Consider the following 72,089-nt stretch of genomic DNA (forward strand, 5'->3'; position numbering starts at 1 on the left):
GAGAAACACCCCAGTCACCGTTCACCTCCAAGCTCCAGCTGCAAATCATATCATCACATTCCAAAGAAATATACACATGCAGGGATTCCAAAGGAATGATACCAATCATTACATCACCAGGATAGAAATGACCCCAGCACAAAGAAACCAGTTACAAATGCATGAATATAGTCCTGACACAAAACATTTTTGAATTTGAGGAAAAACATGTACCTACAGGTACATTGGACTTCGATGGGCAGTACATTTTCCCCGGGTATTGCATGTCTCATTGTACACCATTCTGAAGAAACAGAAATCATGACACAGGAGAACTCATAGGTAATGCATACAGTAAGAGATGTTTTAAGGCATGGGCAAAGTGTGCACTGGCCTAGGGCCCCAGTTTTTCATGGGGCCCCCTGATAGAGACAGCTCTGCAAAGTCTTGCCCTAATGACTTTGAATAATTCATCATCATATGGTTTTAAATACCGTTTTCCTTTAGTTTATTTTTTATCAGGTGATGTGTGAGAGTCTATTACAGACATTTTGCAGAGAAGTGTTGGGTTATGTTTCATGCAGAGTCCATAAAAAAAGTTTATTATAGATCAAAACAGGACCTCACATATGAGAAATAGGAGGGTGTCACAGACATTATTTGCAATAATATTAGTGAGCTGCTGCTGTGTTACAATATTGAAACTACATCACTATCCCTGAATATTATATGTAAACATATTTATAATTTGGACGAGAGGGCCTGCACAATGTCTGAGACCTGGCCAAAGAAGGCATAAAAAAGCTGAAACTGCATCATAAAGTTGTTCCGAACGGGGGACCCCTGAATATGTTTTGCCTCGGGCCCAAAAATCCTTAAGATGTGTGCATACAGTTGTGGATAGATATATCGATTATATCCTCATTACCTGGAATGGAGATTGGCAATCAGCCATTCAAGTTACTACATGGATAAACACATGGAGTGACTACCTTAAGTTCACACACTCCATCAACAGGAATATACTGTTTCCTGGATGTGACACTATTCTACAATAATGCTGGCTTGAGTACGGACACTCACCATAATCATGCTGACAGGAACAACTTACTGAAATTTGCCAGCTTTCACCCTTGCCCTTTATGTGAAAACCTTCCATGTGGGCATTTTTTGAGATTAAGAAGAAACTGCAGTAGGATGGAAGACTTCCACTGACAAGGGAAGATACTGAGTGATGAGATAAGGCAATGCGACTCTCCAGAGTAAATCATAAAGCGGATTAGTAAGCGGTCCTGGAATAACAAAGGAGGGCCACTCATAGAATACAATTGACACAGAGAAGCCAAGAATCAGCACATATGTGCTACTACTTATAACATTATCTCCCTAACCAGGTCAAAACGGTAATAAAAAGAAATGGGAGAATCTTGAACACATGTAGTCTCTCCTTGGAAAAAAACATTTTTTGCCCATAAAAGAGGTAGAAGTTTGAAAGACACATTAGTACATACAGGAGGAGGAAAAATGTTACTGGCATGATATTATGGTGCACACCCAGAGTAAGGGGCGACCATCCTTATGGTAATTACAGCATAACTAAACTAAAGCTACAAAAAGTTAAACTTGGGAATGGAAAAGGGGTGGATCCAAAAAAAACATACAGAATGCAGCTCAACCCATGTTGTTTATCTAATTACATGCCGCTACAGTCTTTTGTGTGTATGGATGACTAGGTAAAATTACACATAAGGTAGCATTGCAGTAAGGGGCTATGGCAATAATGGCAAACCACTAAATAACAGTGGGTCAAAGAGAGAATGACAATGGACAATCATTGAAGAAGTAGAGAGTAATGGACCCACAATGACAATTCCCAACATCCTATTTGAGAAAGAACAAAGACGGATTTACAAACTATCAATAAATATAAGGGGCCTTAATGATGACATAGCATGGACCAGCATCATTTCCTAGGGTAGTGTGTATGGTGGACTGTATTACATCAGGGCCAGGGTGCAGTCATAAAATAATTAAGACACACAATAAAAGTATGAGTACAGACCAGTATGCAGTGCTCAATAATAAAATACAAACACATCTTTAGAGTTTCTGGTGCCCCATGGTTATGTACTTCTGTCATACAACAGCTCTAAAGGCACACTTAGCCCCACTTCAAGACAATCACAAGCCAGAAGATGATGCGGGTATCCCCACGTGAGGGCATAGAGCACATCCCATTATATAAATAAGGATACCAGTTTGACATCATTAACAGCCACTCTTTGGTGAAAAGTATGCATATTATTATGCACATGATGTAATTCACCTATCCCTGAAAAGCCAGTAATACTCTCCACATAGATTAGGGACTATATTATATTTTTGGCACAGTCAAATAAAAAACAAGGTGGCAGGGAAAGATGAGTGTATGCAGCACCGTCACAATGTGACTGCCTCATCACACATCCAGTGTGTATTACGTTCTCATGTAGAGGAAAGATGACGTGGGACAGCATGATGACTACAGACAGTACAGAAACCCGTGAGCAAGTGGAAATAGTTAACATATAGGGGTTCACAGGACACATGTTAGGCAAATCACTAAGACAGATTTAGGGAGTAATAGTAGTAGTAAAATACCACTTCTATTTCTTTTATAGTTTCAATTGCTTGGATTTGCTAGAAGAATATATAGCAAATTGACTGGGCTACTTGCTTTAATTACATCTACAGATTGTGCCCATAGAGTCCGCCAGTCAGTAAACTTCTATGGGGCAAGTTCAAACCGCAAAGACACATACATGGTCTCCTGTTTAATATCACTTACTGCATGGTTTTACCCTGTATTACATGGATGCGATACAGTTTAACACCCTGGGAACGATACAAGAGTGGTGTGCCTGTGTCCAGGTTTGAGCCTCTACTTTACCAAAGAGATCGATCACAAAGCAAGGAAGTTGACACAGAGACCTGAACTTAAAATCAAGTGTGCAGCATGGTTCAGAGTGAACTGATACTTCATGGCATTGCAGGTTTTTTATTGTGCATGCACCTATATTAAAGTCAATGTTAAGATAGAGACAATTGTGACGGCACAACTCTTTTTATATGCATCACAAATGAACACTAAAAACTGAATCATATGAATAGCTTAATGTGTTGCATTCTGATTTATCCAATATCCACAGAATACTAGCCGGGAAGTACCTGCATGGTTGTGTTGGGTTTCGCACAAAATAAATGCACAAATGGATGTGTGGTTCAGGCTATAGAACACGACAGAGATAGTGATTCAGTTAGGGGAACTTGATTTGTGGATGTTCCTCAATTCTAGGCTGCAACTTCCTAATGCTAGGGCACCTATATAGGGCATCTACAATACTCTTACTAAGTCACCAAGCACATCCTTCCCTTTTTGTTTTACAGTTTTTAAAAGCACAAACTTTGCCCAGGCCTATTAAATACCTTTGGGCGTGAACTTTGCCCAGGCCTATTCAATACCTTTGGGACACCCAAAGGTATTGAATAGGCCTGGTCAATTTTGCGGAGCTCTGCAGGAATTCTACAGGGACTCAGTGAGGCCAGCTGAACAAGAGTGCCTAAAATTCTGGTTGTGGATCGCTGCGAGGTACTGCGTCTAGGATTTTTCGCACAGCCGAGGCGATGAGTTAATTCCTGCAAAATCAATTTCCTTGCACTGAGAGAATCTTTGCAGCAGAGGTGATGCGTCTGTTCTGCTCAGCATTGCTCTGTGCAGCTGAGGAGATGTGCCAGATCTGCTGGATCCATAGATGGACTGGCCCAGCACCTTCAAGCCCACTTCCAAGGGGCCAAAACTGGGATGGTACCACTTGACAGGGTATGACTCACAGCTGGCAGACTCCGGCTGCTGGGTTCAAGGTTGTTAGAAACGTCTGTACTGAGGCTGTAGTCAGGAGGCCATCCAATTAACCCTTGGAGTCACTCTGGTGTCTTGCGTTCAACAGATACAGGTTTAGTCCTTCTCACCCAGGCAAGAGGGAGGCAGGCAGGCAGTGGGTCAGAACAGCAGTCCTTCTTCCAGGCAGAGTATCCACAGGATCAGAAGTGTACTGAAGAGTTCGTTTCTACGGTCCAATATTTATACCGGGGCCTTCCTTTGAAGTGGAAGCTTCTAGAGGTTTTCCTTTGAACTACACAGGCTTTTTGCCCTCCATGCCCTCGCTCCAGTCTAATCACTTGGGGTATGCAGCCCTTTGTGTGGAGGCAGGACCCAGTCTATACAAGTGTAAGTAGGGATGTGAGCAGCTCAGCCCTCCCATATTGCCAGTGATGGTCCATCCAGGCACACCTAAGCTCTCTATTGTTGTGGCTGTTGATGGACTGTAGATGTTACCTAGTATTCTATCTTTACGAATTCCCACTTGGAAAAAATCATTTACAATACTTTTTACTGGATGAGACATGTTAATCTATTTAGTCGAAAACATGAGATTCCATACTGCATCGTAAAAGCATGCAAAGTTTTAGACAATGATGGTGTGAAAATGGAAATGTTAGTGAGATAAAAGAGAATTTTATGCTGATGCATTTGCGTGTTGTAAGAAAAGATGAAAAATAAGATTAATATAGAGAGTTTTCGTGTATAACAAAATCAGATGTGAATTAAAATGAACGCACATATGCATAGTAGTACTAGAGAAATGTAGAAAATGCTCTCTACAAAGAAAACCAACATAGAATGATTATGGGTTTTTTTTGTAATGCATATGAAAAAAATGTAATACATGAACTGAAAAGTGTCAAGTTGAACATTATGCTTGCATGCTAATGTGCTAAGTAATGACTTGAAAGATTTGTTTTTGTAGTGCATAATACTGACATATATTTCATGAAGATAACCATAACTGAATTAATAAATAAAATTAAATACAATTGCAAATATTTGATGATATTCAATATTTTTAATACAACAGTGATTCATATATTTTTTCATGTAGGCCTCAGAGCTTTCATTTTCCTTACGCTAATGTAAAGTCATGTGAGGCAGTCACCTAAGCCATATGAGAACTTTCTGTAAAGTTTCACTTCTGTTCTGGCTAGCAATGGACTCAATTCTCACTAGAAGGGTATTCGATAGAACTGTAACAAATATTGTTGCAAACCCAGTGAAAGGCACCTGGGAACAGACTACCTATGGACAATACAAGTACCTTCAACTTCTGTGGAAGTGATAAAATGCTAATTAAATGCAACATAATGAATATTAATGAGACTTGCAAAAAAGCTTATTTACTGCATCCGGAATTGGTTGATTTACTGATCACCGCATGACAGCCCACCGTGAGTGACCAATGAAAACCCCATGGACTGATGAAATTGATACTTTAAGAGATGTAAACCTGGAAAATGTGGAATATAATTCCCCTATCTGACGAGACAGGGGCTGACTGTCATTCGTCTTTCCTGCCTGGCATGCAGTCAGTCTGACTCTTGATTTCCCTTTCTATGCCCTTTTCCACTCGCTCTTGGTGGAGTAGACTTTAATAATTTGAACTTTATTCAAACTGCAATCCTAGGTCCTGTGCTTTGTTGACTGGCAAAGGTGTGCGGGAAATAACCTTTTGGCTGTGAGGTTACTTGACTCCTGCTATGGCATGTGGTGCTGTAGCCTGAACTTGAACTGAATTATCTGAAGACAGACCTGAAGCGAACTGCCTTGCTTTAGTTTGTATGCTTAATAATTGAATCTGCATTTTTTCATGATCTCTATAGGCTGAATCGTGCTGCTGAAGATGATATTTGCTAAGCTGTGTCATTACTTTCATTAACAAATTGCCACTAAATCTGATCTTAAAAGGTGTTCCTGATCTGTCTATGCAATCTGAGGCAATAGATAAATGTTTTCACTGAATTATCTTTATTGATTCGGTCTCATTATTTTGGTCTTATTGGTCATCTCAAGGAGTCTATATGAGTGGCTAAAGAAGGTTTTGTTCTAAACTTGAGAAGGTCCTGGTTATATTAGCAATTATCTATTCCAGGTCCTTATAGGATAATTGTTTGCATCTTCTGAGTATTCTAGTCCCTATCAGCTCAGCAAAAAAGATCCGTCAGAGAACCTATGTCAAGGTAATAGTGGGTAAGGTATAAAGCTTATGTGCGGTGAGAACAACTTGGTAAGCTTTACGCTGCAGCACTGTCTAGGAGAAATGCACAAAGCACAACTGCCAGCTAGACCCAGACAGGCTTCAGGCACGAAATGGTTGAGGTGGGAAAATGCTAACTTTCTGAAAGTGGTATTTACAATATCCATTTTTTTTCATAGAAGTGTTTTTTCATTACAATTCCAAACATACCAAACATGAACTGGTTACCTGTTCCCATTTGGAAGTTACAGATTATTAAATGTAATAAGGGAGCTACAATGTTATCTTATGGCAGAGGTCGGCCTTGCTGTGGTGAAAAGAGGTTTTCACTACCAGGACATGCAAAACTTAAAACTACATGTCCAACTTTTTAAATACAATGCACCCTGCCCTCTGGGCTCTCCAGGGTTTGCCATAGGGGTGACTTATATGTATTAAAAAGGAAGGTTTGGGCCTGGCAAAGGGTTTACTTTGCCAAGTTGACAAGGCAGTTTAAGAAACTGTGAACGCAGGAAGCAATGGCGCCTGAGACTTGTTTGAAGGGCTACTTAAGGGGGTGGCACAATAAGTGCTGCAGGTCCGGTAGTTGCATAAAAGTTACATGCCTTGACTATATGCAGTATCACCCTACTAGGGACTTATAAGTAAATTAATTAGGTCTATTTGGGATAAGCCATTGTTACTATTTTTTAAAGAGTGAGCAGCTGTGCTTTAAAACTGGTTAGTAGTGGTAAAGTGACTAGAGTCCTAACCAAGCCGGAAAAACAGAATCAGCAAAAAAAAAGAGTTGGGAAGGATAAAAGTTTGGGTGAAGACCACCCTAAGTTGGCAGGCATAACATGGTGTTTTAATGAGGTGGAGCAACAAAGTGAAATCCAAGAATGTTCGACAGATGTTTTATTACTGGCCATCTATAAACGAGATCAATTATATCGAAAATACACGTATTTGTAAATTGCAAACACGTAAAATGCAAATGAATAGCTGCTACCATCTAGAAGTTAGTCATTTAATTCAAAGAGTATATATACTTTTAGTCACTTTCTTCTGATCCTTTCCTATGTCTGCAGTCTGTCAGCATCTCATGCCATCTGCAAATTCAATGCAGTTACGAAGAAAGGGTGTTTTGCAGAACACTTTTCAAAATATGATACTTTTGTATTGAAGCAGAAAGCTCTAATGTCAAGGGAATGTCACAGAAGGTGCACTTGGCGCAAAATGAAATTCTTATGAACACAGCTCTAGGCTTGACTAAATATAGGCCTCTGATACTGTGAGCGATTTGTGCACATAATCAAAGCTCTTATCATTTAAAAATATATACATTGGGGCCGTTTTAAGAATACAGGCAAAGACAAATATTATTTTTAAGGGTTCATAACATAGATCCGTTCCTTACAATGATGATGGCAACACTGAAAGTAGATATTATCTTCTAAGTATAAAAACGGAATTTCTACACATTTAAAATATGGTCCATCCAGGCAAGGGAAGAGAGTGAGAAACTGACGTAGGAAGAGTTGTGAATTGGTATGCAAAAAGAAGTAGTAAAGAACTTAAAAATTCAAAAATACAGAGTTAAGATGCATGCTTGAACGCAGATGTTGAGAAGAAAATAAATCGGAGATCTAAAGGATATGTTAATGACTTACAAATCTATTTACTTTATCTAGAGGTAAACATGAAATAATTCAAATCTAAAAATAAGGCCTATAATAGGCAATATTGACCCACAGGAACCAACTGCGTCAAGATGCATGAAAGAGTTTTTAAACAAACCTCTGGACTAAGGGGCCTATTTACAAGGAAATGTCAGCGCGTCGAGCTGTGCCAAATTTGGCAGTGCTGCACTCCATTTCCAAAAAGCAGAGATGTGCTGTATTTAAAACAATATGGCGCCCCCTGTCTTTTTCCTAGCACTGATGCTAAAATTAGCTACCTAGCGCCAATGCAGGCAGCCATGTACCATAGTGCAAGGGTGCCTGCATTGCAGGAAACCACTGTTTATGTGCATAAAGGTGTCCCTCCCTGCATATAACCAATCAATAATGGCAATTTGTTACTTCTATGTGCACTGCATTCTGCAGCACACATTAAAGTAGCAAATAGTCATTATTTAATGATTGTTTATGTGTATGAAAGAACACCTTCCTGCATTTAAACAATTATTAATGGCATTTTGCTTTCTCTATGTCGGCTATATAATGCCGCACACATAGAAAAAGTAAAAACGAGGAGAAATAATTTCTCCTCGTTGTGCCAGTCTAACGCCTGCTATTGTATGGCATTCACTTTTGGTGCATGTCTCAGATGCTTGTAAATCTGGAGCAGCATCAAAATACAATGGGTGTTTTGGTGGAACGCCCACAGGAACACCCATTGCATGCCCCTTTCACGTAAAGTGATGCATATAAAGGGACCATATTTACAAGGCGGCGTTAAGCTACTGAAAGTGGCTTAGCGTTGCATTATAAATATGGAAAAAGGCATAGCACCACCAGAACATCACTAAAAGTCTTCACACGGTCACCTGGTTAGGAGCAGATATCACACTGTATGGACACAATCACCTGGAAACAGCTGCAGAGAGAAAATTTCCAGGTAATTGTTTTGAGGTTCTATGCAGCTGGTGTTCATTGTGGTGCATGAGTTTCAGTTAGTCGAGATAAATGTAACTCTAATTGGGGAATTTCTGTGGATTTAGAGTTTAAAACGTTACGTTGTTACTGAACTTTACCTACCGATAACGTTACTTTAACCTTTGCTTTTTTCTGCGAGAGAGAGCTAGAGAGAGACCGGGGAGAAAGAGAGACAATGTTTCCAGGAGAAAATGTTTTTTTCTTCCTTCTTTGTTTGTTTCAGTCAATATTTCATATCGCACGTTCAGTCCTAATGTACAGCAACACTTGTGTCTCCTCCTATTGGCGCGCACGCCTCAGGTTTTATTTTAAAGCGCAGATTATAATGGTTTAAATTTGCAGAATTTTAGGTGTTTCAATCCCAGTTCAGGTTGGTAAAACGTATGGTCCAGACAGAGGTGGTCGCAACTTCCGGTAGTGATGGGCAAAGAGACCGGTGTTGCGGTCCTTGTAGTCCTTCGAGTTCATGCGGTCCAATGAGAATGCAGGTGATTGCGGCTGATATCCCAGTCAGAGAAACACTAATGTGTGACCTGGCTCCCAATGAAAGTGCTGCCTCAGCAGTGCAAACTGCACAGAGTGCCATGTGCTGTGGGCAACTTTGTAGAACAGCACCTCATGTAAACAATCTTCGAATATTAGGAGTCAGAGGCAAAAACAGGCATTGGTGTGTAACCGCATTCATCATGAGCACCTCTCTCTCCATTCTGTCACCTCCCTCCAGGCAAGTCTGAAGCAATCCAGCTCGCAGAACCTGGCACTCAGTGCCCCAGGAATTTCCCTTGAACTTCAGCGCTTTTCCTTTCTTCTGGCACAGAAGCTAAGCGCTGCTCCAGCTGCCCACTGTTACAAGATCTGGGAAAGGCCCTGAAAGCAAAAGCAGCAGCCCGGGCCGGCTTTCAGGGCAAGTGGTGACTGCAGTAAAGCAGAGACAGGTCCTCAGAAGCCCCAGTGTGAATCCCATCGGGGCGGCCAGTGTTGGTGCTACACACACTCATTATGGGATCAGCTTACAGGCCTCAGGTTTTAACCTCCCGGCCAAATAAGCTCTAAAGAGCGGCCATTTCTAATTAACACTAAACCCTACAGCTGTCTGCATCCCTGCGCGGGGCATCTGTGAAATGCCATTTCATAAGCATGATCACTCGGAGAGTATTTAGGGAAAATAAGAGCGTCTGGAATTTCCTCAGAGCAAGGTCTAACACTTACAGAGGCCACCCTCCAGAGGGAACATGAAATGTTGTTTAGACACCACACTGATTCAGATTATGTACACTGTGGTCAGAAGGCATGACACTGAATTGTGAGACTGTCGTGCCAGTGGAAGGAAAGCTATAATTGTTCATATTTTTTCACCTAGTGTGTCTCTCAAGATAAAAAAAAATCTCGCAGAATACCGGTGGGAGACTGGTCCGCATAGAAAAGGTCTTGCAGAAAGGCATATTGTACTGAAACCATTCTCTTGCCAGTATCTGGTGAGACTTTATTTTTTTACACAGGTTGCCTCGGCCGTAAAAAAGTGAGGCGTGATACCAGCAAATCATATTTCGCTGCAACAGCATAATTTCATGTTTTTCTTTATTGAATTGAAAGAGAAATAAGATCACATAGTTCAACTGCTAAAAAACGAAAGCAAAACAAAGTATTCGGTTATATTCTGTTGTCACTGAATGTGCAACCATGGTAAAACTCTCTGCCACGGATTTAAAAAAAATAATGATACCAAGTTAATACATTTAACCTGTGTAATCTTTTGTCTACTTCCCAAATAAAGTGTTTTATTAATTTTTTTTCCTAACCAATGCCATAATGAGGTTATTCAAATACCAACGCATTTAGGCACCTTTCACCTTTGTATGTTGGACAGTCAAGATTTTTTCAACAAAAATACATAGCCACATTTTCCTTTTTTCACCCCAACTATTCATCCTTAGTTCAAAATAAGCCTTTTTAATACTCTTAATGGGTTGAATAGAAAAATATACATGACATGCTAACATTATATCTAGAATTGAACATGACTCGTTCCTTCACAGACTCATCCTTTAAATAAAAATGAGATCACATTCAATCATCATCCAGTGCCGATGATCGATCTCTCTCTGTCGCAGTTTGAAAATGCTGTTGGCATAGAATATAGAAAATAGAAAGTCAATAAAAGGGTGTGCATTCCCAAGACGTCTGTTACTCTTCATTATTAGATATTGTGTGTGCAGCCATTGCCACCACTAAAACCTCTTACACAAAAGCATTATAGCAGCACTTACAGAAAAGGCAATCATCAATCAATCCCCAGTTTGCAGCTCTAGCAAATCAGCCTTGGGCGCACACACACTATCTTCAAAGCGTGGTGAATGTGCCTCCAACATGTTAACAGACATGAAAAATATTGTCTAAAGTTTGCTATTTATTGTCAACTTTGGCCCTACATCCTATGTAGCCAGACCTTTAATACTGAGATTTAGGGACGCAGGCTGGTGCTGAGGGAAGGGTTATAGGGCTGTCCTTATTTCATAACATTTTTCTTTAGTGGCCAAGAAGTTTATCGCTGGAAAACCAACGATAATCTCTCAAAGTTTGGCGTTAGCTTGATGATAAGGGCTCACAAACTTAGCCATGATATCCACCTTCCATAGGATATCATGGCTAAGTCAGGAAAATACCAGGTGTAAAAAAAGCACCGCTAACCGCGGTTAGCGCTGCTTTTTTTTTATCACTAACAGGGTTAGCGAAATCCTTGATAATAGAAGAAATGTCGCTTAACAACATTTCTCCTATTATTTTTCTCTGGAATGCCCCCTTTGCATCTCATTAGAGATGCAAGGGGAAGCCTAGAGAAAAAGGGTGCTAACATGCGAATTTGCGTGTTAGCACCCTGTTGCTGATAGGGAGATCATTTTATATCCGCTTTCTTGGCTTTTAAAGCCAAAAAAACGGAGATAAATTCCTTGATAATATGCCCCAAGAATATTGAGCAAACGGAGAGAGTTGGAGTCGAGATACACAACCAAGCAGGCTCACGCCCAGAACCAGCCAGACTGCAGCATTAAGCAGTCTTCCAGCAGGTGCCGTTTTTGTCAAACACACCAGTACAGATGCTATTTACAAGCTCTAACACAGACTCCAGAAACGCACTGGATGCCCTAATACTTCCACTGAGTATAAAATAAATAACTATTTAGAAGATCATTAATCTGGTAAACCGGTGTAAGAGTGGCATCCGGCTTTATGCCTTTATCTCGTGCCACTTGGGTATGTTGTGGGTACTTTTCCACAGTGGTCAGCTTATTATAATGAAACACTTATTAACACATGGGTTTTGTTGCAGTTCAAAATAAACTTCAATCGAGGAGCTTGCCTGCCATGAACGTCTGTGAAAGGAATGATGCAGTTTACTTGCTGCCTGTGTTGTTGGGAACGAAATATTAGATTCAGAACTGGCAGGAACATAACAAATGAAAAGCAAATCAAATGAAAAAACGAGCTGCAGGTTCGCAGCTTTGCAGGCATCAACATTGTAAAAAAAATGCGTTCAGCCTGCAATAAAGAGCACTGAGCAGTGAGCAAACAGGGAATAAATAAGAGTTTAAAAATGATATTAACAGATGGGGATGAAGCACGGCAGCTGCGAAAGAATACACAGCAGTGAGCAACACAGACTCGTTTTCATATAAGAGTGGGCTTTGAGCTGCAGAAGCACATCCAGAGCTGTGCTTCGATCAAGCAACAGATGAACGCAAGAAAAGCAAGAGGAAAAAAGTCCTTGGCATCAGTTGGCAGAATACAAGTTTACACCAATGAAAAGTGGTGGGTGAGCAATGCTCTACTCGGCAGAGGAAAGGAGGAAGGGGCAGCAAAACGACCCAGTGAATGACAGGAAATAAACCAGGGCCCTTATTTATGAGGCCTTGCGTCAGTTTTTCGCCGCCGGACGCGTCACTTTTTGTGACGCACCAGCGGCGTAAAACATGCGCCTTGTTGCGCTATATTTAAAAAGTGGCGCATCTAGGTAGATGCGTCACTTTTTAAACCCCTGCACCACATTATACCTGTGTCAGGTATAATGTATGCAGAGGGGGCGTTCCCCCGCAAAAAGCCTCGTAATAGTGACGCAGTGAAATCTATGAGATTTCACTGCGTCACTTTTAGGATGCTGTTGCGTCAAAATCTTGCGCCTGCCTCACAGCAGGCGTAAGACTGACGCAAGCCCTTTCACATGGGGCTTTCCCCATGTGAAAGGACGCATTGCTGGAGTTGCGTCACTTTTGTGACACACTCCAGCAATGCGTCACTTTTGCGCTTACAGATACGTCAGAAATACTGACGTATCTGTAAGTCCTTGCGACATGATGCGTCATACATTAAATATGACGCATCATTGGTGTCTTAAGGAGTGCGCAGTGAAAAGTGACGCATCGCTGTTTTCACACAGCGATGTGTCACTGCGGTGCTGCCCTATGGCAAACACTCATAAATGAGGCCCCCAATTTTTGCGTCATACACCTGACTTACACCTCAGTTTGCTGCAGGGCTCCAACTCCTAAGTCCTTCTCACGCTTCTGAAGACTCTCAGAAGCAGACACTCGCCAGTTGGGCCATTTCTAAAACCCTTCCCAGACCAGTACCCTGGAAAAGTATTGCAAGAGTCGCAAACTGCTGGACTACCTGAACAAGACTGATTAGGCCAGCCTCATATCATCATCCAACCCAATGCTCCATAATATTACAAAACTCTCAGGTGTTTGGTATGGATTACGTAAATGAGGTGACATCCTCTATAAAATATTCACTAATGTATTAAGAGGGTTATGACAGGTCGGGCCAGGTAACCCAAGCCCCAATGAAAGCCTTAAACTAGTCTTGTAAGACCCCACTTTCTTATCTTTAGGGAAAAGCAGGTCTGAAAGCTCCCTCACCTATACCAGTGAGACGTTCAATCCAATCCATAGCACCCCGACTCCAACTTCTCTTTCTCTTCCTACTTTCACCATGACGAAATATCTTTTATCCAGGCACTAGTAGCCACAAGTTTCTGTCATAAGGGGATCATTCCTTACTACATGCAGCTCCTGGCTCTGCCCCTCCAATGGCAGGGTCCAGCCATGAAAGTGTATGTATGTCTGTATGTATATATGTATGTGTGTATGTATGTATGTAGACATACAGGGGCAGATTTATGAAGGCCTTGCGCCGCCGGTGCGTCATTTTTAACATGGGAAAAAGTGACTCACCGGCGGCGCAAGGCCTTCATAAATCTGCCCCTCAGAGTTTATATAACAAAAACCTAGCCAAATGTCTGTGGAGCACTGTACAGGTTCAAAGACAAGCATAAAGTCAGTGAGTAATGGGAGAGGAAACTGAGTTGTGGCCTGTAAATGCATTGTGATGTACTGTTCTCTAGAGAGGGGAATTTGCCACTCTTTCCTACATTGCAGCAGCATTGGAGCAGTTCTGAAGGATACTGCGATGCTGTTCACGATCCCAGGTGCATAGACAGTACAAGCCTGCTGCCTTGTTTCTTTTTCATTTTTACATGCCATGGTCTGCAGTCTGATTGTGTCCTAACTGCAGCTGCAAGAACCACCAGAGATGGGGAGCGTGTCTGCAAGATTAACAGGGGTTCTGGTTGGAATGGATTTGTAAATGATGCAGCTGGTTTTGGAAATTGTGCTGGTAGGCAAGGGGAGCTCTATCAGCATGGATGTGATGTCATCATATTTCTTCAGGTTCTGGACCAATCAAGCAATCAGCATTTGTAGAGTGCGCCACTGTCACCTCTGGGGGTATCTGGGCGCTGGGTTACGAGGTCTACCTCAAAAAGCCAGGTCTTGAGGAAACAGTGGGAAGAGGCAGGAAATTAACTGAAAAAGGCAAAACAGAGGGCCGAAAAGTGAGTGAGTAGAAGAGGCAAAACAGAGGGCGAAAAAAACCGACCAGCTTAAGGCAACAAGAGGGCAGAAAAATTTGCAGAAAAGGCAAAATGGTACAGGAGAGGGCAAACAGAGGGAAGAAAAACTGTTAGAAAACGAAAAACAGGACAGAACAAGCATTGGCATAGCCAATAGGTCTCACTTTTCGGAACTTATAAGTATTTAGTTAGGCAGCACAATATCCTCGGTGCAACAACATTAACTGCTGCATGGTTAAACACTTATAAGGCCCCAAAGGCGAGATCTATTGGCTATGCCAATGCTTGTTTTTCAGTTGGAAGCGGGTCTGGTTGTCTGAGGTAGGATTTCGATCTGTGTGGTCCGAGATGGCTAAAGGGGGGCAGGCTGCAAGGGAGGGAGGATTTGCGGTTTGGGTGAAGGATTGCTCAATTTTTGTGACTTTATCAGTGAAGAAGCAGGCGATTTCTTGGATACCCTCTCGGATGATTAGGGGACTATACAAATCAACATAACAACTTAAAAAATTGCCATATTTGTCAAGGGTGGAGACCATTTTAGTAATCACATGTCAGCAAAGCACAGTTATGTTATGTTATGTTATGTTATGTTAGCAACATTTATAGAGCGCATGGCTACCCCAGACCGGGCGTCCCATCGCTAGCAGATCGCGCAGCAGAGGTAGAGAGGAAGCTAGGAGGACGCCCACAGACCAGAACAGACAAAGGAGGGCTAGGGAAGGCCCCAGCTAGTTGGATGCGAACAGCCAGGTTTTAATCTGTTTTCTGAAGGCCATGTGGTCTAGGGTGCACCAGGCCATGATTGGGATAGTGTTCCAAAGGAGAGGGGCAAGAGCGCCCTCCCACTCTGCACCTGCCCACCCTGGGAGTGCAGGCCAGGAGCAGATCAGCGGAGCTCAGAGCCCGTGTGGGAACATACAATGAGCAAAGGCCCTGCAGAATCTGGGGGCCTTGGCTAAACAAGATCTTGGAAAGAATGCAGAGAGTTTAAAAATGAATTCTCTGTTCGATCGGGAGCCAGTGTAAGCGTTGCAAGAGATGGGAGGTGTAACAGTATTTAGGAAGGGCAAACAGAGTACGGGCAGCAGCATTCTGGGCTCGTTGTAATCTCTTCATGACCATTTTAGTGGTACCCAGTAGAAGTCTGTTACAGTAGTCCAGATGAGACAGGACTACTGATTGAATGATCATCTGACGGATGGGGGCAGTGAAGAATCCTAGGATGGGTTTCAGACCACGTAAGTGGCCAAAGCAGGTGCCTGCCACTTTTTTAGAATGCAGTTCAAAGGACAGGGAATTGTCCATTAGGACCCCTAAATCTTTTACTGAGTTCTTTGGTTGGGGGGGAGGGCCCAACTCAATGGGCCACCATTGGTGGTCCCAGTTGTGTGAGTCTCTCCCAAACAGGTGCACCCCTGTTTTAGAGGAGTTAAGTTGGAGGTAGTTGTCTGCCAGCCAATCTGAGATTGCCAGGATGTCTTCCAGGAACCTAAGTGTGTCTAGGCCGGGGTCTTTGGAGAAAGTAAACAACAACTGTGTGTCATCTGCGTAAGATAGCATCTTAATCCCCCGGGCCTTGGCCAGAAGGGCCAGAGGGCGAATGTATACGTTAACACCTTGAATGTTACAGCAATTCCCGCTTGGTGCTGAACTCTTCAGATTTCCATTGTTGATGACGAACTCAGCTCGTCATAAGCACACGACCAGTGTACTGCATGACGAGCCGAGCTCGTCATGAGCAGGGAAGGGGTTAAAGAGTGTAGGGCTCAGCGCAGAGCCCTGTGGGACACCGCAGTTGAGAGGATGGATATTGGACTGATGAGGGGGGGCCATGAATCTGGAAAGAATGTTCAGATAAGAAAGATGCAAACCAGGCCCAAGTCGTTCCACAGACGCTTATCTCCCTGAGTCGATGGAGTAGGATCACATGGGAGACTGTGTCAAAGGCCGCACTCAGATCAAGCACCACAAGAGCATTGGTGCTGCCCTCATCCAGTACCACCCTCATCTGCTTTGTGACTGCCTGCAGGGCGGATTCCGTGCTATGATTAGACCGGAATCCATTTTGTGACTTATCCAGAATCTCATTCTCCTCTAAATACTTGGCAAGGTGTTTGCATGGGATTCCATGACCTTTGCCAGGTAAGGGAGCAATGAGAGGGGCAGGAAGTTCTCAGGGGCAGATGCATCCAATGTGGGCTTTTTTAGGATTGGAACAACCTTAGCGTGCTTCCATGATTTAGGGAGCACCTCTGACTGGAGTGATCTATTAATCAGTACCTCCCCTCAGTCAGGAGGCAGTCTTTGAACTTCCTGAAAATGTCAGGTTTGACAGGGTCGGCAGGAGAGCCAGATGTCACCTTGTTGGAGATAGTGTCCATGTCTTTACAGGACAGGGAGGGTAGGGCTTGGAGATGGGGAGAGGAGTCAGCGATAGTGATAGGAGGCAAAGAATCCGGTGTCGCCCTACGCACATCAAGTGTAGTGTAGATGCGGTCAATTTTATTGATGAAGTACTGGGCTAGAGCTTCACACTGCTGGTTGGAGGAGATGATATTATTAGTGGTTCTGAAGACAAACAGCATAGCAAAAATATGGATCCCCCAAGGTGGGCTAGCACATTACTGGGATCACTGGAGTGAAAATAAAGAGTAGGATAGATACAAAACTACAGGTCAGAACAGTGTACTTTTCCCAAGCCATGCGGAGAACTTTTACCACAACATTTTCATTTCAGTCACCTAAACAGGAAGATGCATATTGGCTAGAATTGTGGTAAACCCTGCAGTGATAAAGTGCACTTCTGTGCTCTCCATTCATCAGCTTTCTTGAGCACTAAAATTAAACATGAAATTCACCCAAGTTCCTCAACTGGGTATTTTATAATGGCATATTTACAAAATCTTTATTTATGTCAATGCACAAAATGATTTTTGAAAATTAGCTGTTAGTAATGCCTGGCGCTTTCAAGGTTGCACCCAAAAGAGGAAGCTACCTAATTGGTTCCAGGTAATTCATATACCTGAATATCACTTTACTTAACTGAGTCTTTTGGTGTGAAGCAAGGTCTATCTCCAAAGTTTCACACTTCTTCCAGCTTGCAGTAGGTGCATGTCTCACTTATCTTAATTATATTTTAACACTTCATATTCAGAAGATTATGGGCCTAAGATCTACTGCACACAACAAACGTTTAAAAAAGGACAACCCTGTGGAGAAACCTTTATTTATTTATAACTTTCTTTAGGACGAGCCAGGCCCCAAGAGCACCAGAGTGCTTTGCAGATGTCAATAGGCAATACAGGATTAATTACAAAATGTCTCCTACCTACAGGGTAGAGCATAGCAATTAAACTCACACACAAAACATATACAGAGACTAAAAACCCAGCAACAATAAGGGCTTACATGAGCAGTTTCTGAGTTGGTAAAAGAAGAAGGAAACCTTAATTAATGAAGGTCTGGGGACTCCAATCGGAGAATGGATCCTTCCCACCAGGGGATTCTCTTTTTTCTCCCTGTTTAATTAGGGCCACTTTTTGTTAATGTGGGGTTGATGGCCTGAGTTAACCTTTTCCACCTACAGTTTAACATGCGGGCTGTTAAGGTCATGATTTTGAAAGTAATGAACAGTTAGCAAGACCATCTGAGAGAGTTAGGGATGTGTCATGGCAGACCTATTTTGTCACGTCTGTGAGCTACCCACCCTTGTGAACCGCTCCTACACAGTACCGCAGGTTATACACCTAAAGCCAGCTATTACCCCTACTGGGCCCACGTCTCAGAATGTATTAACTCTTCTCAGAGGCTTTAGCAACTGGTTATTAGTATTCCCGGTTAATAGTTCTAGTAACAGATGTTGCACGTTTATGCACGTTTATGGCCGATTGCCCTAACAATGAATACAGTATGTTCCAAAGTGCCCAGAGGCCACCATGAGGTTGTTTGGAGCGCTTTCCAAAAACCCTAAATTAAAGTCGGACCATTGTACCAAAGGCGCACACCTTAATGTGATATTACACACTACTTTCTTATAAATATATGTCTAGAATGTAGCAGGAGGGGAAACTGCTAAAACTCTATAGATACGCTTAGTATTTATATTTGATAAGGACAAACCAGAAGCACGCAAGTATCACTAAGATCAAATGGCCCTGCAGTGTATTGCCCTCTCCCACAGTCGAATCTATGACTACAATCGCACAGTGCCCCCCAGCGGTGAGCGTTGGTTGTACTTAGGGATCTGAATGTCAACTGCAGAGATGCATCCGTTCAGGGGACCAAACAAAAGCTGTATGACGTTTTATAAGTGATCTGCGGACTGTAATAATTCTTAATTAGCAATGAGGAGTTTCTTTATTTGCTTATGATGAGAGTATTACTGAGACGAGTGAACACTGAAATTTGTACTCGTGTAACATGCCTTTGCAGTTCTCAACACCGCAGATTTAAAGAAGTAGAGTACAGTAAACACACCCCTGCAAATGTTTTGCAAAAGCATTGCAAACACTGTAGAAGTTTGCAAATGCCAAAGTAAATCCCAACAAGCAATGTCTGCGCTGCCATGAAACTGACACGGCCGTGCAGCGCGAAAGTCAGATGGCAGCTGTACATGTCGCGCACGCTTGTGCGCGTGTCAGCAAGCTGGTGGCCGGCAAAAGTGGCACTTTTAAAAGCCAGCTACTAAATGTCTCGCCAGAGTAGCGCATGCGCTAGCTCTAGCGAGACCTAAAAAGGAGCAGAAAAAGGGACATCAAAGGGCAGAAAAAGGAGCAGAAAAGGTAAAACAGAGAATTTGTTTTAGCAGAGGTGGCACATACAGAAGGCAACATGTAGACAGGCACCAGAGGGTAGCCGACAACGAGCACGCTGGACAGGAGAACTGTTGCAGGGGGAGCTGGAATAAGGACCTGCTGGATGAGACGTCTGCAGTGTGTGCGATGCTCCTAAGGGGTGCTGTGTGAACTCTAGGAGGCCATGGAGTAGGACATTACCACCATCCAGATGTGAGAGCTTAAACAGCACTTCTGAAGCTGCTCTCTGAAAGTGAGGGGTTGACTTTTTTTTGAAGAGAGAGCTGGTACCAGGCCATCTTTGGTTTGTTTGGCAGTGCGTTCCTTAAGGATGAGGTTGATTTTGAGGGTAAATTAAAGTGACTTGGATTTTGAAGTTTACGTTCGAAAACGTCATGTCATTAGGCCAGGTTTTTACTGTATTTCCTTTGGTTTTCTTGGCAAATAATCGAAATTCTGCCTTGTTTATGATGAGCTTTAGATAGGTGTTGGTCATCTAGGTCTGGATGATGTGCAAGCAGTGTCTGAGACATTTGGATGTCTAAAGCAAAGAGAGTTGTGTATTATTGGCATATTGGTGAATATTTATATTGTCGTCTGTGAGTACCAAGCGCTCCATGTATAGGTTGAAGATGACATGAGACAGTACTTAACTCTGCTGATAGGGATATTTGGGACCGGAAGGTGTTCATGTGAACAAACTGGTGTCAGTTGGAAAGTGTGCTCACTGAACTCAGTGGGTAATGCAGCTTCCCGTGGTCTTCCTTTATTAATCAATTGCACATCTATGCTATTTTAGACCACTTTGAGACAGCGTGAACCTTCAGCAGAATGGCCAATGTAGCTCCATGAGGGTGAGATGTATGCCAGATTTTCAGCATAACTACGATGTGAAAGAGTTACATTTATATTAATTGCATACACTCTCATTATTTGATTATCTGTAAAATCTGACAAGGACCCATATCCCTTGGACTATTGCTGGATACCCCTGAACTATGAAGAGATGATTGACTTTATGAAAAATAAATTGTATCACTAACCAAGGTGCTCAGTGAACAACAGTGCTTAATTTGTAGCCGTGGTGGCATGGGGTTGACAACTGCGCTTATTTTCTGGTGCAGAAACGTATTCCTCAACATAAGCCTTTTACCCAGAGCGAGAATGAGGAAGACAGAAAACGGAAAAAGATAGTTAAAGAGGAAAAAGGGCAAAAGAAGGAATGATAAAGAACAATTACAAGCAACATTAAAAGATATTAAGTGAAGGGTGGTGGAAGACAGAGGTATAAAGTGGAGTCAAGACTAGACAACCTTGGTATTCTGCAACCAAAGCATTAGGCAGTGATGAGTTCCTAAGAAAATATTTGGTCCTTTGCGTTGCATTAAAAAAAAAGTTTTACAAATTAAGGGGCAGATTTATGTTAACTGGAGCATCCCCAGGGATGCACCAGTTAACGTGCGCCACAGTGCGCCACAGCTCCGCCACCCATGGTGCGCCGCATTTATAATGCGGCGCACCATGGTGCAAAAACGGCACAGATGCGTGACGCATCTGTGCCGGAAATGTGGCGCATTGCTGGAGTTGCTTCGCAAGCGCGACGCAGCTCCAGCAAGGCTCGGGGGTACACCATCTGCACAATGCTGCGTCAAGACCGACGCCTGCTTCAAGCAGGCGCAGGGTTTTGACGCAGCATTGCCCTGAAAGTGACTGAGTGAAATCTCATAGATTTCACTCAGCCTCTTTCAGGAGGCGTTCCTGCGCAGGAACGCCCCCCCCCCCCCTGCGCAGGAACGCCTCCTTATGGCGCAGTGCTTAACAACGTGACGCATCTCCTAGATGCGTCACGTTGTAAATAGGGCGCATTGTTTGCGCCGCAGTTGCGTCAAATAAAGTGATGCAATTGAGGCGCAACGGCCTCATAAATCTGCCCCCAAGTAAGTTCAGGGAGACTGCTACAATTGCCATGTGTTGCGATAGCAAACATGAAAAACAACTGAGAAACAGAGAGCAGCTACAGATTTAAGAGTTGTAGATGGAGTAAGAGTCGTGTCTTCTCACCCTTGAAGGCTTCTTTATTAAAAGAACGACTACTAGTGGAAGAGGTGCGGAGCTGCGGTCAGGAGGCCTGACTCCGGACCACAGGGTTCACGGTTCAATCCGTGGCACATTAGCCCAGCACCTTGTGACTCTGGGCAATAACTCGCTTAATCTTCCCGACGGCTCCCGGCGCTGGGACACCTCTCTGGAGGTAACTGTGTGCTTTACAAATGCTGGAATTCATATTTCTATTAACTGATACAAAAAAAAGGAGGAACGAAGGCAAGGGGGTGATGCAGGAAGTACCAGGACAGAGATACTAGAGGTAAAAATGGGAGTATGGGATTATTGATGAATAGAGGATGGTAGATTAAAAGGCGCCAGGTCGATATACAAAGGAGATCTCTGATCCGGGGGACTGCAGGCGATGACTGCAGTTGATGATAGAGGCAAGTGGGAGGCGAAGGTAGAGGACAAAAAAGGGCAAGGGGGGGCAGATGAGGGAGAAATGAAGGGCCAGTGGTCAGGGAAGATTGTAAGAAGACAGAAAAAACAAATCCGTGAGAAGGAGGCATCAGGCAGGTGCATAAAGAGACAATGCGTGGATAGAGGAAACATGACGGATGTGGTTCACTGCTCCCCAGCATGGCTCACTGCCAAGGTACAAACATGGATGTGCGAGGCTACCCTGTTAGCAGCAATCAGGGAAAGTAACTGCTGCCCATCACAGATGTATTCACCCGATTGTGTTATTTGGCCCTGCGTTCCTGATCTCTGGTAGCTTATGAAGCCAGGCAGTGTGCCAAACGAACAACACACGGGCGGACAGCACGTCGATAAAGATGACAATCATCACCAGCACTGCGCAACACCGTGTCACAACACACATCAATTTATGTTCAAGTACTCAGTCTTGTGTCTCCTGGGAAAAAGCATACTCACTTTGATGTTCAGACCTGGAGCCCATTTGTCACTCTTTAATTCATGCACTGCATGAAAAAAGAAGACACACTAGCATTCGTTTACATTTTCAGGACAGCAGAGGTATTTTGTTGAGAAATGCATACTCGCCGATTTGTTGTGTTTTAACCTTGTGTCACGGTCTTCAGGCTTCATGCTGTGCCTTAGAATAAATGTGATTTATGTAGATGAATATTGTAAATCAGCTTCTTCAGACGGTTAAGTATAATATTGCATAATGAAAGATTTGCTCATGCAGTTATCTCTCATCACCTATAAATGTAGATAGGAACATTTTGAATTGCGCGTCTTTTGTTTGATAAATGCCATTCATTTGTATGTATGTGTATTTATCTAGCGCGAGAATAGCTGGAAGGGAACAGGACCTGTACATAACTTGGGGAAAGGTAGATGATCTAGAAGATCGTGTACAAGGGATTACGTACATACATACAATTTACACATTATGGGGTGAATTTACAATGAAATGGCGCAGCATGGCGCCCCAAGCAAGTCTGTTGCTCCGAGCTGTATCATTTAAAAAAACACAAGGATGCAGCGTATTAACTAGGCCTGGGCGGTGAACTCTGCTCCATTTGCGGAGTTTGCATAGTTTTTTGCACTCTTCAGAGGTCACGGAGCTCTGAAAAACATGTGGAGCTCAGTTTTGGGCCTAAAGGGGGAGGGGGGTACAGCACAGACCACCAACCAGCTTGTTAGGGTTGAAAAAGGCAGCTTTATTGAAGACAGGTGCATCTTACAAACAGTTTCCTTGGCCTGTGCCGTACAAAACGAAACCTCACTAAATATTTTCCACCTGACTTACCGCCCCCACCCCCTCCCCTAAAGTTTTCCCCTTTGCAACCGTTTCTAAACCGCCAAATCTGTCCTCCTTGCTGCCCCGATAAAGTTGTAACTTCTCATCATAACTACTACCCAGGAAAAACGCCCCCCCAGAAAAAATAAATCAAACATACCACCAGCACCTGCTTCAAGCGACAATCAAATGTACATGTTTCCCCACCCGTTGCACCTGTTCCTACCAAACCACCCAATCCAAACGAAAAATTGCCCATAGGCCTATACCCAAAAGGCCGAACAGACCACCCCCACCTCCCTGGGAAAAACAGTGAAAATTGGGATGGGAGGGTGGGACAAAATTACTTTCCCTGCCTGGTCCCCAACCAGCTGTCGTGACACTCCACCAAAATGGTGGATGGTGTCACAAAATGGCTGGTTAAATATCCCCCAGACCAAAACCAGCCCAAGACCAGCCCCATACCAGCCCACGTGTAGCCCAAACAAGCCCAATTGGGATTTGGCTGCTCCCCCTGTCCCAATACTCACCGGGGGAGGCAGGCCTCCCGTTGGTCGGCCGACACCCCCAAAGCCCTATTTTCCTTGCTCGCCAATGTTAAATTGGCGAGCCAGTAAAATCCAATGCTACACCACCTCCCAGCGACATTTCTCAATGTGGGCGGTCGTGGATGGTCGATACTGCCCATGTTGAGAAACCTTTCGTTCATGTTGAGGAAGCTGCAGCTCAAGTAGAATTTCTATTCAAGTGGCAGAAAGAAGCAGGGCCCCCCTGTGCACTATGCCATTTGCTCTCTAAAATCAATCTGAACGGCACAAGTTAATGCACTCCAATGCTTGCAGAACTCTGCATAGCACAGCAGAGGTTTTTTGTCACTTTGCGGAGTTCTTCATAGCAGAACTCCGCAAACTCCACCCAGGCCAATTTTAACAAAGAATATGGGGCATCTGTGTGCTCATCCCTGCACCAGCGCAAAAAAAGTTACCTAGCGCCAATGCAGGCACCCTTGCACCATGGTACAAGGCTGCCTGCATTGCAGGGATGATTGTTTATGTGCAAGAAGGGATACCTTCCTGCACATAAACAAAAATGAATTTCAATGTGCTCCTATGTGACACTGAAAGAGCCAAAAACAAGGAGAAATTAAAATATTTCTCCCTGTTGCGCGACTCTAATGCCTCCTTTTGAACGGCATTAGTTGTTGGCACTGCCTCAGATTTACACATTCATGTAAATCTGGGACAGTGTCAAAAGCAATTGGTGTTGCATGGGTATGTCCACAGCAACACCCATTGCACGCCCCTTTAATGCAGAAAACTGCATAAAAGGGTATAATATTTACAATGCTGTGCTAAGCCACGCAAAGTGGCTTAGCGTTGCAGTGTAAATGTGGAATAGGTCATTGTGCAACTGGAGCATCGTAAAAAGTGACGCACCGGTGGCACAATGCCCTTATAAATATGCAGGTGTATGTCACAATTTTAGACACTGGGACAGGGAAGGGATTTATCCAGAATCACACGATGTTGGATAATAAGCTGAGGCAGGGATTTGATCCTAGTTTCTTAGGTCCCCGAGTTGACAGCTCTAGCCGCAAGGCCACATCTCCTACTTGTCATGTTCTATAAAACAAGTTCTAGATTATCTATAATTGTTGGGCAAAGAATTTGTTACTAAACTAACACATGCACACCAAGGGTTTGGTGGAAGCATGCAGGCAAACCTCTCAAGTCCCGAATTATCATTGGAAATAATGTTTATTTAGGCCTGGCTTAGAGATAGCATTAGCTGCCTCCCAAGCCTCTCATCAGCCTCAAATGATCAAAAGAAACCATAAAAAAGTAATACATAAACATATACATTTATACACACACACACTGAGTAGCTATATGCCAACCACCGTCATCGATTGGGTTGTTCAAGCATCATTCACATTTTGCTGCAGCGCATAAAACCTTGCAGTCAGGTTAATGGGTCAGCTCACTGCAGCCATTGGCTCTCTTGAACTGTAGTCAGTCATTTTACCAGATCATGTGTACACATCTGCCTAAAAAGAAGTACACTTCAGTGCCGGGATTAGAAGTCTATACTTTAATTTGCCAATGCCTCTTTTTGTTTCTGTTCTTTGTCTTTTTTTAGGTCGAGCAGACCTAAAAAGCATGCTAAGCATGCTTGTCTGCGAAGACATCTTTTGCTGGCGTGTCTGGGGGAATGTGAGACAGCGATCGCCCACGCGCATCGCTGTCTCAGATTCCTCCTCGAGGGCGCGCACGTCGCCGTGCATATCCCCTGCCTCGCATTCTCTCTCAATCACACACAGTCCCGCATGTGCACACACATTCCCTCGCGCACACACATTCCCTCGCGCACACACGCTCACACAGCCCCAGCCCCCCCCCCCTTGCCGCCGTGAAGGACTGGGTTTTTCTAAGACCCAGCGGTGCCAGGGATAACACCTGAAACCTTCGTGGGTTACCTGTTCCGGCATACAAATGACAGAGACACGGGACACTTCCTTCGGCGTCAAAGATTCGAGGTTTATTTACTGCAGGGAACACAGAAGTCACGAGAAGTACATAACATGTATGTTCAGGGAGACTGTTTCGAATTGTATCTGTGGATCGCTCCTTTTATACAGTTTTTCGTCATAAGATAACATGGCAAACAAAAGGTTACAACCCGGTTCCCACAGTAAATTTTATAGGGGGTCACTTTTATGTATTCAGGGCCCGGAACATAATTACAGTAGCATTTGTCGGTTCCCAACTGTAAAAGTACATCTTCCCACTATTAGTGCATTCCGTTCGGCTGTAAACGAATCAAGGAAGAGTCAGAAACAGGTGCAGAGGAAGACGAGGATAGCGAACAGATCGAAGAGAGTGTAAAAGGGGTGGTATCAGGAAACACGATTGCAGGGATCAAAGGAGACGTGCCTAATGAATGCACAACTGAGACAATAGACCGGCACGGCAAGATGAGCCTCGAGCGGGGCAATCTGCCTTCCAGTGTCATCCCCCTCATCATAAAGACACCCTCAGAGGAACATGTGTCTTCCGCAAGAGCTTGGGAATCCCAGGGTCACGAAGCGGACAGTGTCCGTTCGCTGGCTACTTGAGGGCAAGAAACAAAATGGATGCCGTATCTAAAATGGAACCCGTGGGTTCAGATGAAGAAACCTACGAAACAAACAAACGGTTTAGGCTAGCACAGCGAAAACGCGTACACCCACTAAACTCGTCATTTGCGGTTCATAGATACCAGACTCGACCATATTTGGGCGAGTCGAAAAACACCACTTACAATTGTCACAGAACCTCAGACGCTCCTTTTGCCCTCATGTAGGCAATCACTAGTCGATATCAGAATAGATCTCGATATTCATCAGACCATCCAGATGTTGCTGCAGCATTATTCTATCCATCAATGCTTCCTTGGTAACAGGTGGCCGTCTTATACACGTCGTAGCACAGAGGCCACATAAGGCAGGACCACACTGCACACAAAGACAACACGTGAACAGAAATGCTACAACAACCCCAATGATCATCAAAATCTTCCAACCCCACGTCGACATCAGGCCTCAAAACCATCCTAGTAGCGTCCAATCCCCTACGTCCACGTGTATGGACTCGGAGATCTTATGCAACTTCGAGATGGCTTGATAGACAGTTGGAGCGTTGTCAGGAATAAAAATGCAGCAACTCGAATGGATCACCTTACATACTCCACCTCTATCTGCAAGGACAACGTCTAAAACCATACGATTTTGTAACGTCATAAGCCTGTCCGCCTGAAGCTCTGCTGTAATGTTGCCAAGGGCGCTCGCAGTGATATTAGCGGTCAATTCCACCACTCGAGTCAACTGTCTCAGGTTCCTACTATTGATCATAGGTCCCCAAAACGGCAAGAAACCCTTAAAGAAGTCTCCTGCCTCTTGACCGGCAGTGTCCTCTTCGCTAATTACGCCTCTCACAACTCTGGTCTTGTGATAATCCGACCCAACAGTAAAGGTCGGTGGCAACAAATTCGCAATATAACATGTGCCTGAGAAGTCACGAGGCAGCCATGTATATGCGCGGTCGTAACAAACAAAGTAAGTACCCTTGGCAGTCAGAAGAACAGGGGAAGAGGCCGACGGCAAGACATACGTTTCGGTACAGGCACTCCTCCAGAGCTGAGCTCGCGGGCTTCGGCCAAGGCCTTTCAGACAGAAATTACCGAGATGGGGTACGATCCAGATCGGAGACGAGCTTTTAAGCTGCTGATCACCCACTGACATGCTATACTCAGCCTCACTCAGGTCTCTGTATGCTCGCACCTCTTCCTCTGGGATAAGCGATGCGTCGAAGATATCCCTATCTAAATCGGCAATCGCTCTTGCCAAAGGCTTGTGGTACGGGCCAGGACCATGATCTGCAGTGCGTGGCTCTCGATGGGGGTAGGAATCTAGTGCGCTACGAAACATTGTTTGGAATGCTCGAGCTGAACCCTGGGAACTGTAAGGAAGGACCAAGTACGGAATTCCCCTATCGGTGGTATGCGGCATTAACACACACACCCAACAGTTGGTAGTGTTCATCACCAACTGATGCTGATGAAGGAGCTGAACGAAGGAATTGTTCATAAATTCCGCACGTCTAACCTGCTCGTGTTGTGGTAAGATGTGGAAGGAATGAGGAGAAACAGTGGAAGTACGTTTAGGTTCAGAAGAAGGGGTAGGTGAAGCAGAAGGCAATAGTGATTGTATCGCATAATTCACTCCACCCACCAGTAATGAGGAAACAGTTAGGAACAGAAGGAACACCTGAAACATAAAGCATTTAGTACGTACAATCCTATGCAATTCGAATCTTTGTGATTGAGTCTTCTCCACTTCTGACAGCTTTGAGAAAGCCATCCTCTAAAACCGTCCGCAACGTTCTTGACGCACTTCGTTCTGTGTAGCAATAGTCAATCCCCAGGAGTTCCTAGGAATCGACGGCCTCCGACCTAGTGTCAGGACCTACTAAACAGAAGGAAGTACCCGCACGGCCCTACGGTCCACCCGGATGTAAGACAATGTATACAAAATCTCCTAGCTGTGGAAACAAACACACATATGCGGAAAAGAACTCAGAATTCAAACAAAATCACAATTGTTCAAAAATGTTCAGAGTGATAATGGGGTAACGTGAATTTCAAAAGGAAAAAGCAAAAATCATTTTATTTGTCTCTAGTATTGGAACGAAGAAAATATCTGCTTCTTCCAGGACGAGTCTGCTCTTCAAACAATGGATCGGAATGTGGAGCAGAGTCCTGTCAGTCAGACGATAGTTCAGATCTTGAATTCTCCAATGGCAAATGTTCAACAAAATTGTCTGGTTGCACTGAAGTATCTCCCACAGGCTGAGCGTCACTGAACGGCACAAAGTTCGGCAAAGCTTCTGTTTCTGTTGCAGCAATGCCAGTCCTCACCCACAAGTCCGCTGGTAAAGGTATTGGTACCTTCTTGGTGTGGGTGGCATGCACCCAATGCTTGCGGCCCTCCAAACGAACAGCAGTTCTTGTGGCGAGGAGCACTTGGAAGGGTCCAATGAACCTTGGCTCAAGGTTTCGCTTTCGGCCAAAATTCCTCATAACCACCCAGTCTCCGGGTTGGACCTGGTGGCCTGGACCCTCTGTCTGCGCCGGCAGTGCTTCAAAGACCTGTTGATGAATTAACCTCAGTTTAGCAGTCAGATCATGAAGGTAATCAATCAGCATTGGATATTCAAGATTGGTGAATGCACTGGGTCTAGGAACCCCCCAAATATTTGCGGGACGGCCGAACACAATCTCATATGGGCTGAGCCCTACTCGAGAGTGTACAGTCGCCCTAGTTGACAGAAGAGCCAAAGGCAAAGCGTCAGGCCACGAGAGACCAGTCGTAGCCTGAATCTTTGCGAGTTTCAGTTTTAGAGTACCATTGTACCCCCCAACCAAACCTGCTAACTGGGGATGGTTGGCGCTATGGAATTTTTGTGTAATTCCAAGGCCCTTACACACACTCTTCATCACACTCCCCACAAACTCACTTCCGTTATCAGACCATACGATCCGTGGCATTCCGTACCGAGGGAAGTACTCCTTCAGCAGGACTTTCGCTGTGGACAGGGCAGTATTGTCTTTAAGAGGATAGGCTTCGATCCAACGGGAGAATGCGCAAACCACAACTAAAACGTATTTTAGGTTATTGCATCGCTCCATATGGATGAAGTCCAACTGAATTACCTCAAAGGGACATGTAGGAGGAGCAAAGTGGCCAGGGGGTGTAGGAGTTCCCTTGCCAGGATTGTACATCATACATATCATGCAATTCTTGACCAATCTCTCAGCACACTTAGCGATACCATCATTCTTCCATACGGGGGACAACAACTTACAAATACCTTTCGCACTAATATGTGACAAACCGTGTGCCATGGTCACAACAGCTAGCACATATGCATCCGGCAACATCCACCTTTTATTCTCCGACAAATCAATCCAACAGCCATTCGCATCCAACTTTCCCGTACTCTCCTTCCACTTGGTCTTTTCAGTCTCGGTGGCCTCATTCTGAATCGCTTTCACACTTTCAATAGTGTCTTCACACATACCAGTTTCTGCCGGCCACCTTACCGAACTCGTCACATACATTCTAGTTGGAAGATTTCTCACAGTCTCCTTAGCAATCTCATCAGCAAACGCATTACCACGACCAACATCATCCGTCACCTTACGATGCGCACTGCATTTAATAATCGCCACCTGCTTAGGCAATGTGAGTGCGTCTAAAAGATCGTTAACAAGCTGTCCATGCTGGATCTTCATACCATGGGACGCCATAAAACCTCTCTCTCTCCACAATCGTCCAAAACTATGGGCGACGCCAAAGCATACTGGCTGTCGGTAAACACATTCACCCTCTTTCCTTTTGACAAAACACACGCTCTCGTCAACGCAATTAACTTTGCCGCCTGTGCAGAATTCTGATTCAGTCTTGCAGTTTCCACAACCGTACTCAACGTTACCACAGCATACGCAGTCGTCACATCACCATTCGGCAACTTTAAACACAAACCATCCACATACAAAGTACCATCGGGTTCTTCCAAAGGAGTGTTTTTTAGGTCAACACGACCCTTCGTTTCTTCCTCAGTTCGCAAATAACAATTGTGTGGTGGTACCTCGTCTGATTCCATATTGGTTGGCAACAAAGTCGCCGGGTTTAGGACATTGCAGCGCTTTATTTGAATGTGACTTGCCAAAAGCGTCAACTCATAACCAGACAACCTTGCCCTCGTCAAGTGTTGGGTTTTCGTACGATTCAAAAGAGTGTCAACTGCATGCGGAACCATCACCGTAAGCATATTATCCATGGCCAATCCTGCAGATTGTTGGATGGACACCGCAGCTGCCGCTGTCGCTCTTAAACAACTCGGCAATGCTCTGGCTACCGGGTCCAAGGTCGAGGAAAAATATGCACATGGACGCTGCTTACCGCCAAATTGGTGCGTCAAAACACTCAGCGCACAACCTTCCCTCTCGTGAACGTATAGTGTAAAGGGCTTACTGTAGTCAGGAGTACCTAACACAGGGGCCGAACACAACGCATCACGTAGTTCCGAAAAACTTTTCTGACACTCTTCCGTCCATGGCAAAGGAGTTGGAACATCCTTGCACGTAAGAGCTACCAATGGTTTCGCTAGCAATGAAAAATTTGGGATCCATTGCCTGCAGTATGACGTGATACCTAAAAGGCACGCACATCTCTCTGAGTTGTTGGCACAGTCATCCGAGCGATCGCTGCAATTCTCTCTGGGGTCAACCTTCTTCCCTCCTTTGACAATAAGTGACCTAGATAGGTTACTTCTTGACAACAATATTGCAGTTTAGAAGGTGACACCTTGTGATGTAAGTCACAAAGATGTTGAAACAAAGACACCGTAGCAATTTTACAAATGTCTCGTGTGTCCGCAGCCACCAATAAGTCATCGACATATTGGATCAAGGCCGCACCAGCCGGTAACACAAACGCGTCAAGTTGACTCTTCAGGGCTTGGCTGTATATCGATGGACTCTCACAATAGCCCTGAGGAGCGCGTTTAAACCTAAAGCTGCGGCCACCTACGAGAAACAGAAAAGGTCCCTACTCTCCTCAGCAATCGGAATGCTAAAGAAAGCATTCTTCAGATCGATCACTGAGAACCAAGAAGCAGATGCTGGAATCAGAGTCAGTAACGCCGTAATGTCAGGCACCACAGGGAACTGAGGAACCACGATTTTGTTCACCTCCCGTAAATCAATGACAAAACGATAAACAGGAGGCTTAGATGGATCTGTGCGTTTCAAAATGGGTAACACACGTTTCCCCGAGTCTCCTCGATAACATCTCTCTCGATCAAATCATAGATGATCGCTAACAACGCTCGCTCACCATCAAGGGAGATACGATACTGGGGAATACGTGGTAATCGCACATTCGATTTCAGTTGAACAACATAAGGGGAGATGTCAAGCAGGCCCACGTCATTGTGACCTGTTGCCCATAAAGATGCAGGAAGAGAACTCAATTCCGGTGGGAGTTTATCGATGGACAAGTACATAGGAGAGATTACTCTCTCACCCAATGTAAGCTTCACTCCCGCAGGAGAACAATACAAAGTCGCATACAGACGTTTCAACAAATCCAGGCCCAAAAGATTTTCACCACAACCGGTGGTCAAAATCAAAGGAGCTTTCAGCTCACGTGGCCCAATTGTAAGGGACAAAGGGCAAGAAACCGGAATGCTAACAGGGGCGCCAGAGAATCCAACGGAAACATTTGTTACGCCAGACAAAGGTGCGCCAGGGAGTTTCGAATGCATGATGGAACTTTTCGCTGCACCAGTGTCCAACAGAAAAGGCTCAACTACGCCCGAGGTGGCAACTGCGACGTAAGGCCCTCTCTGATCAACCGGAACTGATACTACTCCCTCTCCTTGTCTATGGCTGTCCTAGTAATTACCGTAGTCAGTTCCCTGATCGACGTAATATTCGTCCACATTGTACTGTGCGGATCTACCTGACGATGATCCACGCTGATCAAAACAATTATTGGAATCAGAAGAATTATTAGAACGCTCATTTTGATTCTGAGTAACGCCACGACCTCTACCTAGTGAAGCCTGTTGAGGACCACTACGACCTCCTCTAGATGAATTGCCACTATTTCGATCGCGCAAAACTGGACAATCAAATTTCAAATGACCCTCACCTCTACAATAGGCACACTGATTGTACCCAAGCATAGATCTCTGCGAAGGAGAGTCATTTCGGGACTGTGACCTAGCGGGCTGTGACTGCGATCTATTCCGCTGCTGACAATCATTCTGATTCGAGCACGGAGGATATGCTTGTTGCAACAAAACTTTCGTTTTGAGCTCTTTCGTCTTTTTATCTGCACGGTCATTTTCCTCCTTCTCTCTATTTCCATAATATTGGGCCGTGGCCAATATCTGAGCAGAAGTAGAAACAGCCCACGCACTTTCTGAATTTTTCAATTTGTTGATAAGGTCAGGCAACAAATTCGATACAAATTTATCCACAAACAATCTCTGACCTCCCTCAGTGCCCATATCCTGACCACTATGATCGATGAATGCCTCCTCAAATCTCGTAAAGAAATCGGAGACACTCTCGTCCTTCTTTTGCTTGCAAGCAGACAGTTTATCCCAGTTAACTTTCATTGCTGGCATAAGTGTCTTCATAAGTGTAATTATTCTTTGTGGAAGATCAGTAATGAGCTGTTCAGGTTTAGCCCCACCAACTTGTCGTACATCAGCCCCCACAAGAGCAGCCCAATCACCGCCTAACTCGGCTACATGATTTTCTTGACGAATTTTCGCCCATACCGGCTGCGGTACGACATTGCCGAACAACATATCGATGTCGGCAAGATTCATTATCGTAGCATCCACTAACTGAGACAATTCTTTATAATACCCTGCAGGATTTTTGCGAGGGTCAGGCAAAGATTGCTTAACCTGCAAAACTTCCGATCGTTTCCATGGAAGGTGTATCCACACTCTCTGGAAATGTGGCGGAATAATAGGAACAGCAGTAGCATCACCTGGCATCCACACTGGTGGAACTTCTCGCATGGGATACTGACCAGGCGTTGCCATCCACTCCTCAGTTTCATCTTTAAACAGTGCTCGGGGTATCACAGTGGGACGAAAAGATAAAAGATGCTCAAGAGCACGTCGAACATTGCTACCCACAAGTATACCACTCGCAAACTGAAGCTGAAGTTCAGTCACATCAATCGGTACTTCGTTGACCTCATCATTAGATATCGCTTCACGTACGAATTTACACATTTCGTCAAACACGAATCTCTGTGTTGGCACATTTAATTGAGAGAAAGTCTCAACAATTGTGCGCGGAGGATTTTTAAGGGGGTACCTAATCCAATTACGCGCCATATTGATTAATGTATCACGTTCCCTACCACCAGGAAGCTGACTCCGTCATTGGGGAGCATCAGAATCATCAGACCCAAGAAGTGGTCCAAAAGGAGAATAAAGATTAGCAACAGTGTTAGGAATGCGTCTTCGAACAGACGGAGAAGAGGAGTAAAGCGCAGGAGCAACAACATGAGGGCTAAAAACAGAAGCAGCAGGAGCAGTAGGAGTAGCTACAAGAGCAGAAGTAGCAGGAACAACAGCTTGAGAAGGTATAGACGGTGGAGCAGTAGGAACAGGAGCAGGTAGAGGAATAGGAACAAGAGGGTTCGCAATGGCAGGGCCAACAACAGGCTGATTAACAACTGCCGGAACAGCAGGTTGAGGAACAGGAGGAGCTGTGGTATCCTGTGCATATGGAGGTGGCGACTTCAGTAGATAAGACAACAAAGGGTCCTTTACTGCTTCCTCTCCCTTCTTATCCGTACCCGTCGGCAAAGCGGGGTAACATTTATCCACTGTCATACGTTGTAATCTATCAAAAATTTCCTTTTCCTTCTCTTCTTTGTCTCGCTGAAACTGCTCTGCATTTCTCATCGTTGTAACGATACCTTCTCTCTTATTACGTTTAAGCTGCTTGATTTCTTTCTGCTTGGCTTCTTTACGCCATAACCGAAAGGAATCAAACATGGCCGGCCTTGCTTTTCTTTGGAACAATTTAGCTTTAAGATTATCTAAAATCGGGGTCTCAAAACTACCATGAGATGGCCAACTAAGAACACCGTCATTTTTAGTGTAACGAACCCAGCAATCATTGAATGCGATAGGACCCACACCATGTCGACTATATAATTCATAAATTGGAGTTCCAACTGGAGGTATCGGACACGAGTCCTCCAATCGGGAATCCGCACCACAACTTCTAAAGCAACTGAACAAAGTACTACGGCCAGGCATCATGCACACTAACCGAGTTTCACAAACGTCAAGGGTTATTGGATTACAATGTCCCTGCAAAAGTGCAAAAACCCTCGGTTTTTGGCGACTGCAGACGTCAAATAGAACAACTAAGAGCAAAATACAAAGAACCACTAATGCAATGGAACCAACGAAGCACCCACAACAACTAAGGATTTTGGGAGCGACCCACAAATACTTAACTCAAAGAACAATGGCGTCACCAGGAAGGTCCGTCAATCGTCTCGCTGTACCAAGGTCTACGCCAGGCGCCAAAACAGGTCTACAGTCAGGGCAGCAGTCCGTCGCAGCCGTCAGGAGACGGGGATCTACGGGGGAAAAGTCTTCGGGCCACTTGTTTCGACAACAGGATCGATGAAGCGGGGTGCACCTTCCCTCGGAGATTTCACACGAAGTTCCTCATGATCGTCGGGCTTTGGACCGGTACCGCTGATGCAGCCCTACGATGGGCGCCAACTGAAGGACTGGGTTTTTCTAAGACCCAGCGGTGCCAGGGATAACACCTGAAACCTTCGTGGGTTACCTGTTCCGGCGTACAAATGACAGAGACACGGGACACTTCCTTCGGCGTCAAAGATTTGAGGTTTATTTACTGCAGGGAATACAGAAGTCACGAGAAGTACATAACATGTATGTTCACGGAGACTGCTTCGAATTGTATCTGTGGATCGCTCCTTTTATACAGTTTTTCGTCATAAGATAACATGGCAAACAAAAGGTTACAACCCGGTTCCCACAGTAAATTTCATAGGGGGTCACTTTCATGTATTCAGGGCCCGGAACATAATTACAGTAGCATTTGTTGGTTCCCAACTGTAAAAGTACATCTTCCCACTATTAGTGCATTCCGTTCGGCTGTAAACAAATTAAGGAAGAGTCAGAAACAGGTGCAGAGGAAGAAGAGGATAGCGAACAGATCGAAGAGAGTGTAAAAGGGGTGATATCAGGAAACACGATTGCAGGGATCAAAGGAGACGTGCCTAATGAATGCACAACTGAGACAATAGACCGGCACGGCAAGATGAGCCTCGATCGGGGCCATCTGCCTTACAGTGTCATCCCCCTCATCATAAAGACACCCTCAGAGGAACATGTGTCTTCCGCAAGAGCTTGGGAATCCCAGGGTCACGAAGCGGACAGTGTCCGTTCGCTGGCTACTTGAGGGCAAGAAACAAAATGGATGCCGTATCTAAAATGGAACCCGTGGGTTCAGATGAAGAAACCCACGAAACAAACAAACGGTTTAGGCTAGCACAGCAAAAACGCGTACACCCCCTAAACTCGTCATTTGCGGTTCATAGATACCAGACTCGAACATATTCAGGCGAGTCGAAAAACACCACTTACAATTGTCACAGAACCTCAGCCGCACGCGCGCGCACACACACATGGCTCCCCCCGCCCTCGCAGCTCAGCAACAAGGCGAAGCCCCACTCACCGGCTTCCTTGGTGCGGCGGCTCTCCTCTCATCGGCAGCTGCTGGGCCCGGCTGCAGGACTCTTCCTCCTTCCTTCGGCACCGGGGCGCAGGGTAGGCTCCTGCCTGCTCCGGTGCTCAAAACCGCCGCGGCTCTTCCGTGGGAGGCGGGGTAGGCTCCCGCCCTCCTACTTCCTGTGTCCGGTTGTCCCGCCCGGCCTGCCTGACTTCCTGGTTTGTCTCTGCGGTCTCTGCACTGAAAGCATCAAATGAAAGAGGACTACTTAATGATCCCATCCGGACAAAAGAAAGCGTATGCAATTTAACAAAGGTAAAACCTATTCAGAGTGCATGATCCCCATAACACTTTAATAATGGCAGTTAGGCTCCTCCCCCACCTTCTAAACTGCAATATCAAGTGATTTTTTTTATTTACTTTAATAAACCTTTCATTTCTAATTTTTTGACTGCTTCCTTAGGGATACAAGCAGTGCTTCATTTGTAAAGCACTAATGCCGGAACCCAAAGATTGGCTAAAAAGCCTGCGGCCGGTGCTAAGAACATGGGAGGGGTGGGGGTCCGAATTTCCAAGGCTGCGTAGTTATAGTTGCACATGGTGCCTCTTTCTTTCATCAACAAGCACTTTCTGCCCCTTGGACTTGCACTTTCAGGTTCTTTTTTACATCCCTACTTCCTCTGTTTGTCACACAATAGGAGTAGTATTATAATCAGTCACGCCGTCCAAGTTTGCTTGTTGTTTTGAACAGCTGTTCAATGATCTTCACGCATGTTTCTTTCTTAGCACGGCTCCACTTTATCCTTACATTATTTTTAAGTTCATTTGGTGTAAAATACGCCATGCAAAAAATAACTGCCATTTGTGGGCACGAGGAGAGGCGATGCAGAGACTCGAACTCTGTTCCTCACGGTAAAACACACCAGGAAGAAAACCTTTCCAATCCACTGGGGTAAATAATGTATGTCTTCCGGCTATTTATTGTACAAGCAATCAGAGTAATTTATTCTTTTTTTAGAGAGACTGCTATTAAGTATGAGTATCTTTGTCTGCACTTCTCCATGGGACAAGTGTGGCTGGAACCTACAGGTTTATACCACGTTCTTATATTATTAAGGGAATTAGATTATTTATAATTTTGCCATTATCGATCTCAATTTCCCTCCATCTATTTCATGTTCAAATATAAAATATGGCAATGCAAATGATTCCAGCACCCCTCAAACATTCGCTCCTGCCTAGCTTTAAACATGGTGACCTCCCGCTTTTCATTTTATTTATTCATTTTTGTAGTATGCACATTAGAATTAAACCTGTCAAGTTAAAGATTGGCATGCCCCAAATGCTACAAAATTAATTAAATAGAAAAGAAAGGCAGGTAGTCCCCATATTGCATGGCTAAATACTAATAAGGCCTTAAAAGCGAGACCTATTGCATTGCAAATGCTTGTTATATGTTAGTTGTCGTCCTTGTGTTTCTACCTCATGTGTTCATGCTACAGCAGTCTGAAGTCAATAGCACATTTTATTTACACCAGCAAAAAATCACGTGCCTCATTTATGAAAAGTGACACATCGCTGTGTGAAAACAGCGATGCGTCACTGTTCACTGCGCCCTCCTTGCGACACCAATGATGCGTCATATTTACAGTATGACGCATCATGGCGCAAAGAGTTACAGATACGTCAGTATTTCTGACGTATCTGTATGGTGCAAAAGTGACTCTTTTCTGGAGTGTGTCACAAAAGTGACGCAACTCAATCTAATAGATTTCACTGCATCACTTCTATGACCCTTTCTTGCGTCAGAACGCCCCCCTGCATACATTATACCTGGCGCAGGTATAATGTAGCGCAGGGGTTTACAAAGTGACACATCAACCTAGATGCGTCACTTTGTAAATATGGTGCAACAAGGCACATTTTTTTATGCTGCTGGTGCGTTACAAAAAGTGGCGCACCGGCGGCTTAAAAGTTACGCACAGTCTCATAAATGAGGCCCCACATTTCCCCGTGATGTGGATATGTATTAAAAATAAAAGGGATTTATGTACCTGTTCTATGTTGATATCCCTAGTGGGAAATAGCTGTAATGTCTTTGTGATCGTTTCCAATGCAAACATAGTCTTGTGAGGTACATCTTGTTAATGATCTTTGAACTTTTCTTTGTTAAACAGACATTCAGGACAGATTGGATTATCAATCAGATATCTGAAACTTACATAATAACCTTGCAAATTGTCCTTGATGAGTGTCAAAATAGTAATTTTGTTGTAAAATAATTCCATAACACAAAATAAGCACTCAGCAAATCTAAGTAGTCTAAACCTCTGGAAATGAAAAAACACTTTTTTTTGTAAGCCCCTCGGTGGCATGCTTCATTATTGAGTCCATCCCGTTCCACTGCAGAATGGGGCATGCTGCGACCTCCGGGTTACGCAGGAGCACTTTGAATGACTATACAATGATTAACAAAATAATCTAGGAGGGTAGATTGGGGGGTGGGGGTGTGATTGGAGCTGGAGTGAAGTATTTTTTTAAAATACCTGGCTAGTAGGTTTAGTTTTGTATTCTTAGCCCTAGTCGGTCTGATTAAAAACAGTTTGTTTTTTTAGAAAAAAGGTGTTGTTTCTATTTCCTAAATGGTCGACATGTTTTTAGCCATATCCGTATTGGCTATTTTTCCAGACCTAGGTAAGTGACTGCTAAAGTGATGTCAACTACCTGGTTCCACTGCTCTGGCCATGCACTGGACAATTATTTCAGTTCATACAAATTAAAGGTGAATATACTTATTCCACCCGTCTCGCAATCCTTTATCGAGTTATTAATACATTTCAGCTATTGCTTCATGGTTCCTTTGGAGGACAGTGAAGTCTGTAGTCACACTGTCGTCAAGACTTCGACTCTGCTTGGTTACGTACTCGGGAACTGCTGGAGACCGCATAATGTGGCATCACATAAGCAGTGATTTCCCTAGGTCCAGAAGAATACTGATATGGGGTGTGATAGGACTAATGATACATGTACAAATTATGAATGATTAGGTAGAATATACTCACAAGCCAGGGCCACTACAGCATAAAACTACAAAGACATCAAGTAACTTCACAGAAGGCGTAGTAGAAAAACCTCGAACGAATTGAAATATCACCATTACAGAAAGGAAAATGAACAAAATCCACTGCACCCTAACAAGAACCCCAGAGGCATTCCTTTGGCAATCTCATTCATAAAAAAACAAAATACTGCCAAGACGGAATTTACTCACAGAGTGCTCAGCAATCCAGATCTGGGACCAGTCTGGAGCCGTTCCTGATGGTTGCATATTACTTTCAGAATGGCCCAGTGATGGTTTGTTTGCTGCAGTGTCAGTAGGATGATGGAGTAGAGTTGGGAGTCTGTTGCTAGGGAAGACCCAAAACTAGATCACAAAAGAGAGAGACACACACACTCTCATCCTCTCTCTCTCTCTCTCTTCCCATATAGAGCAGTTGAAGAGAACTGCCGAACCAATTTAAAAGCATAAGTACTATTAGGCAACTCTCCCCAGCAGGTTACAGTGCCAATAACAAGCATTTGCAAAGCCAAAAAGATTCGCCATGCAAGAGCTGTTGGCTGTGCCAATGTCTCTAGCTATGTTGTACAGCAGTGTGAAGTGGAGTAGCATGGAGTGCAGTGACATGATGTAGAGTGGTGAGGAGTGGCATAGAGTGCAGTGGTATGGAGTGGAGTGGAGTAGAGTGGCATGGCGTGCTGTAGAGTGGAGTAGAGCTAAGAGGTGTTGAGTACAGTTGTGTAGAGTCTAGTGGCAAAGGGTGGCAAACAGTGGAGTGGCATATAGTAGAGTTGACTGGCATAGAATGGAGTAAAGGAGCTTACAGTAGAGTGGTCAGGGTAGAGTAGAGTGGTGCAGAGTGTAGTGGTGTAGAGGAAAGTGGTGCAGAATACAGTGCCTTAGATTGAAGTGACGTAGACTAGAGTAGTACAGAGTAAGTGGCATAGAGTGCAGTGGCGCAGAAGGAAGTGACATAGAATAGAGTTGAGTAGAGTAATGTGAGGTAGGGTGGAGTGACAGAGTGGCATAGAGTGGAGTGGCACAGACTGGAGTAGAATGGAGTGGCATGGTGTAGAGTAGTGAGGACTGGCGTAGAGTGGAGTGGAGTAAAATAGAGTAGAGTGGCAAACAGTAAAGTGCAGGAAAGTGGAGTGGTGTGGACTAAAGAGGCATTGAGTGGCTTGGAGTGGCGAAGAGTGAAGTGGGGTAGAGTGAAGTGATGCACAAAACAGTGGCATTGTGTGGTGTAGCATAGAGTAGAGTGGCATAGAATGGTGTACAGTGGAGTGAAGTGGCATAGAGTGGAGTGGCATGGAGTGGCGTAGAGTAGAGTGCATGAAGTGGAGAGGCACAGAGTAGAGTGGAGTGGAGTACAGTGGACTGGTGTAAAGTGCAGCAGCATAGAGTGCAATGGTTTAGACTAGAGTGCAATGCCATAGAGCACAGTCGTGCAGAGTAGAGTGGCATAGACTGAAGTGGTACAGAGTGCAGTGTCTTAGAGTGTAGTATCATAGAGATGAGTAGTGCAGAGTAGAGTGGTATAGAGTGCAGTGGCATACAGCACAGGGGTGCAGCGTGATGTAGAATGGCATAAATGCAGTAGTGCAGAGTAAAGTAGAGTAGTGTAGAGGGCACTGGCATAGAGTGCAGTGACATAGACTACAGTGGCATAAAGTTGAGTGAGGCACAGTAGAGTGGCATAGAGCACAGTGGTGTAGAATGCAGTGGTGTAGACTAAAGTCCAGCGGCATAGACTGCAGTGTTGTAAAGTAGAGTGGTGTAGAGTAGAGTAGCGTAGAGTGCAGTAGCATAGAGTAGAGTGGTGCAGAGTAGAGCTGAGTGGCATACATTGTAGTGGCATTGCATGCCGTGTCATAGAACGCTGTGGTGCAAAGTAGATGGGTTTAAAGTGCAGTGGCATAGAGAAGATTTGCGTAGATTGCTGTGGAGTGGTGTGTGGTGGAGCAGAGTAGAGTGGAGTCTCTTGGAGCAGAGAAGAGTACGGTGGCATAGAGTACAGTGGTGTAGAATACAGTGATGAAGACTAGAGTGCAGTGGTGTAGAGTAGAGGGGTTGAGAGTAGAGTGCCATAGAGTGCAATGGAATAGAGTGCAGTTGCATAGTGTGCAGTGGCGCAGAGTAGAGTAGAGTGGTGTAGAGTGCAGTGGTGCAGCGTAGAGTTCAGTGGTGTAGAGAAGAGTGCAGTGGAATAGAATAGAGTACAAGGTGGGGGAGGGGAAAGAAGCAACATGGTAATGAAATGGATGGAAGGGAATAGAAGCTACATAGGAAGGCATGTGGAGGACGGTCAAGAAAACATAGGCACTCATATGGAATGCCTGAACAAAAAAGATGTAACTTCCAAAACAGCAGCTGGGGAGAGACACAAATACTTGGTCCATGCTTCAGAGGGCAAACAGAAGAAGAACACATGTTGCCTGCATGCCATCAGGAGCGAAGCAAATGAGAGCAGTGGGGAGCTTACATATGGCTAGCTATGGGTGGGCGGTAAACCCACTCTATGTTTTAAAATGTCCTGCAGAGACAGTGCACGTGCAGTCTAGGGGCATCCAAAAAAGGCCTGTCTTGGCATTAAAACTGGTTACTGCCATCATTGTGCATCATCTACAGCCTGCGTACTAAAAAGCATGCAGATGGTTTTGGCTCCCTAACGACAGAACCCTGCTCTGAGTCGCATTCTGTGGCAAGGCAACCCTCAGTCGACATGTATGTCATGTGCGCAGAGGCAAAAAGGTAAAAAACCTCCAGAACGTGCTATGGGTAACTCAAGACAGGGGTACACGCTGTCCAGAGCCATGCAGGTGCCCGATTCTGTCCCAAGAGAAATGATTGTTTAGCCAGATGTATTTTTACAATTGTTTGGTAAACCTACACCAGGGGTATTTTTACACTATAGTACCAGAATATTGCGGACGAATAATTTGTCCTACAAAAATATTTTATTTTAATATTGACTACATATAGGTTCACCATTCTTAATTCCACATCAATGTCCTTTTACGAAACATATTTTCAAGGCATGTCAGTTCAAAGTTACATTATTAAATCTATACTTCTAGTCAGGACGACATTTATATATCCTTGATTTTCTGATGTGCAATAATTTTATCATCTGCATTATGGATGGAAACAATTGCCCATATTTGCTTTTTTTTAAATGTTAGTGGTATTTACCACGATGGTAATTTCAACATACCAGCTGTATATTATGATGCACGACTGTTGGACTGTAATGTGGGTCGAACGGTAATCTCAGTGGTATTGTTATTTACTTTCTGTACCGATTGTTACGTCACGAGGGCTATGATTATTCTTAAGTGTCTCTAGATTGCATCAAGTCAATGCCACGGGGGTAAGAGTTTGGCCCGCCGCGGGTCGGGTCTCCTGGCGTATGACTGGGACACTATTCTTTGCATCAACACTTCCCTACTCTGTCACTTTTATGTTTTTCTTTTGCCCTAATCAGTCGACCTGCATCTTTTAATGTGGGCTGGCAGAGAATATTCACTTGTCCCACCGTTTCCTTCGGCCTGCTTTGTGTCATGGCCAACATGCCATTGTGTGAATTAGCCTTCAAAATTAATTAAGTGCTTCATTTATTATCTCCTGATCGCAGCCATTTTCTGGACAAACCATCAGGGTCTCTGTGTGGTATAGTCTCTCATGGCTGGGTGTGAAAGGATGCACCACTGGGAAAGGCATCGGTTTTTATCATTTTTTTTAGGCCTGATGACGGTTCATTGAGTCTTTGAACCCCACTTTCACCCTCAGCGGGCACCCCCATGCTCCAGGTCCATCAGCGGGCAGTGGCAGCAGTAAACTGTGTTGGATTGGAGGTCTGTTGAGCAGCGCAGTGTGCAGCTTGCTTGTAGTGCTCGGACAAGTGCTGGATGAGTGCTTAAGCTGATTCATTTGAGGGCCAGGGCTTCCTACATGCAGCCTCTCTCCTCAATCCTCTCCACCTAATCAGTGGGCTCTGTACTTCAGGGCTAATAGCATTACAACACTGGGAACAGTCATGCAGAGCCAGCGTTTGATTTAATCCAGCACCATAAGGCCTGAAGGGGCCAACAATGTGGTGTTCAGGCCACCACGAACTGGTCCATGGTCAGGAATGTTATTTTCCAGGCAGCAATTCACTTACAGAGCCACCCTCTCTCTCAGGTGTGGGCCAGGGTCTTAGGTGCAGGTTGGGTGGCAGCTGGCACAGTGTATTTGTGGTGGATGCCTCAGAGCACAAGGCTTTTGTGGCACACGGCGAACGTCTGCTGGTTTGGTGTGCATGAGCCTGGTATTTCCAAGGCACTGCCCGGGAGTTTGTAAGGTCCATCCTTGCCACTGTAGTGTACCAGGAGATGGGGAAGACCCTTGGGCTACTGACCTCTGGCTTGCGCAAAAGGGTGCGATCTAATACCTCTCTTGGAGGGAGTCTAAGACGCTGGGCTGCACCCATGGCACAGGAGCCACAGCAGCACCTGCATGTGGCTGATTTGATGCTTTGGGGGAGGGGCGTAATAATGTTGGCAGCACTGGTAATCCATTCCCTTAATAGGCTAAAGAGGCAAACACTGGCAGTCAAGCATCTCCAACGTATTTTCTCTTCAGGAACAAGCCTGAATGAAGGCAAGAAGGAGGTCTTGGCTCTGGAGTCCCAGGCACTGTCCCCCTGAGTTGGGCCCGCTCCCATTACCATCGGAGCAGGTGCACAATTTAGGGATGGTTATAGATCAGGGTCTGACATTGCAATGCCAAGCCAATAAAGTGTCCTCTACCTGTTTTTTTCATTCTGCGATGGCTGAGGAAAATCCTGTGGATGCTGCCTTACGACACCAGGAGAGCTGTGGTGGGCGCCTTGGTTACCTCCCGACTGGATTATGGTAACCTACTCTACCTGGGGCGATCAAGGCGGTCACCAGGCGCCTTCAGCTAGTGCAGAATGCGGCCGTGCGTCTGCTCTGTGGCGTTCACAAAACGGATCACATAGCGGGACGCCTCCGCGAGCTCCACTGGCTGAGGGTGGAAAGCAGATTGAAATTTAAAGCGCTAAGTTATATGCATAAAATCAAGCTGGGCAATGCTCTCGACTATTTGCAGGCACTTGTCAAAACCTATTCCCTGTCACGCTCTCTCCTCTCTGCTTCCCAAAAGCTTTTTACTGTGCCCAAGATTAGATTGTCTAGGATGGGAGGCAGGTCCTTTTCTTACTTGGGTCCCAAACTCTGGAACTCCCTCCCTCTAGACATTCGTTCCGAGAACTGCTATACTCTTTTCCGAAATGCCATTAAGACCTAGCTTTTCAATCGGTAACTGGGTATTCTCTCGGCTTTCCACTCTGTGACACTTCTAGCGCCGGGAAATCCTTTTCGGGTAGCTGTCGCGCTCTACAAACTTAATAAATAAATAAATAAATAAATAAAGCCAATCACCTACTGGGGATACACCGCTTCACCCGCAGCAAGATATATTAGAAACGGCTTACTGAAATTGGGATTGAACTGACTCTGGGAAACACCTACAAGTTCCAGGGTGCTTAAGAAACTGGTTTGGAAAACAGTCAAACACCTTTCGTGACTGGAGGATAAAGCCTCACTCTCAGAAAGGTCTCACGGATGGATGACTCTGAATACCTACTGCAAGCCAGCTGCTCAGAAGTACTTCAATTTGGGTTATGCCAAGCATACAAAAATCAGTTTTATGAAGCATAGATTTGGTCTGCTACCCTGCATTCATCATGTTCCACCCTGGCTAAAGTAGAAGGCGGACCCTAGGTTCCGCTTTTGCGGTTCAGCACCGGAAGATCTGCTGCATCTACCATGCTCCTGCAAAGAACTTTCACAAGAACGGAAATAACTGCTGAAGTTAAATTTAACCAGGGAGGGGTTCGAACCAGGAGGCAGGCTATCCTGGCATGTTTCACACCCAGCGACCCTAAACTGAACTGTTCCCTGGTAAAGTTCTTGAGGATATGCAAGAAGAAAATGCCGTAAACCTAGTTATTGACAAATACCCAACCCAGTCACACAGGAAAAAATGGAGGAACAGGAGGAGCTCGATGTCTAGCACTAATGAATCCTGAGCTACAAACACCTCATTTTGTATGTATTAACTTTTGATACACAAAGGAATATACGGACTTAAATCGAATATCCTTGAGAATAAATAAGATGTGCACAGCTGGATATAATGTGCCTAAAAACTAGACACTAGATTTGTAAATTTGCATAATCATAGCACAGTTTTTTAAAAAGACTTTTAATGTTTTTAGAAGTATGGCGTTTTATACATCAACATTGTCTTGAAATGAAATATTTTTGTATTGCAATGGTTTCAACGAACTATGCAAATAAAATAAACTTGTAACTTGTAAAATTGTAACGGACTGGGGATAGCACAGAAGGCTGAGCAGCATCTTTGACAAATGGTCTCACTGTATGAGGTCACATCACCATCAGTGGTATTGGAGCTTGGACCACTCAGGTTCATAAGTCACCCGAACATTGGAAAACAGTCATTATGGCACAGAGGCAGACAACGTATGGAGACTCCTGCGAGGAAGCATTACGAGGCCAGAGTTGCAGTGCTGCAGGTGAGGATGAGCTCTCTAGAGCTGATGACTGCACAGACATCTGGGGGTTGCTCACTCTTTCCTCCTCTGAACTATTGATGGCTGGAAGAGGACAGACCAACACTAGCACATGGCTCATTTGAAGAGTGAGGCACGAGCGTCCAGCTCCCCTTTTGATGAGCCGGTCACCTAACCTTATTACATATGTTTTTGATGCATGTGTATGAGAGTGACAATCATACCAAAGCGTGGGGGCATTTTGAGAACATATCCGCATGAACGTAACATAGATAAGCAATTTGAGAGAGCTGCAAAGGAATTACATAAGACAAACCTAGGTGTCCATAGCATTAGGAGGCTTTTCTGCCCTACTCAGTGTAGTGTCTGCTAGCATCATGCGTGTAAGCTCATGTATTTTCTTACCTAATTTGCAACCCCATGCTGAGGTAAACAATGCTATGTTTGAAGTGGTAGCAGTTAACCTGGATCTATCATTCTGTGATGAACTGCCCCCCAAGGCTGGGAATTAAGTACTGTGGAATAACTTCTGTCAATGTCTTCCTTATTATCTGTCCTTGCAATTTTTGAAACAAGCTGATTCTTTGGCTTTAATCCAAATTTCAGGAATAGTGTTATTTTGAAGCAGATCATTAAAGGGGAACCCTAACCAATGGACCCACCAACTCTACCAAGCGTCAAGCGTTTTGTGACTCTGGTGGCTTGTGGTGTAGCTCGATGGTGCTCCGTAGAGCGGCTTTGGTGGCATGATCCATGGGTATTTGGACTGTTGAGCATCAGTTTAACATTGGTGATGCCATGCGCATGGACCCAGGCTGCAAGAGGGGGCACGGCTTGTACCTGAAGCTCCAATGACATACAGTGCAGGCTGTGGAAAGGTAGCGTATCACTGTGTAAGGCCAGCATGGAGGATATCTTTTTTCTTGGTTTATGCCTCGTGGCAGATACATCAAACACTGACCACTGCCAGTTTCCTCTGTCGTATTCTTCTTTCCTGGCATTCCGACCAGATGCAACACACTCTACTGAAGCAACAACTTATTAATGGAGGTAACAACTGTTGTGAACTGCTCACAATCACTAACTACCATGTGTGCTGCCCAAACCTTCACCCTCAGTATATCCTTAGCATTTCTTCCCTCTCTAGATAAGCCTGTCATCATATGGAAGAGATATTTTTTCAACTATATGTCAACCACAGAGAACTTTTAACCAGAAAAAAAACATTCAGTAGATCCTAAAGATTTAAGACAGTATTCAGATTCACTCAGATTAAGATAAAAGCCCGGCAGGGCAGAGAAGGGATGTTTCAAGAATGCTTTAGATGACTTAGGGCCCGATGTACTTAGCTGTTTCATGGTAAAAAAATACTCAGAATTAGGGCCCGATTCCGATCCCGTACGGAAAGTCCTCCATACGGCTCGGATCTTGAGGGCTATCCAGTCGAGACATGCACCGGGCATCCGAGCAAGCGAGTACAATGCGTCCTTAAGCATATGGACTCGATTCGCTCAGACTTTCATTGAAGGCAATAGGAGCCTGCGCCCAGACGCGTACACAGGGGGGTGTGGGGAAAAGCGTACACCCTGCGGTGGGCACCCCATGGTGCCCACCACACTGTGCATGCTTGGACTGGGGGACCCATGGGCACCCCCCATGACCAATTCGGAGGGCCCCAAGTGAAGGGGGGGCCGTAGCAGTATGCTTCCCGGAGCTTCTTCGAGTCGGAGGATCCGACTCCATCTGGCTGATCGACGCGTGCATCATACTTGGTTGCTCGGAAATTGGACCCATTGAGCTGCACGAGTCGACCATGTTGTAGTCATTCGGAAGGCTTTGCTAATGGGGCAAAGCCTTCTAGACGAGACGGTCGGTCGGTACGCGAGGCAATATTCACATCGTACTTGCTCGCTCGTACAGCGGTACGAGAAGTTCAGAAACCGAGGCTACGAATTGGACTCGCTCGCTACGGATCTCGTTCAGAGCCTTTCCGAGCAAGATTGGAATCTGGCCCTTAGTGTTTGCGACTGCAAAAAAGTCTTTGTTTTTCCTACACATCAATGGTATTTTAGGAGTCAGTAGAATATTATCAAATCCTCAACTGTGAATATGGTCTGTTCAGTTATGATTCTATATCTGTGTTTTGGGCATCCCTCACTAAATCTATTCCCTAAGTATTAATAGTTTGCAGACGTAATTCCAATTGCAAACCATTGGAAAGCTACCAGCCCCCAAGCTGTGAAATTAAGTAATTTGCATAAGGAAAGTGGTAGTCTTTGGACTGAAAAGGTTTCTGGGGGACTAGGTCCAGAGGACCACTGCCACCCTTTAGAGCAACTTTTAAAATAAGAAAATATTTTTGTAAAAGAAAAAAAAAAGACCCATTTACAAAAAATTGGGCTGCTTTTAAAACAATGTTTTTTTGTATTTAGATGTGATTACAGACATGGTGGTCTGGTGGCCGTTTCAGGCCACCATCACTGTAATTGTATCCAATCAGAGTGATTCGCAATTTGTGACCTGACAAATTAATATTAATTAGGTATGTTGGAAGGCGAACTTGTACGATTAAGAATTTTGCAATCTGATCTTTTAGTGCATACATGACTTTGCAATATTCAATGCTGGTCGGAAAAATAGTGTGCACATTTTTACGAGCAGTATAATAAAACATCTTGCCCTTAGATCTATATTACTCGCCTACATTAAATGTATTACCATTGACAGATGATTTTATTTTCCAAAGGAAACAGGGTGCTAAATAAACTATTGATGACTATGTTTCAGCAATCATGAAACGTGCTATTGCATGCTGATTCGGAGGTTTACTTGATGAATTTGTGTGAGTTCACATTATCATGCATACCAACAATCCCAACATTCAGGAAAGGCTAAGTGGTACCAGGAATGCTGCTCCGAAGGACGAGGTATCGATTGTGCAGAAAGCAGGGTTGCCAGTTGCACTAATATTGCTTTAGAGAATACTATAGAGATAGAAGTGGATAGCAAAACACACACATTTGACGGTAAGGACTATAATGTATGCAATAAGGGATAAAAAATTGAAACTGAGACCAGGTTAAAAACAGAGGTATCTGGGCTTGCTTTTATATCTGCGGAAGAGGTAAACATATCTCCAAGAGCAAAAACTATCTGCCGTTAATCAAAAGTGTTCATGGTGTGGTACTGTGCAAATCGAAAGGAATAAACCGCAAGAGTAAGGGCCAGATGTATGAACACATTTTCCCATAGACACAGAATGGGTAAAACTGCTTGATACATCTGACCCTAAGAGTGTACATGATAATCCTATAAATAGCCCTTCTGATAGTGTTTCTGTATGCTGACATTTTGCAGTGTTTTTATTGCTGACAGATATTAGTTAAACAGTGCTTCAATTGGAGACAAAGGAATGCCCATGGGCAGGGTGGGGAGGGAGAGCAAGAAAACTGTGAGGTGACCCTGAGAAAAAAAACTGCTTCCACCACGGAGGCAAACACCAGCATCAAGAGTGTGTCAGTGTTTGCTCTGGGGTGAAATGGCTTCAAATATGATGATTGCACAGGATACAGTTTTTTTTGAACACCGATGAAAATGTTTTGAGGCTTTACAAGTGTTCCAGAAAAAAAGCCAGTTTGTGAGATGAAGATAGGAGAAATCAATTTGCATATTGTTTTTTTGACAACCAAAGTTACTACTTTTTTTCATAAAAGACCAACATCAGTATAGTCAACCAACTCAGTTACACACCACATCCCAAATATACAGACTTTGCTCCATCAGTCATATAAACCCAAACTGTGAAGTCTCACCATTTGCCCCAAATCTTACCATGTTTTTGTGGACATCCCTCGTCCATGTAAATGGGTCCTTCCTGCTGGGCACACAAATCCACTCCCGCCTGCCATGCAGCCACAGAGAGGGGGCCCCGGAATTACATGCCTGAACAATGTAGCATATAGCGTCCAGGGTGGTCACTCCCACAAAGGCACATTCTACTCTTGGTCCCCCAAGGTCCTCCAGCAGGTCCAGGAGGGCTACTCTTGGAAAATGATCCATGGGCCGATCAAGAACAGACAAGAGTTTTTGCTCTATCCCCCCCCATAAATGGATCAATATGCAGGACCGAACCACAAGAAAAATATCTGCGCCAGTCGCCGAGCAGCAAAAGCATTGACTTGCAAAATCCTACCCGCTTGCTGGAGCCGCTGCTGTGTCATGTAGGTTAGATACAGATAGTTGAAAAAACCAAACTAAAGCTTTTTGAAATGGCCAGATCACTTGGGGCCATCCTAGGGGCCCTTCAGTCAGTGTCATCCAGATCCCCAACCCATACCACCCACCTCTGTCTCAGCCTTGCAAAGCAGCCAGGGGAATTATTGACCAGCGAACCATAGACCTGCGATATTGCACCTCAGGTAAACCTGCCAGTGAGCAGTGTAGCCTCTGGCGGGCTAAAGTGCAAGACCACAGTGTCCAAGGAGATGTAGGCTAGAAGAGCATGCAGGAGTTGTAGATACTTACAAAACTGAGTATTTGAAAGTTGATATTGCTCTTGTAGAGCTTGGAACGACTGAAAGCTGCCAGGCCCAGACATCCCTGAGCTGGGACATACTATTCTGTCCCAGCATGTGATGTGGCCAGGTGATGTAGCCAGGTGCCCTCCAGAGAGGGGTAATGCATTTCAATCTACGGTCCCAGCCCATAAGACGGAGCACCGCTCTCCAGCTCAAGGAGACCACATGCGTAATGCCCATTATTCAGTCAAGTACCAGCAGGGCCAGCTTAGCACTGTAGATCAGGTTTATCCAATTCTCATTAAGCCAGTAGTTCACCACAATCACCTGGGACGAAATGTAGTAGTGGTGGAGGTCTGCCATTCTCACACCCCTATCAGAAGGTGACTGTGGGCAACTGTTGAAGACAATACACGCCTGGCCCCCCGCTCAAAGGAAGAGACACATGATGAAGTTAAGGACCGTCAAACATTGGGTGGGGGTAGGGAGGGTGAAACTTTGGAAGGCATAAATGAAACAAGGAAGCACTATCATTTTGAAATGGGCCACACGCCCAGGGACATGTAGGGGTAAAGGATGCACCAGGAGAGCCAGGTTAAGCACCCATGCAAGCTTAGGAAGCAGAGAAATATGGATACCCAGCTACTGAAAGGTCAGGGGACTACAAGAATCTCAGCGTGCCCAGAGCAGATACCCGTGCCATCCCATACCAGAAATAATAGCAATTTTGTTGTCTTAACTCTGAGGCCGGAGGGCCCAAGTAGTGCAGGTTAGCCAAGAAGAGCAGAACATCAAATGAGGAGAGCGCAATATGCTCATCCGGACCATTGTCCCACGACAAATCCTGCACCCTCACATAGCTGCGCAGGAGCCGTGCGACCTGTTCAAAGGCAAGGGCGAGGAGGATAAGAGAAATGAGGCAACCTGATGAGATTCCCAACCAACAGGGAAGGGACAAGAGACTAGTTTATTTATTGGGAAATTTACCAAAATCTGAGTACAAGAGCTTAATAAGTATGTGGCGATACGGGCCAAAGTCTGCATGTGTTAGAACCATACTCAAGAAGGACCAGTGGAGCGTTTCCAAGGCTTTCTCAAAGTCTATAAGGAGCAGGGCCACCTGGAGACAGAGAATGTGCACCTGGGGCAAACCCTATGGGTGCAAAGCCACAAGCTGTGGGCCGACTGGAATCCGCACTGGTCAACGTGGACCAAGTAGGATAAGGTCAACTGCCAGGACCTTTGCAAACACCTTGATCTGTGAATTAATGACAAGTATGGGTCTGTATGAGGTGCAGTTATCCAAGGATTGACCTGTTTTGGTGATGACCATATTCAAAGCCATATCCAGCTCCCATGGTAAGGCACAAGTGTCCGTGGCCTCGGAATACATGTCCAGCAGGGCCAGGATCAAAACGGAATAAAATCTATAATCACATTTAATAGGAAGCCAATCAAGGCCCAGGTTCTTACCCAAGGGCATAGCCGAGAGTGCTACCCCAGTCTCATTGGCCGTGATCGACTGATCCAGATCATGGGTCAATGAAAGAGTGACTGACGGGAGATGGATCTCAGCCAACAGCAGGTTTGCCAACTCCTAGGTAGGCCTAGGCCGGAAGCCATACAACCCCCAGTAAAAGCCAGCAAAGACTCGCAAAATGTCAGGGTTGCAGACTTTGAGGCAGCCCTCATTGTCCCTAATGTGTGGTATCACTCTGGAGGCGCCCTCCCTGGTGGCCAGCTAGGAAAGGAATTTCCCAGACTTGCTACGAGGCTTATAGACCCACCGGGTGGTCATTCCCCAACACAGCTTGGCCTGCCACAGGAAGTCCTGTCGCAACTCCACACGGGCCACTATTCTGGACTCCAGGGACACATCACGTGTGAGTTTCTCCTTTTCCCTACCCCAGATATAGCCCTTCAAAAAATCCTGTATCACAGGTTTACTGGCTGCCCAGAGTACACAGACGCATGGTTGGTTTGAAAGTAAAATGCAAAAAGACCAATTGATGGACAGAATGCAGAACAATGTCATACATTCACCCAGTACACAGATCTGGGCCTAAATCCCTCGTTTTCTTGCTCACCCTGCCATTCCAGCATGTACCCAGCCATATGCAAATCAGTCTTGATCCTGTGCCCAATGGTAACAGTCCAACCCAAACTGCCAGGCCAGGTCCTCCCTGGACTGGAAACAAGCATCCTAGGACTGGTTTCGGGCTTTTGTCCATCCTCTCCTTGTGTTTGCTTTGTTCGCCGTAGTTGGCAGGTTATACCCAGACGTGGGCCCCTTTGCCCACTTTGCCACTGGAGGCAAGCTAGCCTGGCTGATGAGGGCTTTTATCCTGAAAGTGGTCCCAGGATGCTTGTTTCCGGTCCAGGGAAGACATGGCTTGGCAGTTCGGTCTGGACTGTTCCCAAGAGGCACAGGAAAAGACTGATTTGCATATAGCTCTGTCTGAACTGGAGTAGCAGAGTGAGCTAAAGAATGGTGATGGATTCAACACAGATCTGTGACTGTGGGTGAGTGTCTGAAAGGTTTTTAGCGCTCCGTCCATCATCTCCTTATGTTTTCTTTGTTCGCCCTAAGTTGGCAGGGTATGCCCAGACGTGGGTCCCTTGCTCATTTTGCCACTAGCTTCAAGCTAGCCTGGCTCATGAGGGCTGTTAGCCCAAAACCTGTCGCAGGAAGCTTGTTTCCAGTCCAGGGAAGACATGGCTTGGCAGTTCGGTCTGGACTGTTCCCATGAGGCACAGCGTCAAGACTGAGTTGCATTTAGCTGTGTCTGAACTGGGGTGGCGAAGTGAGCTAAAGAACGATGATGGATTCAACCCAGATCTGTGATTGGGGGTGAGTGTCTAAAAAGTTTCAGCGCTCCATCCATCATCTCCTTGTGTTTGCCTTGGTTTGAAGGTAAGCCTGCAGCTCAGTCTCTTCATAGTTCGAAAACATTTAATCAGGCAAGTGTCATGCATTAAGGCTTCACATGGACCGCCTGGCCAGGTCTGAGACTCCCATATGTAAAAGGAGCAGGGAGTGGTCGGAAATCCCCTGTGGAACAATACCGATCCTGGACATCTGCAAAACATCTGTGGCTGAGAGGAGCAGCAAATTAATCCGCAATGCAATGTTGTCTTAGGAGCTGCTGAGGTGTGGGTATTAGTGGTAATGTGGGGCTTCCACATCCGCCACGCATCTTAGAACCAACAGGAATCGATCCATGTCCTGAGCTGGCGGGAGCGAGACTCGCGCCCCACCACCGAAGGGGCTGGTGGAGTCCAACTCTGAATTAGGAACCATATTGAAATCCCCTCCAATAACAGTGCTGGTGGAAAGCCCAAGAGTACTGGGGACAGGTATTTCATCGCAGGGGCAAGCAACTGGTTTAGCACATAGACCAACAGAAATTTGTACAATGTGGATTTAGGGAGCCCCTACACCCCTATATATCTCAGTAGGTATTGGTAGCCACAAGGTAGATGCCCCTGTGCAGGAGAATCACCACACCATGTGACCCCCCCCCCGGTAAACCCAGCGTGGTAGACCATGTCGTAGCCATAGTGTTGGAGGAACAGGCAGTCCAACAAGTGGGTCTCCTGCAAAAGAAAGACAGAGGGCTGGAAGTGCCAGGCATATCAAAGAACCGTTGTGTGCCTGATGCGGTCCAACAGGCCATTCACATTCCAGGGCAGAATTTTAATCTCCATGGCGGGAATGACTGGTTGAATGCAAAATGGGCAATGCCGGAGTTACACCCAGGGAGGCTACCCACAATACAGCGGTCTATGGCCAGGGACCTTGATAAGGATAAAGGTTCAGCAGGTGGCCTAGGCAGCTGTGACATAATGACTGTAGAGTCAAACAAAAACAACAAAATAACAGAACCCCCTCCGCCACTCCCTCCTCCTCATACATCTACCATGGAAGCATATGTCATCCTATGCAAAAGCATATCAACACCCTCTACAAAGCACACAACAAAACATAGACATAAAATACCTCCTTGATTGCAGAATCATCTATCAACTCAACACATGTGACTGTGCACCATCTGAGTGCACAACCCACCTCCCCCAGAAGGGACACCAGCAACCAGCACAGGTGGCAGGAGTCCAACGATTAGCCTGATGGGCCATCAAAAGGCTCAGTTTGGTTGGGGAAGAGCTCCGGCATACACTCCAGCTGCTCCGATCCACTCCCCCCACTGGTGGCTTTGTGCCCTGCATCAGAACCTGAGGAGTCTCGACAGCTACAGGAGGCATCCCGCAACCCATGGACTCTGTCCTTTTGTTTCTGGAAGAGTTCGGCAAAGGCAGGGATGGCTTCCCGCAGCCATCAAAATGGAGGTGCCAACTTCGTCCGTGCCACTAAGCACAGGCCTTTCAGCTGCCCTTTCCTAGTCTTGTTCCGGAGACTCAAAGAAGTACATTTAGAATTGAAAATCGCCTTCAGTCTCGCCAGGAAAAGGAGCATATACTGAAGAATGAGAGCGCAGAGCTTCGCTTTGACTTAGTCACAGGCGTGTCTACACTGTTGGGCCATCTATGTGTAGTCAGAAAAAATCATTATTCGTGAAACCTGAAAAGAAAGGTAGAGTCACCCCCTGGCCTCATGGAGGATGGTGTCATGGTGGCTAGGAATATGGGTAAAGAGTGGGCACACCAGGGCCCTGGGCAAGGGCCTCCCGGCTAAGGACCTGTGTGCATGCTCCACGACAAACAATGGGGACAGTTTACCCTCAGAAATGCAGAACCACACCCAGCGTGTAAGAATCACTTCATTTTAGAGGCCTCCAAGCTCTCCAGGAAGCCAAGCAAACGCAGGTTATTCCTGTGTGAACTGTTCTCTGTGTCCTCTGTGCACCCCTCCAGTACCTCTATCGTCATTAGTAGCATGAAGACATACTATTTAATGGTGCTCATCTTATACTCCACTAAGGATACTCGCCCCTCTGCCTCTGTGACTCTGGTGGCAACATTCCTGAGATCGTGGTGTAGGAAAGAGACATCCACCTTCACCTCCACAACTTTTGTTTCCACTGCCTCTCTAAAGTCTTGGATTGCCTGGAAGATTGTGGCTAGGTTGGGCTGACTAGGATTGAGGCGCAACACCGAGGGGTTGCTAGTGGGCCCTGTAGGGCCAGAAGCCACATTGTGTACTGGTCCATGGTCATCTGCTCATGCGCAGGTGGAGCAGGTTTTTCTCTCCGCCTGAACTGGTGCCGGTAATGAACTGAAGGCAGAAATTCCTTGGCCTGCTTGCCCTGGGGGGCAGGATGAGCAGCCAGGTCTGAGGCCTTCAGCATACAGCATCACCTTGCATCCATTGCAACACAAGGCTCAGCGCCACCAGCAATTGCCGGTCAAGCAAGTCCATTAGCGGGGAAGGAAAAAGAAGCACCCTTACTGGTCAGGATTACTGCCACAGCACCCAGTCTCTAATCACCTCAAGCAACAGGCAGCGAGGGAGAAAGGGAAAACCACTAGAAGGGCACCCAGTGACAAAGAGGAATCGTCTCCTGCACCCCAGTTTAGTGTAAATCCTTAGGGTGGGGCAGCAGTGCAATGCCAGGGCCCCCAGGCCACACCAGTGGGACCCTCATGACTGTCTGCTGCTATAGTCCCTGGAGGAGGCAGCACAAGATCAGACAGGGCCCTCTCAATCGGGTGAAGAGACCAAGCCAAACTGTGGAAATGATGGCGGGCAGGGGGCCCTGCAGGGACAAAGCAATCAGTCAAAGTCCAGGGTGCCAGGAGTTAGCCCCCGTGGGGTTGCCTACCACCATTCACCCCCCGGTACCTTGTTGCAGGCAGGCCTGCAGCAGGTCAATTGAGTCTGCATCACCTCGCCTTTTCAGGTGGCACAGTCAGGACAGGCAGCACACCTTCAGACGGACTGCGCGGCCACAACCAGGCGTTGAGGCCCTGTAGCCACTATCATTCATAGGCTGGCCTCCTGGCTCTGCCACTTGCCCCCTACTCCCAGCGTCTTCTCCCTCCAAAATCTCCATCATGGGCAACTAGGCCTCCCTGCATAATTAGGAAGGTGACGGTGGGGTGCACCAATGTGTGTCTGGGAGGTGGATGGCGCAGGATACAGGAGAGGTCAGGAGCCAAATCGAGTAGCGCCCGTCATCTTCACCACCGTTACCACGCCCCCCAATTCATGTATTGGCACAGACTCAAGGTCACCTTACATATTAGTTAACAAGAAAACACGGAGGGAGAATTTTGTAGAGACTAATAAATGAATGCTAAAACCTCTGAACATTGACCTAGGTCAAAACCCATGTTTGGGGAACTGAACAGTGAAATTAGAATTCAACTGCTGGAAAGATTTGGGAAAACGGTAGATAGCTCATTGTTAGAGCACGCAAACTAATGTTCCTTATATATAATTTTAAATTCCAACAGCCCAAAAGATTTTAGTGTTAAGAGAAAATGTGTACAATTGTAATATCCAAATGTGTTTTTCAGGAATGGTTGGAAAATTACACATGGAATACTTTTGATGCAAAGGCAAAACCTGCTCTACACAAAGTTAGGAATATTTCCATGATTATTTGTGATGAAGTGACAGATGACCTAAAGAAATACAGAATGCAGTGATCATTACGCTGGTAGAATTATCAGACTAGATTTTGCCACTGGGAGTGGCTAGATGAATCAAGGAGAAGATTAGATTCTGCATAGATCTAAGAGACCTGAACAATAACATACTTGCGATAAGTTTATTTCTCACAGAATAAATTGTTGACCAAGGCAAAGGAGTACAGTTGGTTCTCAACAGTCAACTTATTGTCCACCTGCTATTAGGTACCTTTGCACCACAAAAGCCGAAATCAAACAACATTTGTTACCCTTAATTGGATACTTCTAGTTTGTAAGAATGGCAATTGGAGTAGCATCAGCTGCTTGCTAAGGTGTATCAGTAAGGACAAGAAAAAAGCATGACATCTGAAGATGGTTCTAGGAATTTTAAAAATAAAGAGGCATTCTGTGGAGTTCAGTAAGTGTGATACTGACAGACACACAGTGACATATCTAGGTCAAAAGATTAGTGAGGACAGAATTACACAGAAGGAATAACTAGTTGAAGCTGCCAAAAATATGCCAGATCCAAGCAGTAAAGATGAACAGAGATCTTTCTTGGGTTTTTCTGTGCTTTATTCAAACTCTATCAGAGGTTTTGTGGAAAAGACTGACCCTTTAAGACAACTGTTGAAGAGCAAGTGAAAATGTGAGTGGTCTCCGGAATGCCATGAGCATTTAACTAAGATTAAAGATTCTATTTGTGGAGCCTTTGAATGGGTTTGACCTTACAGCAGGGGTATCAATACTACTGATGTAAGTGGCAAGGGATTAGGTGCTGTTGTTACCCAATTTAAGAATATGGTCTCAAAGAAGTGATAGCGATTGCTTCCCATCCCTATCTCCTATGCCTAAGTGCTACTTTGTGATCGAAAGGGAGATACTATCATGTGTGTGGGGTTTGGAATACTTTCAATTAGTTGTGTGGGGAACAGAATTTGAAGTTGGAACCAAACACAAGCTCGTTACAAAGATGCTCCCCACCAGCAGGATGATGCGATCCTGCACCACAAATAAATTTGGCTAGATAAAAAGAATATGAATGGGGCTTTGAGGAATTTTTGTGAGGTTAGAAAAGAGTTAACAGAAAATTCAGCTTTTGTTTTGAGGAGGGACAAAATAGTGCGTCCAGCTATTAGGAGCTTGAAAATAAGAAACCTTTGTCGCAAGGGACATTTGGGCATGGTATAGAGTAAAATAAAAATAAAAAAACTCCTCTTGGTGGCTGGGTATAGATGTGGAAACAGAGCATATTGTGCATGAGGGCGTTAAATGTGGAAATTCAGATACATCTTTTGATCGAGTAAGTAGTGCTAAATGTCATAGGAATAGTGGGAGATAGTACACAAAATTCTAATGGAGAGGCCAAGGAGATCATGGTTATGGCTGACCATTTTTGAAATGCACAGAATTGGAGATGGCTAAGTATGCTGATACTGAGTCTGCACTAAAGTTTTGTCCTATTTAAAAAAAAAACTTGTACACATTTTTATTGATTTTTCTCAATGCAGACAATTTTACATCAATCACAGTAGGTGGTTATACTCTGCATCATATTACCGGTTCCCAGGTGATCCAGATACTCTTGGCATTAGCATCAATCGCAACAGGAAGCAGTGGTTCAAAACCTTACATAACTTGATACACTTGTAGAAACAATTATAACTGGCAGGTAATAACAAGTACAGACATTCAAGATCACTGCATCAATGATAAGCAATTATACTGGCACTTGCGGGCGACTACTGTAGGATCCAAATTTAAGCGCAAGTTAAAGCATAACACCTTGCCAATATTTACTATATATCGTATGACTCACCATACTTATGTATACACAAAGCTACTGTACTGTGATTTTTGTCAACCTATAAAACTCAATAAAATTTGTGTTAAAAAATAAATAAAAAGTTAATTCATAAAGCAAAAGTCAGCAAAAGTCATATGGCAGTACATTACGGCTGCCGATCTGTTCAGACCAAGAGACAGCAGGGAAACATGTGGGGTGGAGAAGAGGAGGAATAATAGGAGACCTTCACAGAGTATGAAATAGTTTATCTGGCATTGCAGCTCTCCAGCTACTGCATGACCTCAGGGCTCCTTGGAGCGTACCTGCAGCTCATGAAGAAGTGTGTCCCACTCCAAGGCTATGGGGAGTGCGCAAACCCAGAACTTCTTCCCTCCAGAGCACAACCGATTTGGCCTTACCCCTTTTCAGGGTGGCCACATACCAGTAAGTTAGTCCTAGAAGGTGGGCTTCTTTCCACTCGAGTGATAGTGATCCCTAGAGTGATGGGGAACACACAGTGTTGTTTAAATGCCCCTCACACACCAACAGGCCCCTTGGTGTCATGCTTCATCATCGGGGCCTTCGCACCCCTCTACGGGATGCGGCGTGCTACGACTCGCGAATACGCAGGAGCACTTGAAGTGAACTATGTGTGGGGGTGTGTGTTTAATACAAAGATGTGAGTGAGGTGAGGTGAAAAAAGTGAGTGGTTAAAAAATACCTGGCACGTGGGAAGAAAAAAACTTTATTAAATCCCCGGCTGGTATTATTAAAATTTAAAGTGCAGGGCGTGGTTTTAGAAAGATACGTGTTAGGGTATCAAACCACTGTATTAAAAGTCAACATGTTTCGGAGGTCAAAGCCCCCTTCTTCAGGACAAGGGTGAATGCACTTACCCTCCCCTTACTCACATGTAAGATGTAAAAGTGAAAAATAAAAATTACCACAATGTGTAATGTTCCTCACAGTCAAGTCAAGTCAGATAATTTATATAGCGCACTACATACCCAGAGGGTCTCAAGGCGCTTAGGTAGGAGAGGAGGATTACTTGTCAAATATCCACGTTTTAAGTTGCTTTCTAAAGGCTAGGTGGTTCTGGGTAAGGCGAAGGTGGGTGGGGAGTGAGTTCCATGTTTTAGCTGCCAGGTATGAGAAGGATCTGCCTCCCATGGTGGTCTTGTTGATGCGGGGTACAGTGGCGAGGGCTTGGCTGGCAGAACGTAGTTGGCGGGAGGGGGTGTAGAAGGACAGTCGTGAGTTGAGGCATTCTGGTCCGATGTCGTAGAGTGATTTGTGTGCGTGGGTTAGCAGTCGGAAAGTGATCCTCTTATTGACGGGTAGCCAGTGGAGGTCTTTCAGGTGGCCAGAGATGTGTTCGTTACGCGGGATGTCTAATATGATCCTGGCTGAGGCGTTTTGGATTCGTTGGAGTTTCTTCTGGAGTTTAGCGGTAGTACCTGCGTAGAGGGTGTTGCCGTAGTCCAGTCGGCTCGTGACCAGAGCATGGGTGACTGTTTTTCTGGTTTCGGTGGGGATCCAGCGAAATGTTTTTTTGAGCATGCGAAGAATGTTGAAGCAGGATGAGGATACAGCGTTGACTTGTCTGTTCATTGAGAGTGAAGAATCCAGGATAACGCCTAGGTTCCGTGCGTGGTCTGTCGGGATGGGTGCTTTTCCAAGGGCTTCCGGCCACCAGGAGTCGTCCCATGAAGAGGGGGATGTACCTAAGATGAGGACTTCTGTTTTATCTGAGTTCAGTTTCAGACGGCTTTGTTTCATCCATTCGGCAACTTCTTTCATTCCTTCGTGTAGGTTGGTTTTGGCGGTGCTGGGGTCATTGGTGAGAGAAAGGATCAGTTGAGTGTCATCCGCGTAGGAGATGATGTTGAGGTTGTGTCGGCGAGCGATGGCCGCAAGGGGGCTCATGTATACGTTGAAGAGGGTGGGACTGAGTGAGGATCCTTGTGGTACTCCACAGATGACTTCAGTGGCCTCGGACTTGAATGGTGGAAGGCGGACTCTCTGGGTTCTTCCGGTGAGGAACGAGGTGATCCATTCAAGTGCTTTTCCTTGTATTCCGATGTTTCTGAGGCGTTGTAAAAGGGTCCTGTGGCAGACTGTGTCGAAGGCTGCAGAGAGGTCGAGGAGGATGAGGGCGACTGTGTCTCCATTGTCCAGTAGAGTTCGAATGTCATCTGTTGCTGCGATGAGGGCGGTCTCAGTGCTGTGTTTTGCTCGGAAGCCAGATTGTGAGGAGTCGAGGGATTTGTTGGCTTCTAGGAAAGCGGAGAGTTGGTTGTTGACAGCTTTCTCGATGACTTTGGCTGGGAAAGGAAGGAGCGATATGGGGCGATAATTTTTGAGTTCGGTGGGGTCCGCTGTGGGTTTTTTCAGGAGGGCGGTGAGTTCAGCGTGTTTCCAGCTTTCCGGGAAGGTAGCGGAATTGAAGGAGCAGTTGATGACGTCTCGGAGGTGCGGTGCTATTATGGAGTCTGCTTTGTTGAAGATGTGGTGAGGACATGGGTCTGTGGGGGATCCTGAGTGGATAGAGTTCATCAGGCGGATGGTGTCCTCAGTGGAGATTGGGTTCCAATCGTTAAGAGTGTTCAAGAGGGGAGGTTGTTCATCATGTGGTTGGGTGGGTTGGACTCCGGGTTGGTTGTCGAAGCTGTTGTGGATGTCTGCAATTTTGTTGTGGAAGAATAACGCCAGGGAGTCGCAGAGGGCTTGAGAAGGGGTGATGTCGTTGGAGTTGGCCGAGGGGTTGGTAAAGTCCTTGACGATGTTGAAGAGTTCCTTGCTGTTGTGGGCGTTGTTGTCTAGTCGATCCTTGAATGCTGTTTTCTTGGCCTTTCGGATTAGTTGGTGGTGTGTGCGGGTGGCGTTTTTGAAGGCGTCCTTGGAGCTAGTGGTTGGGTCTTTTTTCCAGGCTTTTTCAAGGGAGCGGCAGAGTTTCTTGGACTTCTTAAGATCATCGTTGAACCAGGAGGCCTTCTTGCTGCCAGGTTTGCTTTGACGTTTTTTCAGTGGTGCTAGGATGTCGGCGGTGTTGGATATCCATAGGGTGAAGTTGGCGGCGGCTTGGTCTGGGTTAGAAGAGTGGGCTGGTGTGTTTAGAAGGAGCGATGAGGAGATCTGGTCGAAGGTGATTTTGTTCCAGTTTCTTTGCAGAGTTGGTTGGAGGTGGTTGGTGGGTTTCGGCTTGTTGTAGGTGAAGTGAACGCAGCTGTGGTCAGTCCAGAGGAGATCCGTAGTGTGGCTGAAGGAGACATGATTGCTGGAGGTGAAGATGGGGTCGAGTGTGTGACCTGCGATGTGGGTGGGGGAAGTGACCAGTTGTTTAAGTCCGAGGTTGGCGAGGTTGTCCAAGAGGGTGGTGGTGTTGCGGTCGATGTTCTTTTCAAGGTGATAATTGAGGTCTCCCAGAAGGATGTAATCTTTGGAGGGGAGCGCGTGTGGACTGATGAAGTCCGTGATGTCTTCACTGAATTTTGAGCGGGGTCCTGGTGGTCTGTAAAGGAGGGTGCCTCTGAGTGTGGTCTTGGGATCGATGTGGATCTGGAAGTGAAGGTGTTCAGAGTTGGCGAGGTTGACGTCAGAGCTGGTTGAGATGTGGATTGATTTTTTATGGACGATAGCGATTCCTCCTCCTGTGTGGCCGGTGCGGTCCTTGCGTGTGATCTTATAGTCTTCCGGGATGGCAATGGTGATGTCTGGGGCGGAGGAAGCGTTCATCCATGTTTCTGTAAGGAAGGCGACGTCCGGAGAGATGGTGTCTAGTAGATTCCAGAGGTCGATGGCGTGTCTGTGGACCGATCGGGTGTTGAGCAGGATGCATTGTAGGTGGTTGGCGTCGGGAATCTGAGGTGTGGTCGTAGTGGAGATGTTGTCGGTGCCACTGAATTTGCAGGAGTAGCAGGAGAAAGGTCCATGGGTGTGTCCAGGAGCGGCTTGGACGCAGTTGGGGGCACGGCCGGGGTTAAGGGCTAGGAGGGTGGCGGCATCGTAGGAAATGCGGGAGGGCTGGGCAGCGCGAGGGGCAGGGGGTCTGGCGCTGGGCGCGGGCCAGGCGTGGACGGGCGTAGACGGGCTTACCTTTGGCGCACCTTTGGCGCGAAAGGGGCGCGAAACTCTGCGCGTGAACGCTGCGCGCTGATGCATTAGTCATATATGGATGGTGGAGGGGGCGGAGCGTGGGAGGGGCTGCAGGGAGGCGGGAGCGAGGTCCAGGGAGGGTCAGGGCCGGTCAGCAAATCAACAAAATGGCTTTGTGGTAAACAAATGTTGCGAGCGTCTCAGCCAACAAAAGCCACACTGAAATTGGAGCGCTATGCAGGGCAAGACTATCTGAGGCCAGCAGAGGAAAGCGCTATAACAGGTGAGGTTACAAAGCGCTATGCAGGGCTAATAACTAATCACACTCGACATGTAATTCTGTTAGGCAGCAAGGCACAGCAGCGTGACAAAAGCGCAGCGCAGCTTTGAATACCCCAGTTGGCGTAAGAACCTGTGGAAACAAAATCATAGATAAACATACAGATCTAAGTATCACAGGTTAAGAGGAGAAGAATAATGCTTCTCTGAAAAAACATCAGGTAGAACCCAAAAAAAAATAATTGGAACCTGGAACAGAAAAAGGAAAAAGGACACTACAAACATACACACACGCAAACCAACACAACTCTCTGCTCAGATGGAATGAGAGCAGAACAGTGAGGACAAAAGATCTTACTTAAAGTTCCCAAATACAGGACTTCATGAGCCTTTAACGTATATTGGGGAATCCTTCCTTTCTAATCAGAAACCTAGGAAATCAATATCAGGGATTTAGTAGAAGAACTTAATCATCAGAGCGCCACAACTACAATATGAAACTGCTTCTCTTGGTGGTCTTATAACTCACGGTTACAGCAACAGCTAATCGCCTGCCTTCCCTCAACGCGGCTCCGATCAAGTGAGCTGCAAAGGGACCAGGGCCTTTATATATGCTTGCCTGTGGGTAATTAGTGGAGGTTGATTGAATAATGCAAACCGGTATATGCCCAAATACGGAGAGATATCTCCAAGTGTCCGGTAATGCGCTAGCGCCATACGCTGCTCCCTTGCGCATGCGCACAACCGTGCCCGACAGACGCATGCGCGGCAGACACAGCTAATGCGCCTGCGTCAACGGAGACACTTCGTGAGAAACACGAAGCTATCGGTGTTATGTTAAACGCCTGGGAATGAATGGCGATCGGGATAAAATGTACCGGGACACGGATACAAAAACTAAGTATACACTAATAAGGCAGGGAGGCAATTTTATGGCCAATGGTCAAATGAAGTAAGCACCCATAACGGCAGTTGTGAATCAGGTTATTTTTTAGAGGTGTACCTACAATTTGAAGAGCTGCTCTCACAGATGTGTTTAACATGCAATGATTCTTTAAGAAAAAATGTTATTAGAGAGAGGACGCTTAAGACCAGCTCCCGAAGGGGTACAACATCCATCAAAAACTCGATGGTACCACGTTGTGCTGATGTATAGAACCCTATAAGTCCAGCAAAAAGCATTTGTTGTATGTAACCATATATGTACATCAACCAAAACTTATTATGACGAGTGGTCAGATCGAGTGTTACCTGAGAAGGTTCCATGGAATGGAGTCATTCAGTCCAGTGGTGTCGGTTCCCAACCGAAACACCCACCGTTGTTCTTTTTCTAGGAGACCTATCTCTGAGGGCAGTTGTTCAATTATTGTCCACTGTAGCTCATTCACACAGTGTTGATTTTCAATATAATGGGTTGACATTTTGGTAGTTAGTTTCTTGCACCTGATGTTGCTTTTGTGTTCATTCAACCTGACCCTAACAGGTCTGGTGGTCATTCCCACATATTCCATTCCACATGGGCAGGTAATTAAATAGACTACATTTTTACTGTTGCAGTTAGTAAAAGCACGCTGTTCCCATGTAGTCCCATTGGTAAAAGTTAGGTTCTGGGTCTTTTTTGTGAGGTGGCAGTTATTACAGTTACCACATGGGTAGTGCCCATGTATGCCTTGCAACCTCGTCTGATCCTTGACAGGAGGGGGTGGTCGAGTGTGAACGAGCATATCCCTCAAGTTCCTACCCCTTCTGTGTGCAAAGAGGGGTTTCTCCAAAGTTAAGCCACCACTCGTTAAAGTGCGCCAATGTTTGTGGACCAATTTTGTCACTTGGTTGCTGACCGGACTGTATGTGGTAACACAAACCGTCCTGTTTGCGGCATCCTCCCTACGTGGATTTTCCTCCAAAAGGGCATCCCGGTTATTCTTTCGTGCTCTGGTAAAGGCTTTTTGGATCACAGTTTCCGGGTATTTTCTCTGTCTTAGTTTTGCACTCAGATCCTTGGCTTGAGTTTTGTATCTGGCCACATCGGTACAGTTCCGCCGTAGGCGTAGGAACTGCCCATAAGGAAGGTTCTCTCTCAGATGACGAGGGTGAAAGCTGTCAAATCTGAGGAGACAGTTCTTAGCCGTGGGTTTGAAATGTGTTTCCGTTTTTAACATGCCGGCTTCGTGGTAGATATTTAAATCTAGGAAAACCATGTTGGTATTAGATGCCTGGTAAGTGAATTTCAAAAAGGCATTCTGATTGTTGAGCCAGTCAATGAAATCAGTTATCATGGTTGCATCTCCATCCCAGATAACCAGGATATCATCTATATACCTTCGCCAGGTGCGAATCCTCGCCCTGTGGGGATTATTTGGGTGCAAGATTTTCGTGGATTCCAAATGGTGGACATACAGTCCAGCCAGGCTCGGGGCAAAAGTACTGCCCATACTGGTCCCATGCTTCTGCCAGAAAAGAGTGCCCTCATATTCGAAAAAATTCTTCGTGAGTGCCAGAGAAATGCACTCCATCACTACATTCCGTGGTGTGTGATATTCCCAATTCGTAGAATGCAGTACCTCTTCAATGATTTGGATGGTCTCATCGTGGGGGAGACTCGTATAGAGGCTCTCCACATCCAGGCTTAGCAACATCTGAGAAACTGGGTCAAAAGTCTGATTATTCAGCAGTTGTAATACTGCTTTTGTGTCTCGTAAATAGGTGTCAGTAGCCTGTACAAGAGGCCTCAAGAAAGCATCCGCAAACTTGGATAAAGGTTCCAGGATAGATGAAATTCCCGAAACAATGGGGCGACCAGGTGGGTTCGCCAGGTTCTTGTGCACCTTAGGGATGGTGTAAAAGTAAGGAATGCGAGGGTTCCTCTGGGTCAGGAATTCGGACTCCTTTTTCGTAATCCAGTCATGTGTAAGTGCCTCTTCCACCATACCACCTATCTGGACTCTTAGAGATTCAGTGGGATCCTCCGTAAGGATCTGGTAGTTCCTGTTGTCAGAAAGAAGCCGTCTACATTCTTTGTCATAGGCTATGGTTGTTTGGATGACCACTGCACCACCCTTGTCTGCTGGTTTTATAATCAAGTTTTTGTTCATCCTCAGTTCTTTGATGGCCTCATTTTCTGTTCTGCTCATATTCTGAAAGACCTTCTGTCTGGTTTCTAGACCTTTCAATTCCTGCATCATGGCTTTTTCGAAGGCCAGTACTTCCACAGGAAGCTGGTTATCAAGTGGAGTGAATGTTGACTTGGGTTTTAGACCAGTGTCAGAAGTCTCTGTTGGTAGATCCTTGTCTTTGAAGAATGCCCGCAATTTTATAGTTCTTATAAACTCCTGCATTTCCTTATGTAGTAGGAAAATGTCTGGTCTATTGGTGGGGACATAACCCAGGCCTTTATTCAATACCTCTTTCTGCAGATCTGTCAGGGGCCACGGGGTTATATTGATGACTAAGTCCCCCTGTGGCTTGTTGACGCCTGATTGGCTGCCATGCTCCTGGTTACGACACGCGGGTCTGCCTCCTCTGTGGGCTGCCAATTCACATTGTTGCCCTTCCTGTTCCGCCCTCTGCGGGATCCCTGGCCCCAAGATAAAAAAGGTTGTTGATTTTGGGGTGCATTGGTTTGATCTGGGACCCACTGGGGGTACATTTGTCCCATTTGGGGTGGGACAAACTGATACTGCGGGAATTGAAAAGGAGGTTGATAAGGGTTAAATTGAGGGCCTTGGAAACCACGCCAACCTCTTTGACGTGGGAATTGGGCTCTTTGTTGACGAAAGCCGCCTCTTTGCTTTCTTTGTTGGAAACCTCCCGATTTGTTACTGGAGTTACTGCCATCTGAGTTGACACTGTCTGTATCACTCATATTGTCCTTCATGACATAATCTGCACGAGTATACGGGTAGGCTCTCTCAGGGGTAAAGCGGTCTGAGAGAGCCTACCCGTATACTCGTGCAGATTATGTCATGAAGGACAAAATAGGTTTCCAACAAAGAAAGCAAAGAGGCGGCTTTCGTCAACAAAGAGCCCAATTCCCACGTCAAAGAGGTTGGCGTGGTTTCCAAGGCCCTCAATTTAACCCTTATCAACCTCCTTTTCAATTCCCGCAGTATCAGTTTGTCCCACCCCAAATGGGACAAATGTACCCCCAGTGGGTCCCAGATCAAACCAATGCACCCCAAAATCAACAACCTTTTTTATCTTGGGGCCAGGGATCCCGCAGAGGGCGGAACAGGAAGGGCAACAATGTGAATTGGCAGCCCACAGAGGAGGCAGACCCGCGTGTCGTAACCAGGAGCATGGCAGCCAATCAGGCGTCAACAAGCCACAGGGGGACTTAGTCATCAATATAACCCCGTGGCCCCTGACAGATCTGCAGAAAGAGGTATTGAATAAAGGCCTGGGTTATGTCCCCACCAATAGACCAGACATTTTCCTACTACATAAGGAAATGCAGGAGTTTATAAGAACTATAAAATTGCGGGCATTCTTCAAAGACAAGGATCTACCAACAGAGACTTCTGACACTGGTCTAAAACCCAAGTCAACATTCACTCCACTTGATAACCAGCTTCCTGTGGAAGTACTGGCCTTCGAAAAAGCCATGATGCAGGAATTGAAAGGTCTAGAAACCAGACAGAAGGTCTTTCAGAATATGAGCAGAACAGAAAATGAGGCCATCAAAGAACTGAGGATGAACAAAAACTTGATTATAAAACCAGCAGACAAGGGTGGTGCAGTGGTCATCCAAACAACCATAGCCTATGACAAAGAATGTAGACGGCTTCTTTCTGACAACAGGAACTACCAGATCCTTACGGAGGATCCCACTGAATCTCTAAGAGTCCAGATAGGTGGTATGGTGGAAGAGGCACTTACACATGACTGGATTACGAAAAAGGAGTCCGAATTCCTGACCCAGAGGAACCCTCGCATTCCTTACTTTTACACCATCCCTAAGGTGCACAAGAACCTGGCGAACCCACCTGGTCGCCCCATTGTTTCGGGAATTTCATCTATCCTGGAACCTTTATCCAAGTTTGCGGATGCTTTCTTGAGGCCTCTTGTACAGGCTACTGACACCTATTTACGAGACACAAAAGCAGTATTACAACTGCTGAATAATCAGACTTTTGACCCAGTTTCTCAGATGTTGCTAAGCCTGGATGTGGAGAGCCTCTATACGAGTCTCCCCCACGATGAGACCATCCAAATCATTGAAGAGGTACTGCATTCTACGAATTGGGAATATCACACCCCACGGAATGTAGTGATGGAGTGCATTTCTCTGGCACTCACGAAGAATTTTTTCGAATATGAGGGCACTCTTTTCTGGCAGAAGCATGGGACCAGTATGGGCAGTACTTTTGCCCCGAGCCTGGCTGGACTGTATGTCCACCATTTGGAATCCACGAAAATCTTGCACCCAAATAATCCCCACAGGGCGAGGATTCGCACCTGGCGAAGGTATATAGATGATATCCTGGTTATCTGGGATGGAGATGCAACCATGATAACTGATTTCATTGACTGGCTCAACAATCAGAATGCCTTTTTGAAATTCACTTACCAGGCATCTAATACCAACATGGTTTTCCTAGATTTAAATATCTACCACGAAGCCGGCATGTTAAAAACGGAAACACATTTCAAACCCACGGCTAAGAACTGTCTCCTCAGATTTGACAGCTTTCACCCTCGTCATCTGAGAGAGAACCTTCCTTATGGGCAGTTCCTACGCCTACGGCGGAACTGTACCGATGTGGCCAGATACAAAACTCAAGCCAAGGATCTGAGTGCAAAACTAAGACAGAGAAAATACCCGGAAACTGTGATCCAAAAAGCCTTTACCAGAGCACGAAACAATAACCGGGATGCCCTTTTGGAGGACAATCCACGTAGGGAGGATGCCGCAAACAGGACGGTTTGTGTTACCACATACAGTCCGGTCAGCAACCAAGTGACAAAATTGGTCCACAAACATTGGCGCACTTTAACGAGTGGTGGCTTAACTTTGGAGAAACCCCTCTTTGCACACAGAAGGGGTAGGAACTTGAGGGATATGCCCGTTCACACTCGACCACCCCCTCCTGTCAAGGATCAGACGAGGTTGCAAGGCATACATGGGCACTACCCATGTGGTAACTGTAATAACTGCCACCTCACAAAAAAGACCCAGAACCTAACTTTTACCAATGGGACTACATGGGAACAGCGTGCTTTTACTAACTGCAACAGTAAAAATGTAGTCTATTTAATTACCTGCCCATGTGGAATGGAATATGTGGGAATGACCACCAGACCTGTTAGGGTCAGGTTGAATGAACACAAAAGCAACATCAGGTGCAAGAAACTAACTACCAAAATGTCAACCCATTATATTGAAAATCAACACTGTGTGAATGAGCTACAGTGGACAATAATTGAACAACTGCCCTCAGAGATAGGTCTCCTAGAAAAAGAACAACGGTGGGTGTTTCGGTTGGGAACCGACACCACTGGACTGAATGACTCCATTCCATGGAACCTTCTCAGGTAACACTCGATCTGACCACTCGTCATAATAAGTTTTGGTTGATGTACATATATGGTTACATACAACAAATGCTTTTTGCTGGACTTATAGGGTTCTATACATCAGCACAACGTGGTACCATCGAGTTTTTGATGGATGTTGTACCCCTTCGGGAGCTGGTCTTAAGCGTCCTCTCTCTAATAACATTTTTTCTTAAAGAATCATTGCATGTTAAACACATCTGTGAGAGCAGCTCTTCAAATTGTAGGTACACCTCTAAAAAATAACCTGATTCACAACTGCCGTTATGGGTGCTTACTTCATTTGACCATTGGCCATAAAATTGCCTCCCTGCCTTATTAGTGTATACTTAGTTTTTGTATCCGTGTCCCGGTACATTTTATCCCGATCGCCATTCATTCCCAGGCGTTTAACATAACACCGATAGCTTCGTGTTTCTCACGAAGTGTCTCCGTTGACGCAGGCGCATTAGCTGTGTCTGCCGCGCATGCGTCTGTCGGGCACGGTTGTGCGCATGCGCAAGGGAGCAGCGTATGGCGCTAGCGCATTACCGGACACTTGGAGATATCTCTCCGTATTTGGGCATATACCGGTTTGCATTATTCAATCAACCTCCACTAATTACCCACAGGCAAGCATATATAAAGGCCCTAGTCCCTTTGCAGCTCACTTCATCGGAGCCGCGTTGAGGGAAGGCAGGCGATTAGCTGTTGCTGTAACCGTGAGTTATAAGACCACCAAGAGAAGCAGTTTCATATTGTAGTTGTGGCGCTCTGATGATTAAGTTCTTCTACTAAATCCCTGATATTGATTTCCTAGGTTTCTGATTAGAAAGGAAGGATTCCCCAATATACGTTAAAGGCTCATGAAGTCCTGTATTTGGGAACTTTAAGTAAGATCTTTTGTCCTCACTGTTCTGCTCTCATTCCATCTGAGCAGAGAGTTGTGTTGGTTTGCGTGTGTGTATGTTTGTAGTGTCCTTTTTCCTTTTTCTGTTCCAGGTTCCAATTATTTTTTTGGGTTCTACCTGATGTTTTTTCAGAGAAGCATTATTCTTCTCCTCTTAACCTGTGATACTTAGATCTGTATGTTTATCTATGATTTTGTTTCCACAGGTTCTTACGCCAACTGGGCGCAACTACACTCACTTACATTTAACACTGTGAGGAACATTACACATTGTGGTAATTTTTATTTTTCACTTTTACATCTTACATGTGAGTAAGGGGAGGGTAAGTGCATTCACCCTTGTCCTGAAGAAGGGGGCTTTGACCTCCGAAACATGTTGACTTTTAATACAGTGGTTTGATACCCTAACACGTATCTTTCTAAAACCACGCCCTGCACTTTAAATTTTAATAATACCAGCCGGGGATTTAATAAAGTTTTTTTCTTCCCACGTGCCAGGTATTTTTTAACCACTCACTTTTTTCACCTCACCTCACTCACATCTTTGTATTAAACACACACCCCCACACATAGTTCACTTCAAGTGCTCCTGCGTATTCACGAGTCGTAGCACGCCGCATCCCGTAGAGGGGTGCGAAGGCCCCGATGATGAAGCATGACACCAAGGGGCCTGTTGGTGTGTGAGGGGCATTTAAACAACACTGTGTGTTCCCCATCACTCTAGGGATCACTATCACTCGAGTGGATTCCACTTTGTTTATTTATATGACTCGGGAGACTGAATCCACTGACTCTCTCTCTCCCCCCTCCTGTTAGAATTTGGGCTTCTTTCCACTTCATTTCAATGGCTCTCCTAGCTATATGTAACCCTGGGCGGGTAACTCCGATACCGCCAGCGGAGTTTGGGGAAATTTGCCTACTCCGCGCTCCGTGATGAACGCGAAGTAGGCAAAAACTCCGCCTCGATGGCGAGTTGAGTTAGCCACTTCCTCCCCCCCCAAATCATTTAAAAAGATTTAAAGAAGGGACTTACCTGTCTTTCTGCTGCCTCCCCTGCCTGGCCGCTCTCTTTCCTGCTCCTCCTCTCTCGCGTCGTCCATCTTCTTTAAAAAAAAAACTCTACATTGTACGTCTTGCGTGTGCGCATGCGCAAGACTTACAAAGTTATGTTTTTTTTTTTTTTAAAGAAGATGGACGATGCAAGCGAGAAGTAGGAAGGAGAGCTGCCAGGCAGGGGAGGCGGCAAAAAGACAGGTAAGTCACTTCTTTATATCTTTTTTGATGATTTGGGAGCGGGGAGGGAGCGAAGTGGAGCTGCGCGGAGCTCCACAGACTTTTTTTTAAACTCTGTGGAGCTACGCATAGAGGCACTACGCCAGCTCCGCCTAGGGTTAGCTATGAGAAGTGCCAGGTGTATAAAGCAATTAGTGGCACTGCATGCCTTTTGAACGCTGTGTAGCCCCAATAAACCCACTTCCATAATGTATAGGTTCTCCCTATCCGTGATGGTGGCCAGGGCATCCGTGACTACCTTCCACAAGGACATTGCCTCTGGGCTAGTACAAACCATGTGTGCCATAATAGCGTTTTCGGAGCTAC

This window comes from Lissotriton vulgaris, chromosome 5 (genome assembly GCF_964263255.1).
Source record: "Lissotriton vulgaris chromosome 5, aLisVul1.2, whole genome shotgun sequence".
Lineage (NCBI taxonomy): Eukaryota > Metazoa > Chordata > Amphibia > Caudata > Salamandridae > Lissotriton > Lissotriton vulgaris.